Below are 60630 nucleotides of genomic sequence, written 5' to 3' on the forward strand. Positions count from 1 at the left end.
TGGACCTTACTGTGGTCCCCTTAGTGGTAATACTACTGTATCTGAAGTCTCTTTTATATAGACCTTAGTGGTCCCCTAATACTGTATCTGAAGTCTCTTTTATATAGACCTTAGTGGTCCCCTAATACTGTATCTAAAGTCTCTTTTATATAGGCCTTAGTGGTCCCCTAATACTGTATCTATGTCTCTTTTATATAGACCTTAGTGGTCCCCTAATACTGTATCTGAAGTCTCTTTTATATAGACCTTAGTGGTCCCCTAATACTGTATCTAAAGTCTCTTTTATATAGACCTTAGTGGTCCCCTAATACTGTATCTGAAGTCTCTTTTATATAGACCTTAGTGGTCCCCTAATACTGTATCTGAAGTCTCTTTTATATAGACCTTAGTGGTCCCCTAATACTGTATCTGAAGTCTCTTTTATATAGACCTTAGTGGTCCCTATAATACTGTATCTGAAGTCTCTTTTATATAGACCTTAGTGGTCCCCTAATACTGTATCTGAAGTCTCTTTTATATAGACCTTAGTGGTCCCCTAATACTGTATCTGAAGTCTCTTTTATATAGACCTATTGAGGAGGAGAGAGGGTAGGGGGGGGGACAATAGGCAGGCTGGGGGGAACTCATATTAATGTTAAAAAACCTCATGAAGTGAATTTTTCATGCCATGGGATCTTTAAAATAATAATATCAAACATGTTTGATTTTGCCGGAACATCGAGACGGGAATAAAGAGTAACTTAAGACAGCCCGTTATAACTTTTATCGCCACCTTAAACCAAACGATTGAGATGACGGGAGCGCGCCCCCAACTCTAGCAAGACTCTCATGATTTCATTCTGATATTGGAAATATGTCCGCGACAGTGGAATCGCTTAAAAAGTCGTTTGGTGTAATATGGGCATTATGAAGACTGGCCAACTGTACAATTTCTTTAAAGATTTTTTGGGGCATTTCAGCCTTTAATGGAAAGAACAGCTAGATATGAAAGGGGAGAGAGAAGGGGGAATCGTCCAGGTTGGACTCAAACCCTGGACCTTCTGCGTCGAGGTATACACCTCTATATATGTGCGCCCGCTCTACCAACTGAGCTAACCCGGCCACAACTGTACAATTTTTTTTTATAGAAAACAGAGGATAAAAATAGGTTATGATATATAAACTCCTTGTCATTTTACTTTAAATAGTTTACAGACTATTCATTTATAATCAGACACAAATATTCAGTACGTGTGACATAAACTGGTGCATACATTTTGAGATTATTTTTTTATATTTGTATATTATTTTTATATTCATTTAAGGCTGTGTATTTATTTCATTTGGATATCTCCTGAGACATTTTATGTGCTAATCATATTTGTATGAGATCAGCATATTGTGCTGTCTGAATAATTCACTTCTAATGGCATCTTTCTTACTTTGAGACAAATTATGTCTTGAATAAACTATAAATCCTTAAAAAGTATGCATTTTCCTGTGGTAGTCAAACTACATTTCCACATTTGTTTTCTGGAGATCATTTTTGCATTCTGATATATTCCCTACTCACTGATACAAAACCTAAAACATAAAATTAAAACATAGGTGGATTGGAATATTTATTAGCATGAAAACAAATCTAATAACCTGACAAAGAGTTTTATTTTGAAATTAAAACTATTCATTCATTTATACACATTCCCTCATTGGGCCAATAGAGAACATTAGTGTGAAACACTGAGTCCCTGGATGTGTCTGTATCTCTACGAGGTCCTACCAGGTATACCAACCCCTTTTTACTTTGTCATACAAGTTTGAAGGCCTATTAAGATTGTTGCTTGGTTGCTGTTTATTTTCTCCTTCGTCTTTTTGTCTGGCGAAGACTCTAAGCCAGGGGTGTCAAACTCATTTTCACTAAGGGCCACACTGGAAAAAGAGAATCACACCAAGGGCCAGACATGGAGAGTTTATTGACGTACTTTTGGTCATTTTTTGTTTACGTTTTGGTAGCTTTTTTCCTCATTTATTTTTTTTTTTTTTTTTTTGCTGACTTTTTTGTGGCTTTCTCAGTCATTTCTCATCTTTTTTGTAAATTTGTTGCTTTTTCCAACATTTTTGTATGCTTTTTGTCGTAGTTTTGTTGACATGAAGCCCTACGAAAGTGTTCCTTAGCCATCGTAGAATTTAGCAAATCAAGCAAAACAATGATACATTTTTTTAACATCAACCTATTTCACAGCCTGAATATGAAAACTCGCTTCTTCTTTTGGGGGAATTTCAGAGTCGGCAAATCTGCCAAATTCTGCTTTGAATGTCAGGTAACAGCAGTTTCAAAAACATTCCTTTTGTTTTTTTGGTTTGGCGCACAACTAGGTGGGCTAAAAGTATTGTGAACCCAAATTGATATACGGGCCAGATCTAAATCTGCAAGGGGCCGGATTTGGCCCGCGGGCCTTGAGTTTGACACATGTGCTCTAAGCCACGTCACATGGTGTTGGTGTATACGTGGATGTATCATGAATCAGTGTTCTTGATGTGTGTGTGAAATTATCGATAGATAAATTGTGTATATTGCATTGCCGTGATTATTTTCTGTATAATGCCACTTCCCAAGCCCCTGGAGGAGTTTTAGGCAATTCTCCTTCACATTCCCTTGCAAATTATTTAATGTATCTTTTGATTTATTTATTTTTTATATATATATATTTGTAAATAAAGAAATGAAATGAAACAGTACATGTATTTGATCACTAGAGGTCAGTGTTGCACAGATTAAACTCTGCAGTAAGACTAAAGCTGTTTTATTGGCAGTGGCTGAAAACAACCAAGTACATTTGCTCAAGTACTTGTAATTGTATTTTGGGTACTTGCACTTTACTTGAGTATTTCTATTTAATGCCACTTTTATCTCTTCTCCACTACATCTGGGAGGGAAATGTACGTTTTACTCCACTACAAAAATAACTAAAGCTGTATTATGATTGTAGTGCACTAAGAAGTAACATATTTCCCTCTGAAATGTAATGGAGTAGAAGTATAAAGTGGAATGAAATGTATTTTTATTTTTTTATTTGTAACTAAAAGCCCTACTAGGGACAAGTGTCGAGAATTAGCTTTGGCTACAAACACTATGGTACATACATCAGATGACTGTTGAAGTTTATCTATGTTTTTTGTATCTGTCCCTATTTAAATAAACCTTAAAGAAAGAAGAAAGACATAAGTCAAGTAGCCTACCTCAAGTTTATATAGGCTATGAGGCCGGGTTGGCTCAGTTGGTAGAGCAGGCGCACATATACTTAGAGGTTTATGCCTAGACGCAGAGGTCCAGGGTTAGAATCCGACCTGTGACGATTTGTTGCATGTCCTTGCCCTCTCTCTTCCCTTTCTCTGTCCTGTCAAATAAAGACGGAAAAGCCCCTCCACCCCCAAAAAAATAAAAACTACTTAAGGCAGCACTATTTCCCACTGCCCATCACTGTATTGATCCAGTCATCCAGGAAACAGGCAATTAAATTACAGCTGTCCTGTTGACCTACAAAGGCAAAAAAGAGCAGGGAAAGGGGGGCCGGGGTGTGTGTCATTGGGTTGTTTTTTAACCCACATGTGGCCAAGGTCCAAAAATTAACTTTTTTGTCCACCAGCCAAATGGCTAGTGAATGTTCAAATTTTACTAGCCACTCTATAGATCACCATTGTTTTTTGGCTGGCGAGTGAAGCAAATCTACCAGTCGCTTGCATATTTTACCAGCATTTGGCAGGTAGATGGTGCTGCATGTGCCATTAGCAATAACTATACTAACCTAAAATTACCAGATTATATTTCCCTTTAAAACTGTTTAATTTTGCAGTCTGCAGACTTTTTACCAAATACAACTGCTCTGAAACAATCACTTAAATCTCATTTTTTTTCTCTCAGTCTGTGTCAGCATCCATTGCCATCACCTTCATCCTCAACCAGCAGTTCCTCCAGAGCCCTGCATATGTTCCAGGAGCCTGGTGCCCCCTATCTTCATCTCTGCTATTCTCACCTCCTCTGATTTACAAGCTTAGGGCTTAGACTGGACTCCAATAAAGGTCTCCCAACTTCTCTGCCCTTATGTGGCAACATAAATTCTCCATCTTCCAGGAAACTGGATCCTGATCCACCCTGAAGCTGCAGATGTCTGAGAGTCAACCACCTCCAGAAACCACTGAGAGGTTTCTTGGTTGATTCTTTGGAGTTTTTAATAGTTTTAGAGATGTATTTCCTCTTTATCCTTCTTCTCCAGACTGTTCTGACTCGGCAGCATGAGTGGTGAGTCAGGGTGCGGCTTGGTGTCATCGCTTTCTGTAGAAAGGGTTTCCTCCTGCAGGATGGTAAGCATGCTGTTGCAGCCCTCCTCCTCTTCGTCATCCTGGCAGAGGAGCAGAGCGTTTGGCATGACTTGTTTTGTCAAGAGAATGGATAAAGAGACAGGAGAGGTGGTATGATTCCTCCAGGTCTCCTCACTCTCACTTTGCCACTCTCCCTATCTGCCACTGTCAATTTTAGGGGTGTAAACATTCAGAAATTCAGAAATATTCATGTAAGACAGTGGTTCACGTTTATGTTGGGTTTAAACCCCCTACCACTAGATGGCTATGCTGAGACGCACCACAAGTGTCCTTGCCTAACCGTGCCTAACAGGGCCTAGCAGTGCCTAACAGTGCCTAGCAGTGCCTGACTTTTTGCTAGAAGCTAACAATGTAGCTATGGCTGAACTTTGGCCTACTTTAGCATGTAAATATTAGCTCACTAAGAACCTGTGAACCACAATCCCAAACTGGCAGTTTGATTTTCTGTGTACTGAATTGTTTACCTAAAGTGTCATGTCTTTTTTTTTTAAATATAAGATTTTCTAAAATTATACTTTAAAAAAATCTAATATATCACCTTACGCACAGTATTGCAATAGGCTATATTGCAATATATTGAATCGTGACCCATGTATCGTGATACGAATTGTATCACCAAGTGCTTGCCAATACACAGCCCTACTGGACAGTTTCACAGAGCTTCAACGCTGATGATTTAAGTAGCCTAGCCTACAACTGCGGTCAAGCCAGCCGACACTCGGATCTCCGTGGTCAAATCAGCCGACACTAAATTTGTAATGCGCTCTTATAACGGTACGCGTGGTAAATGCATTCAAACGGCCCAGCTCGAGTAGCGAAGTTAGGGAGATGATACACATGGGAATACTTCCGGTTTTCAAAATAAGGTGTTAATACAACCTACATTTAAAACTAGATTAATGGATTATATTCACCTTAAGTAAAATATATGTAACCTGTGCCTGCCCTTTATACAAAACAAATAAGTAAATTGTGAAAGGAATGTATATTTTGAGTTTTACAAGAATACAACATTTATCAAGGAATAATTCCAGACAATGATTTTTGTCAGGTGACACCTCTGACTGCACCCATATTTAAAATCAAGCAATTAAACAGTAAAAGTCCCATATTTCTAGGGTAAAATGACGTCAAATCTGAAACTTAAGGTGCCATAAAAAGACGTTGGTCCATAGTTCCAGGTAATGACTGACATATTTGAGTGGAGGACATCTTTGACTACACCCATGCTGAAAATCAAACATTTTTACTGTATAATTTTGGAGATTTTTGGAAGCAAAGTCTGATACTTCTGTTGTAAAACGAGTCATAATATGAAATTTGAGGTGCCATAAAAAGACTTTGGTCCATAGTTCCCGGAAATGACTGACATATTTGAGTAGAGGGCATCACGTAATACTATCATACTGAAAATTAAACAATTTTACTGTATGAATATGGAGATTTTTGGAAGCAAAGTCCCATACTTAAGTTGTAAAACGAGTCATAATATGAAATTGGAGGTGCCATAAAAAGACTTTGGTCAATAGTTCCAGGCAATGACTGATATATTTGAGTATAGGATATCACTTAATACTAACAAACTGAAAATCATACAATTTTACTGTATAATTTTGGAGATTTTTGGCAGCAAAATCCCATACTTGTGCTATAAAAGGAGTCAAAATGTGAAATTTGAGGTGCCATAAAAACACTTTGGTCCATAGTTCCAGGCAATGATTGATATATTTGAGTACAGGGCATCACTTAATACTATCATACTGAAAATCATACAATTTTACTGTATAATTTTGGAGATTTTTGGCAGCAAAGTCCCATACTTGTGCAGTAAAATGAGTCAAAATATGAAATTTGAGGTGCCATAAAAACACTTTGGTCCATAGTTCCTGGAAATGACTGACATATTTGAGTAGAGGACATCTTTGACTACACCCATACTGAAAATCATACAATTGTACTGTATAATTTTGGAGATTTGTGGAAGCAAAGTCCCATACTTGTGCTGTAAAACGAGTCAAAATATGAAATTGGAGGTGCCATAAAAAGACTTTGGTCCATAGTTCCAGGCAATGACTGACATATTTGAGTAGAGGACATCTTTGACTACACCCATACTGAAAATCAAACATTTTTACTGTACAACAATGAAACAACAATGAAAAGCACGGAAAGGGTAAGTAAATAGAAAAAAGGAGAAAAAAAACACAGACTCCATTGTCAATGTCAGTGCCGTTGCCAATTTGCCTAAAAACTAAATTTTTATCTTGGAAACTTGTCCACCCAAAGAAGTAGGGGAGAACCGGGACGAATGAAACAGTTTTTAATTAAACGTAATTTACAAAGACATCGTAAAACACTTAAAGCTAATATTTTGTTACTAGCAACCTAAATCTGTCCTCTGTCAAATACAGTTGCATTTTCAGCTCTGACTGAAACAGTTGGGGAGTTATTTAAGCAGTAGTCTGACGCGCGTTTTGATTCATTCGTCCCTCCTGGCCTGGACGAATGAAACAGGCGTGGGGGGGACGAATGAAACATACAGTTTAAGCTATGTACACTTCCCACAACTTCAATATTTAGCAACATATCATGAATAGTACTTCAAATAGGTGTTATTTCAGATAGATTGCTGTAGGGCTATAGCCTACGTCTTGGTGAATGTCTGTTAACAACTCATTGCCGTCATCGTGAAGCGCGTATCCCGCGCAATTATGGAAATACCATGGCACTATGCCATTTATATAACTAGAATAATACATGTTTCCAATTATATAGTGTTTCTATAGTACAAAATGTTATTTCGCTCTGTTATTATGTGGGTAAGGCCACAGCACATCTAAATAAGTAGGCCTACACTTCATGAACCACAGCCCGTCAGTCTCCATAGGATAACATGGGAAAACCTGATAGCCCCAAATATATTTACATCTTTCTAAAACCACTTTTCCATGTCTCACCTGTATAAAATATTGTATAAACACAGATAGGCTATGTGTGCAATTACTTAGAATACATGGGGTTTACTGCCTGGTCGTGACGAATGAAACAGCTGTTTCAATCGTCCCGACAGCAACAATTGACATGTAAACCTATTTTGCTCCTAAACTAAAAAAACTCTGACATTCCACACTGTAGGACATTTTAAAACACTAATTAATCTGTCATATGACCATGCCAACGGTACATGAAACAATAAATACAACCTGTCATTAAAAAAAGATTAATCGTTTCAATCGTCCCGGTTGTACCCCGCGACGATAAGTTACGGTTAATTTTTTTTTTAATGACAGGTTATGTATTTATTGTTTCATGTACCATTGGCATGGTCATATGACAGATGAATTAGTGTTTTGCTTCCAAAAATCTCCAAAATTATACAGTAAAAATGTTTCATTTTCAGTATGGGTGTAGTCAAAGATGTCCTCTACTCAAATATGTCAGTCATTGCCTGGAACTATGGACCAAAGTGTTTTTATGGCACCTCAAATTTCATATTTTGACTCCTTTTATAGCACAAGTATGGGACTTTGCTTCCAAAAATCTCCAAAGTTATACATTAAAATTGTATGATTTTCAGTACGGGTGTAGTCAAAGATGTCCTCTACTCAAATATGTCAGTCATTTCCAGGAACTATGGACCAAAGTGTTTTTATGGCACCTCAAATTTCATATTTTGACTCATTTTACTGCAGAAGTATGGGACTTTGCTGCCAAAAATCTTCATATTTATACAGTAAAATTGTATGATTTTCAGTATGATAGTATTAAGTGATGCCCTGTACTCAAATATATCAATCATTGCCTGGAACTATGGACCAAAGTGTTTTTATGGCACCTCAAATTTCATATTTTGACTCCTTTTATAGCACAAGTATGGGATTTTGCTGCCAAAAATCTCCAAAATTATACAGTAAAATTGTATGATTTTCAGTTTGTTAGTATTAAGTGATATCTTGTACTCAAATATATCAGTCATTGCCTGGAACTATTGACCAAAGTCTTTTTATGGCACCTCCAATTTCATATTATGACTCGTTTTACAACTTAAGTATGGGACTTTGCTTCCAAAAATCTCCATATTCATACAGTAAAATTGTTTAATTTTCAGTATGATAGTATTACGTGATGCCCTCTACTCAAATATGTCAGTCATTTCCAGGAACTATGGACCAAAGTCTTTTTATGGCACCTCAAATTTCATATTATGACTCGTTTTACAGCACAAGTATGGGACTTTGCTGCCAAAAATCTCCAAAATTATACAGTAAAAATGTTTCATTTTCAGTATGGGTGTAGTCATAGATGTCCTCTACTCAAATATGTCAGTCATTTCCGGGAACTATGGACCAAAGTCTTTTTATGGCACCTCAAATTTCATATTATGACTCGTTTTACAACAGAAGTATCAGACTTTGCTTCCAAAAATTTCCAAAATTATACAGTAAAAATGTTTGATTTTCAGCATGGGTGTAGTCAAAGATGTCCTCCACTCAAATATGTCAGTCATTACCTGGAACTATGGACCAACGTCTTTTTATGGCACCTTAAGTTTCAGATTTGACGTCATTTTACCCTAGAAATATGGGACTTTTACTTCCTAAAATTTCCAAATTTATACCATTTAATTGCTTGATTTTAAATATGGGTGCAGTCAGAGGTGTCACCTGACAAAAATCATTGTCTGGAATTATTCCTTGATAAATGTTGTATTCTTGTAAAACTCAAAATATACATTACTTATTTGTTTTGTATAAAGGGCAGGCACAGGTTACATATATTTTACTTAAGGTGAATATAATCCATTAATCTAGTTTTAAATGTATGTTGTATTAACACCTTATTTTGAAAACCGGAAGTATTCCCATGTGTATCATCTCCCTAACTTCGCTACTCGAGCTGGGCCGTTTGAATGCATTTACCACGCGTACCGTTATAAGAGCGCATTACAAATTTTGTGTCGGCTGATTTGACCACGGAGATCCGAGTGTCGGCTGGCTTGACCGCAGTAGCCTACACTGGGATAAAATCAAAATCAGGAACAGGTTAATTGCCAAGTAGGTTTTCTCCTCGATGTTTTGGTGCATTACAGTAAAAATAGTATGAGAAAATAAAAAGCAGCCTAGTAAAAAGCAGCCCTGTGCTGCAGAATAGCACCATGAGTGTAGGCTAGCCTATGTGTGAGAGGAGCAAGGGTAACTATCACGGGACCAAATAACAAACTGATAAGATGGAAAAGCTCCCCAGGCGTATACTGACCTCTAATCCCCATTACCCTCCTTATTAACCTGTGTAATGACTGTTAGCGCCTAATGGTCACACAAAATAGCCTAGTGAACCATGTTTGTCTTGTTTTTTGAGAATGGTAGACTTCAATGCTAAGTGGGATTGCACTCGTCTCCCTAGCGACCCGTCGCTGACTCGGTTGCCATGGTGCTTTGCTGCAGTTTCCCGGATGTAGTATTATTATTTTTTTTTTTCTCGTTCAATATGGCGTCGTGGAAGTGAGACTTCGGCTAATGTTATTCAGTTTGCCCAAAGTTAGCGCGCGTCTGCTCTTTTAAACAGAGGAAAGTTTGTTTCCATACCGCGGTGGCAGCAGAAAAAAGTTTTCCTGTGAGTTTCGGGGTGAGTAAGAACATTTGTGTTGAATAATTAGTTTGTTGTGCCTGTGCGTTAGCTTGTGGCGCGTCTCTGAGTTGCTAACAGCGGCTAATGTTAGCTGCTTTCAAGTCTGGGTTCGAGGTGACCAGAGAAAGCTCCTTTGGTGTGGTCTCTGTGTGTGTGTTTGTGTTGTTTGAATAATACCTTAACGTGAGGTGTAAAGCTTGACGTGTCCATGGTATGGCCAAGGTACAAGGTGGAGAGTCACTTGTGAAAGTTGTTAAACAATTAAAAGCCGAAGTTCTGGGCACAAACCAAGCTATTTTTACGTCAGGGCTGTGTTTCTTTGCTAAGACCCTATAAGCTCGCTGGACGGCTTAATGGTAAATCCAGGAGAAAAGCTGGTTCTGTTAACATTGACTATTCTTATGTCTGCCAGCTATCACGAAACACCGCAGCCAACTTGTCTTCATAACCGTGGTGCAGTGTAAACACTTATTATTAAAGTATTATCCATTTTATGCAACTTTATACTTCTACTCCACTACATCTCACTCAGAGTTAAATAATAAACTTTCTACAGCACTACATTTGTCTGACAGCTTTAGTTACCTTTTAGATGACTGCTTTTCATCCCCTCCCTGTCCAGTGAAAACCTCGTATCTCCAAATGTGTTGATGTTGAATGTTTGTGATGAAGTGGTCCTTTATGTGTTGAGAAAGTTCTCCTACTTCTTAATCTAAATAAAGTCTTTCAAAAGCCTCTTGGATCAGATGGAAAATGCATCGTCACAAAGCTGAAAACAGGGCTGTTTTTCTGACACCATGAAAAGTTGTAAAACATTTTAGAGATACGTGGTTCTCACAGGACAGCGACGCTGCAAACGTATGATGATCTTATATAATATGATGCCTTTGCTAAACTACCCAACAGTAAAGGAGTTAAAATGAGAACAACGTACATCTACAGCCGTAAAATGCAACATATACATTAGTGTGTGTGTGTGTGTGTGTGTGTGTGTGTGTGTGTGTGTGTGTGTGTGTGTGTGTGCGCGCGCGCGCGCGTGCCAGCCATGCTGTCTGGCCAGGCGGAAGGAGGAAAGAGGATATTGTCTGTCTGAGATTCGTTGCTCTCTCCCCTCCATAACCCCACTTTTTATTGCACAAGTCATTTTGTCCTATCCTTTGGTCTTTAATTTGGTTTGCTCCCATTCCTATTTCTCTCAGGTGGCAGATGTGTGTGTTGCTAGTATGTGTGCAGTGTGACTGTGTGCATGAGTGAGTGAAGAAGAGATTTTGCATGCTAGTCAGCAAGGTTGTGTGATTAGTGCTGGGCACACCACACATTCCTGGGATGCCAGAGCTGTATGGAGGGGTCACTCTTCTCTCTCTTATATACAGACCATACCCCAGCAGTGAGTAATGAGTACTCTTATCAAAATGAACCCCCTTCTCTACATCATGATCTGCAAGTTATTCAGCATCAGCAAGGATAACTGTGTCAGGAAGTAACTGGGTGTCAGGTTGAAAAATCACCAGGGCTAGCTACAGGTCAGATCACAAAAGTTGCACTGGTAGATCAGCATACGATCTGTATCAGCAGATCACAGCTTTAAAAAGTTACAGTATGTATTTGTAAGGTAATATTATTTGTACTGCCGATATTTATCTCATCATAGTGTAGAAAGAGTGGCCAACAGAGGTATAGAAACCTGCAAAATCAAAAAAAAGGCTGGCAGGTTAAACACTACTCGTATACACATACATAACTATATATTTGTATTTATGAGAACGGGCAAATAGAGAGTCTGGTGGGTTGCTGGCTATACCTTCTAAATACATTGGTTAATTAGGCTGCATGCTGCTATTTTTGTTTTACTACACATTGCTCAGGGCACTGTGTGGTGTTTTGCATTAACTAGGGCTTTAATAGCAATATTCTCCTTTCTCTCTTCTTGACAGGAGGCTTTAATTAGCGTTCTGCACCCCTCCCTGCTGTCTAGTACCAGTAGTAACAGTGCAGGGATCTGTGGTACACTTGAGGCTGCAGAATGGATCTAAATGAAAAATGCTTCCTCTACTCTCAACACTTCAGCTGGTCCTTTTTAAAAATAAGTTTAGTTGCAACTTGTCATGCTACCTGACATGATAGACATTTAGCAACAGCTGATTTAAGTATTTCAAAAACATTTCTTGTGGCTTATTGGCTAAGAAACCGACTATGAGTCCGGATAGGGACTTTTGTTTCATCACTGTCTCCCTTTTTTACTGTTATCTCTCTGCTGGCACTATGTACACATGACATACACATGGCAAAAACAAATAGAGTAATACAAGTTAGACAGCCCTGCTAATTTTAGACAGTGACTAATTTCACTTTCTGAAATGACACCTTTTGCTGGCGGGTCTAACACATGTAGCTTCTGCAAATAACAGAATTGACAATAAATACCACAAAATGTCTGTCACTTTTTATTCAAAATTCAAACAGGTCTGTGTTACATATATGATTGGCTAAAGTCACTTGTATCAAATTTGATGACTCACATAGATATATAAAAGGAAAGAATAGGGCTTACATTGATCAGTTGCTACCTGCTGTCTTATTTGATTTGTTTAACATTTAACATGTTTAGATTCAGGATTCAAGCACATTGAAGTGAACAACAGCAACACCTGGAATCCACTCAGGGTAAAGATACCCATCGAAGGTTTCAGGGTTTTGTTCTTGATAGTAACTAAGCCCAGATTTGGATGAGGGGTGTTTATGGTGGATCACAGTAGGGAAGTTGAGTCATGAAGGCAGAGACAATCGGGAAGTGTTGATGACTGTTGACAGACGTGTCCAGCAGGGGGCAGAGCTGACGGCAGGACAGATGTTGTTGTTAGGTGACCTGAGGGTCCCTCAGAGAGAGAGAGAGACAAACACAGCTGCTGTTTAGGCGTCTTTCATGAACTCCAAACAGCTTTCACATCGCCATACGAGCCTAGGTGGAAGCAAGAGGCGAAAGCTGTGAACAATCAATAAGCATGGAAAGCCAGGGACATCACCATGCGCATTTAAGGCACTTTGTGTGACATTTTATTATGAAATAGTTAGTCTCATTTCCTGTGTTCTTATTGTTTTGTCCTCTTTGTGTCCTCCTTGCTGTTTGAGTTTATGCTGTAATGGATGAGCAAGCATGGGATCATTAAAAGTCTCGTCTTTCTCTTGGTATCAGGTTTCATAGAAAAAGATGGCTTGAAGGGTGAGACAAATGGAGTGATATGGGAGAAAGTGAAGAGAAAGAGGGGGGGAGAGAGAGAGAGCAGTGGATACTTTTGATCTATGTAAAGGTTCTGGGTGTTTGTGAGGAGTCCAGAGAAGGAGAGGGCATGAAGGGGGGAGGCGAGGTGCAGAGCCAGCACTGGGCCAGATTCAGCTGAAGGCTAACAGCCAAACAACCAGATCTACAGAGATACACGGCGAAAAAGCAACAACCCTGACTCCACCTCATATCAGGGGAGAAAAAGGTTTTTATGTGGGGGAACTTTCATTCTTCGTTTTTCTGTGCTTTGTTTGTGATTATTGTGTGGTTAGTTTCTTGATTTATTTTCCTCAATTTCTATTTTTTTGTTGACAGGACCAGACACATTAAGATTTATTTTGTCCACAAGAGACATCAATGGAAAATGGCTACAATTGCTTGTTGAGTTTTGACCCTCAAAAAGAAAAACGTTTCAAAGTGTCTGGAAACAGAGGATCAAGCTAAGCTGACTGGTAACAGATTAAATAAGCCCAGGGTGGGTCATGTCCGACCCTACATTATGATTCTTCTCTGTAACAGGGAGAAAGAGCTAGGCTTACTGCCTTAGAGGAAAGAAAATCCTCTCCGGAATGACTGCTGCAGCCAACATCAACACAGCCCTCTAGGTGCTCAAGAACAGAGGCAAGAACGCTGTACGAGTAAAAGAAAGATTCACTATCACAACAATAACCAATTTCTGAGACTTTACTTAGTTTCAACCAACAGGTCCGGGTTTAGGCCAGCATTGTGTAGAGAGTTACAAAATACTTGTGTCATATTACGATATCCAAAATCTAAGACGATATCTAGTCTCATATCACGATATAAATACAATATCGATATATTGTCCAGCTGTACTTTCCTGGTTGTTTTAGTTAGTCAAGCCATAGTGTGTTTGTAAAATAGAGACTCTACTGACAGAGATGCTGTAAAGACTTTCCCTTATGGAGATATTATTATTCATCTTCCGTTCTGACAGAGATCAACGATTAGTCGATAAACTGGTAACTATTTTGATAATGGATTCATCGTTTAATTTGTCAAGCAAAAATGCTAAATGTTCTCTGGTTCCAGCTTCTCAAATGTGATGATTTGCTTCTTTTCTCTTGTTTATATTACACTAAACTGAATATCTTTCTGTTTTGGACTGATGGTCAGACAAAACAAGCTCTAAAGACGTCACTTTGCGAAGTTGTGATGACATCTGGCACTATTTTATGACATTTGATAGATTGTTTGATGTATCAGAAAGTAATTGTCAGATTCATCTATAAGGGAAGTTGTTTCCACTGCTGATAATTGTTTTAATTGTACGATACTGCTCCGTTTGCTCTTGTGGTGTGGTTTCCCCCCCCACACACACACACACACACACACACAGCAACAGAGTGAGGAGTTTTGTTCTTGTGTTCTTGTGTTTGCATGTTTAGTTTTAATCTCGCCTGAAAAATCAAGCTTGGGCCTGCATGTTCCCAATTGATAATGAGGTTTCACAAGCACGCACACAATACAAAGAGAGTTCTGGATGTTGGCCGCATTTTACCCTTTTCATCTTAGTTGTACTGCTGTTGCAATGCCAGTGAATGGCAGTATGTTATAGTGGCGGGGGACTGCTTTTTTGTTAATGTTTTTTTTGCACTCCCATAACTGTGGAATAGTCTGGATGACACAGGCAGCACTTTTGTTGCAGTGATCTCTCTGTAAATAAGTACGTTCTTTCTCAGGATCCTGCTGTTAAATCAGGATCCAGTGCTGTGCAATGTTAAAGATTAATAAAACTAAATTCAGAAATGTTTCTCTTAATTAACGTTTTATAGACTACTGTAGATTTGTTCCAACAACAAATTCAACTGGAATGTTTTTTTGGCATGAAAATGTCCAAACTTTGAATACTTGTTGTAACTAGCCTTCACTTGCTCATGGACAGCCAACACATTCTCACTCCCATCGCATAAAGTAAGGACACTTGCTCATGTGCCTTTGGCGTTGTTATTGACGCTAAAAGCCTTTTTTAAGCGTCAGATCTAAACGCTCTTTATCTAAACGCGCTGGGTCAGGACTATTGTCCTATTGTTGTCCCTTTTGATGCAGTTAAGTTCAGGAAAAGATCGTGGGTATGCTTATGAAAGGTACGTTTACGTGACACGTTTGACACAAACGGGACGGTTGGTTGTAGGAAAAGAAGAACGGGACAGTTGTGTTTAGAAAGAGCCATCACCCCATCCAGCCATCACCCCATCCAGCCATCACCCCATCCAGCCATCACCCCATCCAGCCATCACCCCATCCAGCCATCACCCCATCCAGCCATCACCCCATCCAACCATCACCCCATCCAACCATCACCCCATCCAGCCATCACCCCATCCAGCCATCACCCCATCCAACCATCACCCCATCCAGCCATCACCCCATCCATCACCCCATCCAGCCATCACCCCATCCAGCCATCACCCCATCCAGCCATCACCCCATCCAGCCATCACCCCATCCAGCCATCACCCCATCCAGCCATCACCCCATCCAGCCATCACCCCATCCAGCCATCACCCCATCCAGCCATCACCCCATCCAACCATCACCCCATCCAGCCATCACCCCATCCAGCCATCACCCCATCCAACCATCACCCCATCCAACCATCACCCCATCCAACCATCACCCCATCCAACCTCCCCTACGCAGAATTTTGGGCTATCATACTACCCGCTACCATTGTCGCTCTTAATAAATCGTCATCTTCACGCGCCGCGGAGCTGCTGCTCTGGCCGGTGCGTTCCATACACACGCTGAGTGGTGCTTATTGCGTCGTATCTGACGCTGACCGCCACTGACCAAGCGTCTGTATTTTACGACTTGGGCGTGAGAACGGGTTGGGACAGTACTTATGAAAAGAGAGGAGTGTTTACGATTAGGGATGGGGATTCAATTACATTTTCTTAGTCGATCATCGGGAGAATTAACGATCGACTATCGATTAATCATTCATATTTTTGCATTAAAACTCATTATTTATTTAACTTTTTATAAATTAAAAATGCAATGAAAATACAAAAATACAGCGTGTATGAGATGTTAATTACAAGAAGAACAACTTGTGGCAGTTAAACTGGAGGATATAGATTATAGGTTATAGATATAGATTATAGATATAGGTTATAAATATAGATATATGCGGTGCGGTGCTCTGAAGCAGCAGAACCTGCAGCTGCGAGCCGAGCATGTTGACGTGATGTGGGGTCAGACGCGACCGCTACCTGGTGACCGTCAGTCCAGCCGCCCAAAACACCTGCGTTGCCGGGATGCACAGATACCTCCGCGCTAACTTGGCCGGCCTGGGGAACCTTATTTGAGTCGTGGCCGTGTTGTACTTATACACGGCATCTCAGTGTTTGCAGTGAACTAAGTCTTTTATTTTTAAAAATCAAAATGGTCCCGCGCCACACTTCGCCGTGTCCTTTTCATGATTACTTTTGAAATCTAAATGGAAACTCGCAGCCAGGTAACTGAGTAAGGAGTCAAATGTTGCCCCCGGGTGGTCAAATGTTTAATTGCTGCCACACTGTGAAATTAATTTAATTGCTTCAAGACTCACACTACGCAACGCAACCAGCATTAGTTTCATCGATAACAAATTAACGTGATCAACGAAATTCTTAATCAATTATCGATCGTCGAGTAATCATGCCCATCCCTATTTACGATAACATATATTTTCACAGCTATGGTTATTAACCAGCATCTGATTGATTTAATAACAACATCTTACCTCTACCCTTGTCTGTAGTCTGAATAACCTTTACTCTTCTGCTGTATGTCGCTTCTTCCTTGCAGAGAACCAAATGACAAATATTGACAGGGGAGATTGATGCAATGTTTGACCTCTTCACAATGACATCACCTCATTGTGTCTGTTGTTGACAACATGCCATCACCATGTAATGATGGTACTACACTGAGTCATGCGTTTCACAGTATGTTTGATGTTAAACATGACACTAACATTGTGCAACATCACCAACAAGTTATGATGAGATCACATCATGTGATTTTCTTTTTTTGGCTGTCAACCGGAATCCTATTTTTAGTGTCAGATTTTACCGATCAGCTTGTCTGCTGCTCTTGATTCACATTTTTCCGGATGTATTGGCTGAAAAGATCACGGGTACATTCAGATGAAACATTCAGGATTTTACTTTTCTCAACATGATGCTTAGGCAATACGTAATGTGGTGAGTGGGCGGCAACAACTAGAAACCGTCTTGCTTATGTTGATTATTTCTTTTGGAAGTTGGAGCTTTGCCTAAACTCCAATAAATGCCTGCAACTTCTTGTCTCACCTCTACTTTTTTTACACCACTGTGTCCCCTACCATTAAAATTAGCTACATTGAACTCTGTGGCTGTTAAGCTCACTGCTTTGGATCAAAGGCAGTCTTAGTCAGTTGGTTAGTAGTTTGGCACTCCAGATGTACGCTGCTGGGATAAAGCCTGACATGTCCCTCCCATCCCGCTGTCTCCGCTATGTATTTTGCAACGGCGCCGTCGCTGCATCTGGGGCTTAGCATCACCCAGGACGGTTGTGATTAGTTTAAAGAATTACAAACCAGCCAGATCGTTTTATTTCCCCCTATCCCAGAACAGATAAGCGGTGTTTCCGGACCATACTCCAGGGCTGACACAGCGCTTTGGAGAGAGGTCTGACAACGCAACACTAGTTGGTTAGTGACCAAGCCAATTTATAAAATATTTGTGAATATATGGACATTTTTGTTACTGTCGATTTGAAATGTCACAGAAGGGAAGAATGAAAGTAATGCAGTCAGAATAAGATAAGTTAAATCTACACTTAGGGCTGGGGTAAAATAATCAATTATAAAATCGATCTTTGTTCAAGTGATCTGATATTGATTAATAAAACCCCAAAATCAATGTTTCAATATGTTAAATCTGTTAATATAATAGTCCTGTTAAGTTAAAGTGACTACGGTATATGTAACTTTTAAATGTTTCTGAAACTGTGTAATGTTCCATCTGATGATCATAAATGACCTGTAACAGCAAACGAGACCAACAGTGAAAAGAACGCTAGTTTTATATAGTTTTTATTAATGCCTCTGCCAGGGTCCGATTTTTCCCGGATAGTCACAGAATGATGTACATCAGGTAGATGGCGCTACAGAGCACACGTTCTTGTGTTGTATCCAGCCAGGTAAAAGGTAGCAGGAGATTTCTTTTTGTTTTTACGACAGCAAGTGTGGTAAAAACACTTCCGCTTTTGTCCAAAGGGGCCGCTGAAATCGACACAAACTCAAAGTTACATATAGCCACTTTAAACTAACTTATTTTGGGGTTAATTCTTAATGTAAACATCAACCTGTTGCCCCAAAAAATAGTGCTTCTTGCTTGTATAATTTACAGCATAAGTTCTCTGAGAATTTTATCCAAGCTAAATTGGTATTGTAAAATGTCTAAAGACTGGCATAAAAGACTGTCAAACTGCTGTCTGTATTTTGGATGCTTTGTCTTGACTGTAGACTCAAAATCCGTCTTGTGGGTTCTTTTTTTCAGCCTGCACCCGTATGCATACATTGTAGTTTTGTATGCCTAATCTCTCTCTCTCTTTAAATGTTTTGTGTGTGGTGAGATTCATACTTGAACTTGTAGTAGGTAGCTCATAAGCTCCTTTTGATTTGATATTTCTAAGTGTGTGTGTGTTGTGTCTAAGTGTTGGGCAAACAAAGGTCTGTTTTTGTATGTGTGCCGAAATATGTGTACGCTACCTTGTGTGATCTATGTAGCGCTCTCGTTATCATTGACCTTTCCACATTCCACAACCTGCTTCTGGAAGTCAGCCCTGATTGGCTGCAGCACGGCTTTGTTTGAACTCCGTCTCGGGATTGGCAGGTTTGTGTGTTGTCTTGCTCCGATACGTTGAGTGGACCAGTTCCTGCTGTATTTTTACTCTCAAAGGAATGCCAGCAGGCCTTTTAACCTTATTGAGACTGACACCTTTCTGTCTGTCAGATGATAGATAATGAAACAAGTACTCTTAGCCCGGCTTTGATAAGGGACACACATTATAAACTGTTTTTATGTATGTTTTGATAAGTTTTCTGATGAAAGTAGAAAGAATATATAGGGTTATCATTAAGATTTTAAAGCAGCAAGTTTATTCGTTCAGTTGTTAATTCCCGTATATTAGGCTGAAATAACTTCTGTGAGGTTTGTTTTAGACATACAACTAGCATACTACATTTTAGCAGAATAGGTCTGTCTAATCTTCTAAAACTTAACAAGTATCCCTCTAAAATAGGTGTTTAATCACCTGTTTTGATATGTGGTGAACTATGCAGCTATTTGAGCTGTTTAGATTGGCAACCTATTGTTATTGTATTTAGCATTTACTGTAGGTATGTGATTAAAACAACAATACTGACACCATTCCTTGGCCATTGTTGCCCAAAGTTTTGTTGTGTTTTGGCATTTAGCCTTGACTTACTATCTGTGTGTCCTGTTTGAATGTCTTTGGTGATGGATCTGTTTATATTAGCACACAGACATGGTATTTCACAGTAGCCTGCCTTGATCAGACTGCTATAACTGGCAATATTTTAAGCCATACTGTGAGAGTCTGTTGTGCCACAAAGTGAATCATATTGTCATCTGTCATGTAAAAGCTAATCTGTTAAAAATAATATAGATCCTTATGAACCTAAATTATTGTATGTGTGTGTGTATATATATATATATATATATATATATATATATATATATATACACACACACATATACAAATTTACATTTAAGAAGCTGAAATCAGGAGATTTTTTTGAACATTCCTATTTGTTATATATATATATATATATTGTATTGATATATGTATATGTATGTATATATGTATGTATATATATATGTATGTGTGTATATATATGTATGTATGTATATATATATATATATATATATATATATATATATATATATATATATATATATATATATATATATGTATATATATATATATATATATATGTATGTATATATATATATATATATATATATATATATATATATATATATATATGTATATATATATATATATATATATATATGTATATATATATATATATATATATATATATGTATGTATGTATGTATATATATATATATATATATGTATATATGTGTGTGTATGTATGTATGTATGTGTATATATATATAACAAATAGGAATGTTTCACCATCCACCCTCTAGTAAATTGAGTAAATAATCACTCAATTAATGCAAATATTCACTTAATATTTGATTAATCAGCAACTATTTAAAAAAATCGATTAATCGGTTTGAGTAATTGACCTCAATTACTCAATTGCAACAACTGATCAATTAATCGAGAAAATAATCGGACAATGAAAATATTCGTTAGTTGCAGCTAGTTACATGTCACCACTGTTTCTTATAACTACTGTCATTGAACATTTTACTGCAGAACGGGTATTTTTACTTTTAGTCAGTGTAACTGATACATACTTTGACTTGAGTAGTCTAAGGTTTTGAATTCGGGACTTTTACTTGTAGTGGCGTATTTATTTGCTACTTTTACTTTATTAAAGGATCTGAATGATGCCTATTTGACAACTGGTCGGCGACTACAGCTGGAAATTAGCCTTAGAGGCTAAAGCTGCTCCTTTAACTGTAGCCTACAGTTAATTAAACGGGACTGTCCACGACATTATAAACTAATAAACTAAACAACGAATACGTACGTACAGGTAACTCTAGGTCTAAACGTCTACACCTGTGACAGGCAGATTTATTATGTGTAACAGGAAGGAAGGAAGAGCGAATAAAAAGGCTTTAGTTTCTATTTGACAGGACACAAGGTTGCTAATAAACAGGTTACTATCCGTATCCTCTCTCTCTCTCTCTCTCTCTCTCTCTCTCTCTCTCTCTCTTCTCTTTCTTTCTCTCTCTCTCTCTCGGTCTCCCTCCCTCCATGCGGTGACGTCATGATACTGGGCCGCGTTTTGCTGAAACCATAGGAATGCGACACACTTTGTATTTACAGACCAAAGATACAGCACTTTTATGTATAAATACATATCCATATATTTGAAACGCCAACAGTCGTTATCTGTCACCGGGTCCGCTTCAGGCTTCTTCTTTTTTTTTTAATGACGACGTAACGACGGTTTAATTTCTTTCACGGAAACAACTTTGTTGCTGCAGGGAGTCTGTTTTTTTTCTCCTTCGTCCTCCGCTGCGTTTCCCACATGAGATCAGGTGGATAGTGTGTTACCGTACCTGTGACTAAAAGTGAGTATTCCCGAGTATAAACAGAGAGCTTTATACACTGTCTGTGTCGCTGTATTATATTGTAACTCCCTAGTGTTGCCCTGAGTAAAGCAAGTTAAAACTTCTGGTAGGCTGCCATGACTGAGCAGAAGTTAATCTGGGTTTGCCTTGTGTGAAGGGAGGGAGTGGATGATCTGTGTAGACAGCCCTGTTGGACTGCTGGGAACTGACTGTCTCTTTTAACTCTCCACTGACTAAAACCATTCAAACCTGTTACTACATACCGACTGCTCATATCTGTGGCTGTCAGGGCAGCTGTTGGACTCCTGGTCATCTGTCTTTCTTTGCACAAGTGTTGCTGACACATGAAGATGAGGGGAGGACAGATTTTGGTAGAGATTCGTTGTTTGTCTTTGTGTTAAGGTTAAAGCTTGGTAGGAAGTTGTAAGTATGTTTTTCAGTAGCTCTGGCATTTTTCTTTATTTTCTTTAGCTTTGCTATCTTATTTTATGTTATCTTATTTATTATATCTAGTATAATTGTTTATTTGTTGTTTTTGTGTGAGTGAGTATGTGTATATGTCCTTGGTAACTTGGTACTTGCTGCTTGTAACAGAGTAATTTCCTTAATAAAGTCTATCTATCTATCTATCTATCTATCTATCTATCTATCTATCTATCTATCTATCTATCTATCTATGCTCTTTTTGTGCAGAAAGTTTGTTTAATACATTTTATCTTATTTATCAAAAGAGAGTAGTTTGGAGTTCCTAGTCTGAAATATGCACACAGAGGGTGGTTTTGCCACTGCTTGAGACGTTTTATGCATTTTTTAATTCATTTATTTAGTAGGGCTGCAACTAACAATTATTTTCATAGTCGATTAATCTGTCTATTACTTTCTCGATTAATAGTTGTTTGGTCTATAAAATGGTGAAACATGTTGATCAGTGTTTCCCAAAGCCCAAGATGATGTCCTCAGATGTCTTGATTTGTCAACAACTTAAAGATATTCAGTTTACTGTCACAGAGGAGTGAAGACACTAGAAAATATTCACATTTAAGAAGCTGGAATCAGAGGATTTTTCACTCAAACCGATTATCAAAATAGTTAGTAATTCATTTAATAGTTGACAACTAATTAAGTAATATTTGCAGCTCTAGTTACGATGAGTGTTAAAATGACTGAAATCTGCTACCTTAGTAATAAAACTTCCGGCAAATTTGAGATTTGCTCTGCAAGTCAGTCTGGCGAAGAGTCCATTCAAACCCATTTCCAATGTCCCCAAAATCGAGGCACCAATCACAACCGTTGAGGAGGGCTTTACACCAATCACAACCGTTGAGGAGGGCTTTACACCAATCACAACCGTTGAGGAGGGCTTTACACCAATCACAACCGTTGAGGCAGGCTCTACACCAATCACAACCGTTGAGGCGGGCTCTACACCAATCACAACAGTTTAGGGAGCTCTACACCAATCACAACCGTTGAGGGGGCTCTACACCAATCCCAACAGTTGAGGGGGCTCTACACCAATCACAACAGTTTAGGGAGCTCTACACCAATCACAACCGTTGAGGAGGGCTTTACACCAATCACAACCGTTGAGGCGGGCTCTACACCAATCACAACTGTTGAGGCGGGCTCTACACCAATCACAACAGTTTAGGGAGCTCTACACCAATCACAACCGTTGAGGGAGCTCTACACCAATCACAACTGTTGAGGCGGGCTCTACACCAATCACAACCTTTGAGGGAGTTCTACACCAATCACAACTGTTGAGGCGTGCTTTACACCAATCACAACCGTTGAGGGAGCTTTACACCAATCACAACCGTTGAGGCGGGCTCTACACCAATCACAACCGTTGAAGCGGGCTCTACACCAATCACAACCGTTGAGGCGGGCTCTACACCAATCACAACCGTTGAGGGAGCTCTACACCAATCACAACCGTTGAGGCGGGCTTTACACCAATCACAACCGTTGAGGGAGCTCTACACCAATCGCAACCGTTGAGGCGGGCTCTACACCAATCACAACAGTTTAGGGAGCTCTACACCAATCACAACCGTTGAGGAGGGCTTTACACCAATCACAACCGTTGAGGAGGGCTTTACACCAATCACAACCGTTGAGGAGGGCTCTACACCAATCACAACCGTTGAGGCGGGCTCTACACCAATCACAACAGTTTAGGGAGCTCTACACCAATCACAACCGTTGAGGGAGCTCTACACCAATCCCAACCGTTGAGGCGGGCTCTACACCAATCACAACAGTTTAGGGAGCTCTACACCAATCACAACCGTTGAGGAGGGCTTTACACCAATCACAACCGTTGAGGCGGGCTCTACACCAATCACAACCGTTGAGGCGGGCTCTACACCAATCACAACAGTTTAGGCGAGCTCTACACCAATCACAACCGTTGAGGGAGCTCTACACCAATCACAACCGTTGAGGCGGGCTCTACACCAATCACAACCTTTGAGGGAGTTCTACACCAATCACAACTGTTGAGGGAGTTCTACACCAATCACAACTGTTGAGGAGCTTTACACCAATCACAACCGTTGAGGGGGGCTTTACACCAATCACAACCGTTGAGGCGGGCTCTACACCAATCACAACCGTTGAGGCGGGCTCTACACCAATCACAACCGTTGAGGGAGCTCTACACCAATCACAACCGTTGAGGCGGGCTTTACACCAATCACAACCGTTGAGGGGAGCTCTACACCAATCGCAACCGTTGAGGCTCTACACCAATCACAACCAATACACCAATCTCAACCGTTGAGGAGGGCTTTACACCAATCACAACCGTTGAGGCGGGCTCTACACCAATCACAACCGTTGAGGCGGGCTCTACACCAATCACAACAGTTGAGGGAGCTCTACACCAATCACAACCGTTGAGGCGGGCTCTACACCAATCACAACCTTTGAGGGAGTTCTACACCAATCACAACTGTTGAGGCGGGCTTTACACCAATCACAACCGTTGAGGGAGCTTTACACCAATCACAACCGTTGAGGAGGGCTCTACACCAATCACAACCGTTGAGGCGGGCTCTACACCAATCACAACCGTTGAGGAGGGCTCTACACCAATCACAACCGTTGAGGAGGGCTCTACACCAATCACAACCATTGAGGCGGGCTCTACACCAATCACAACCTTTGAGGGAGCTCTACACCAATCACAACCGTTGAGGAGGGCTCTACACCAATCACAACCTTTGAGGGAGTTCTACACCAATCACAACTGTTGAGGCGGGCTTTACACCAATCACAACCGTTGAGGGGGCTTTACACCAATCACAACCGTTGAGGAGGGCTCTACACCAATCACAACCGTTGAGGAGGGCTCTACACCAATCACAACCGTTGAGGAGGGCTTTACACCAATCACAACCGTTGGGGCGGGCTTTACACCAATCCCAGCCGCAGAGGAGGGCTCTACACCAATCACAACCATTGAGGCGGGCTCTACACCAATCACAACCGTTGAGGAGGGCTCTACACCAATCACAACCGTTGAGGAGGGCTCTACACCAATCACAACCATTGAGGTGGGCTTTACACCAATCACAACCATTGAGGCGGGCTTTACACCAATCACAACCGTTGGGGCGGGCTTTACACCAATCACAACCGTTGGGGCGGGCTTTACACCAATCCCAGCCGCAGAGGCGGGCTTTATGCGACAACGATAGCGCAGTGACGGCGAGCAGCTTTTTGTTTACATTTGCTGCGTTCATGCCACCTGGGAATAACAGGGACCGCCCCCGTGGTTACGTTGTTTTTCCGACTGGCAGCATTCACATGGTCGGCATGCGTGTTCTTCTTCTTGTTATATCGGCGTTTGGCATAACGACTTGTTGCATGACTGCCACCAACGGTTGGCTGTAGCCGAGAGCATCAGGTGTGTGAAAACATGGAGGCCACAATAACAAAAGATTTTCTGCTGTTTTCTTATACGAGCATCCAAACAACACATCGCCAGGTGTTTGTTTGTGTTATCTGCAGGATAACCAACGGGAAAGGACACGGATAATGTCTTTTTTTCTATACATAGGCCTATTTATGAATAATCTGAAACAAGTTATGTCTGTGTATGTTTCTTGGCAGAGGCATTTGTCCACAATGAACAGTTTATAGTCATTGAAATATGTTCAGTGAACCAAAGTCGCCGACATCAAAGGTCAGTTGTCAACAACGCGTCACCAACTGGGAAACTCGGTTAGCAAAATCCAGCCCGAGTTTCCCACCTCTGATTCCCACAGGAAGTGACGTGAATGGTGGCGTTTTCACTCGGAAAAATGTTTTTCCGATGTCCATGAACGCAGCAATTCAACATGACTGCTACCAAAGCGCCGCGTCACCCGGATCGTTGGTCTGATTGGTTGAAGGACTATCCAATGCACCCAGAGGCATTTGAGCGGCGTCCATTGGTGATGCCCCCTTTGGAAATGAACTGTCAATGAACCTTGTTCAGTTACAACTGAGAGGGAGTGTGGTGTCAACCAGGCTAACCTGTTACCTGTTGTTGCATTTGAGCTCTTATCTTGTTTACATCAGCTGCTCTTTGCAGTTCCATGTCATGGGAACTTGTGTAAGTGTAACCCCCAAGTTCTGTATCTTAACTACCTCATTTACTGTAATAGTTAACAGATGTTAGCAGGCCCACTCACTCTTGTATTGAAGCTATTGAGACTGCCCCACTTACACAGTGTTGTGAACCTGCGGTGGAAGAAGCATTCAGATCTTTTACTCAAGTAACGATACAACAATATAAAAATACTCCATCACATCCCACAAAAAACACAAGTATTATCAGGAAAAATATACATACTTAAAGTATTAGAAGTACTCATTACGCAGTAAAATGTCCCCTGTGACTGATTTTATATATTTATATCATTCGATCAATACTGATGTGCAATTATGTAAGAAGAAGTATGTTATTGTTGTAGTGGTTTGAGGTGGAGCTAGTTTTATTTATGTACAGCCAGTGTCTAGTCCAGTGGGGTACAACTATATGAAAAGAAATACTCAAATAAAGTGTAAGTACCTTTTTAAAATTGTACTTGTGTACTTTACACCACTGTTAGGAGCAGTCAGTAGCTCCAAGGTCACACAGTGTACAGTGTGTTTGCACAGCACTTTATAAAGCTGGGAAACGCTGGGAGAGAGAGGTGCTATCTTTAGTGTGGGTATGTTTACAGTAGTGAGAGAACAGGCTATTAATTATCACCCCTGATTCAGCACCAGCAAGCTAATGTAAGAACACCACAACAACGGTAACCTGAATACGGCTTTTTGGCATCTTACTTTTTGATTTGGTGTCTTTATCTCAGTGAAGAGCTAGTACTTGTGTATTCATTTCTTAGCTTCAAAAATACTCTTAAATAAAAATCTAGCGTGAGAAATGACTGCCTGGTTATTTTTTTTTTTTTTTGCCTTTGCTGATAACTTGGTGTATTATATTAGTTGTTCTGGCAGGTAAGCAGCCATCATTCAGAGCAGGGGTGTCAAAACATACGGCCCTTGGGTCAGAACCGGCCCACCAAAGGGTCCAATCTGGCCCACTGGATGACTTTGCAAAGTGTGAAATTTGCAGAGAGGTCATTAAGTCCAAATTATCAATATTCCTATTGGTCTACTGGGGTTCACATCCTGCTGTATGCAAGAGCCGCTGATGGAAAATGTCTTTGTCAAAAAGGAGAAAAACACAATTGAGGAGTTCCTATTTCTTCACAGAGGTAGACTAAATGGGAAGCCAGTGTGCTTGGTGTGTTCACAGCACCTTTCAGTGCTCAAGGAATATATCGGACTCATTTCCTTTTCCATCCTGACCAGAATACAGATGTAAACGGAAACATTTTGTTGAAATTGCACTTATGTTCCTTAAGATTTCTCAGGCTATTCATCATCTGTTCTGTAAATGATTGTTCATTATGTACTTTTACCCCTTTACAGTAAATAAAAGGGACACATTTGGAGTTATTAATCGGTTATTGTACAATGGTTTTAGTGGTCCGGACCACCTGAGATCAAATGGGGGCTGTGTGTGACCCATGAACTAAAGTGAGTTTGACACCCCTGATATAGAGGCTATTTATTGCCTCAATTCTGGAAACGCGGTCAGCTGTAAACATATGGGGATTGATTACTCATTGTGACCCATTAGACAGTGGACCTGGTCAGCAACATTTATTGTGGCGACCAACTTGTGACTGAATAAAAGTGTTCGTAAAACTTAAAAATACTAAAGTTAAGCGTCATTATTCAGTCCATGAACTTGTAGATATTTTGTAAATATTTGTTTTTATACGGAGTGCATTTTTTGCTTAACAAGAGCAGGATTGGATGGTCGTCTTCACAGATTTGGTTTTTGCTTACTTATATTTTGTCATTAATCAAGTGCAAGCTAACAAGTAATTAAATGGGTTTATTTGCCGTGTTACAAGTTGGTATTAAGGTACAATCTTCTATACCATCTCTGGAATGAATCATCTGGTGCCATTAAGATTTTTTGGACTCTTTGAAGTGTGTTTACATTGGCTGAGTTTTGTCATTGTCTTCGTAGGAAGATGGTTATGCAAGGTATGTTTCAATGGATCAACAGACAGAAAATCATTAGAGCGGAGGGAGAAAATGTGTGATGCATGCTCTCTCGGTCGTGGTCGATGCTGATGAGGTGTTTGCAAAGTAATGGTGTTTCACTTATTGATCCGAGGGGTCGATAATACATTTTGTAATGTTCAGTTTTGTGTCCTGATTTGAGCAATAAATGTACATTTAAAGATAAAATTCATCTGCCGTGCACTGAAGAGCTCCAGTTACATTTAATATGTCGACATCTTTACTGCTAAAACATTACACTGGAGAGAACTAAGATTTTGCTCATGTAAAGTAGGCTATGTACTGAAAACATCTCCTCCAGTGTAAAAGGGTTGTAGAAGGTGATATTATTTTTGCTTTATTCGTAGTAGTTACATTTTTCAGTATTGGAAAATAATTTCTATTGTGCTTATGATTTTGCCATATCACCCATCTCTTGTTTGAGTTTTTAAAACAGCTTTTGTATTTGTTTTTAAATGACATTTATCATTTTTGTGCAACATTTTTTGGTCTTATTGAAACAATTCTGGGCATATTTGACTAAGAAAATAATCCAAATTATGTTGAATATTTAAAAACACCCTTATGAATTTAGATCTGGTTTAACTTTAGAATGGTTTCATCCCTAACTGTATAATTGCAGCTACAAAATGCTGTTGTTGTGATTGACGGTGTCTTTTTCTGAGTGTCGACCACCCATGCGCAATACTTGAATCAGGCCAGAGGACAGCAGCTTCATCCGTGCGTGCGTGCGTGCGTGTCGAGCATGAGCATGGACACTGTTTGAGTAGGTGGCAGGGTGCAGCAGGGTGGCTCTCCTACTGTTTTTATCCTCAAGTTAAGATTTTTCTGCCCAAAGCCATGTCCCATTTACAGAACATGATTTATATTGAGATCAGTGGCCACACATTTATATTTGAGCTTTCTGTGTGGACCTTTGTTGGCACAGATGTTGCAGTAATACCCAAGAATCACACATCTGGACAAACACTCCTGACTTAAAGGAACAACGTATTTTTGTAGCATTTATGCTTTGTTTTTAAGTCCTTGTTCTACTTCATAGTGTTAGGGAACAGGGTGGCTGCATGTCTTGATAGCTCCCAAAAGTATTAGATACATTTCAATTCATCCTGTAAAAAGGATGAATTTATTCTTACAAATTTTCCTCAGTACAATAATTTTTTTATATGAAATATCAGTTTGCATCGTCACACCTCACTATTTTATGTTTGGGTGATATTTCTGTGAAATTTTAGTTGAAGATCTTAACAGGTATTAAAAGTCATAAACCGAACATGCAGAGGACTGTAATTAATGCTGAGAGAAATGGGGTAGTTCAGTCAGCTCCAGAAAAAGGGATTGAGGAGTACATGATTTGTGTGTTTTGGTGCCTGACATGAAATATATCATCTAGGGGTTAAGGGAGAGCAGACAACTGTTGCAGCTATAAATCACTCTCCTTGGCTGTATGTCTGGAGTTCACCTGTTCCCCTAACACCTGTCCGAAGGCTTGTAAGTATGGGAAAATATATTTTATATATATATATATATATATATATATATATATATATATATATATATATATATATATATATATATATATATATATATATATATATATATATATAAACATTAGTTTAGTAATCTTTCTTCTTTATTCACATTCTCATTTTAATAGTGTGCGAAGGAGATTTTATAACAGAGTTATTTACATCACATCTCCGTTCTGATGATATTCTGACACTGCATGCATTTTATCAACCACAGAATTACATCCCTCACATTGCTGTGTAAAGGCCTCCCACACGGTTATGTTTATTCTAGTACAAACGACTACGTGCCACCTAGTGAATAAAGTTCTCTCTCAAGTCAAACTCTTTTTGCGGGCCGAGCTCTGTAATCTGTTTGCTCTTTGCCACACGGCATTGGTTATATTTCAACTTCATCGTGTCTTGGCTCCTGACAGCAGCAGTAAAAATCTTGTTTTTCACCAACAACCACTCTAGCTAAGAGTCCGACATATCTCAAGATGGAGCAAAAAAGCTCAGGATTTGAAAGCCACAATCCTCCATGATTCACAGCCAGACCACTGGCTGTGACTATGAGACCCTCATTGTCATTCTCAATCTCCACATGACCGTTTTTCAAACTGATTTACAGTTTGTTGAAGCTCCTTTTGCTTTCAATAAGATATTATGACTCAAGCCATTAACTGACAGCCCTAGCTGTTCCCATCTTGCCGATAGTAGATCAAATCATTGGGTGCATGCATATTGGTTTGTTACTGTACTCTATAGGTAATATGATTTCTCCAGCCACCTCCTCCAGTCTTCATTAATTTTATCCTTAAGGCCGTAGTTATGTGAGTTCAGATGCAAGGATTGACTGTTACTGTCTCAGTTGTACACTGATGATAGGCCTCTGCAGTGAATTACACGCCTCCCTTCTGTTGTCACCAGACTCATCATGACTGGAATGAGGCATTTATCACCAGTGTTGTAACCACGCTGTTATGAGATACTTTTGCTAATGGTTATAAAATCCAGAGTTGGTTGTTGGGTGGAGTAATTGAACATGTATCGTAATGTGGTACTGTAGTGTGGATGACGGCATGATATGAAGTCACTTTTCCACTTTAAGGATACTGCCACTACATCAAAAGTAAACAATCTGATTTGATGTATTTGAAAAAGGTCTAATTAATGTGATAAAACATGCTTAAAAGTAGCTTTATTCACCAAACATTTGAGAATAAATGTGACTGCACGATCTGGTAGCGTAAACGGTAAATGTATGGGGTTGCTCTGTCACTTTTAAAAATTAGATTGGGATTCATGTTCTCATTCTGTGTTATCATTAAAAAGCGGTGACATTAGATAGCAAATTATAAGGAAAGCTAATAATTAAGCTGCACGATGGGCACATCATGTCTGAGGATGTGATGTGAGTTGTGTTCTTCCATCCTAACCAGTTTGATTTGTGTGAAAACAAAGTGGGGAAAAAAGGTACTTGTGCATAACAAGTGGATTGGTGTGTAGAATACTGTCCTGCTATCTATGCACAATGTAATTACAAGTATTCAGTATATCCATGTTAGCAATGTATCTAGGGCTGGGTTAAAATAATGAAATCTCTGATTGATCTGATATATATCTTTTCATATATGCCTTTTCAATCACTGTTATGTAAAATAAATACTTTAAACAAACGTTCTGGGTGTATATTTGAGGGTTTCTTCTTGCTTGTACGGTTTACAACATAAGTTCTCTGAGAAAATCCAAGCAAAATAGGTGTTATAACTGAAATTTCCCTCGATTTGGGACCTTGTAAATCGGAATCAAATTTCTGGGAAATCGTTGGTGAAAAACCAGCCCTAAATGTATCCTGAGTCCTTTTGGTTTTAGTGTTGTGTTGAAGCTCTGTGTTGGTGCTGTGAACCTCACTTTTTTCAGTGTGTTCCTGGGCGGGTCCTGCTAGACTTCAAGCTTCAAACACTCCCGCTGGGAAAGGCTTTATTAACGCTGCAGACTGTAAGCTCGGCAGCATGACTCATGCCCTCTAACCCATGACCAGCCCAGATTGCCCTTGCACCCACCCACCCACCCACCCACCCTCTGGTCCTCATAGCCCTGCATCCTTTTCATTGCCTTGTTTTTGACTTCCCCTGTTTTTTGTTCTTTGGTACAGTATTTTGTAGAAATACAAGAAGAGAAGAATCTGGCAGAATTTAACAGGCCCCCAGCATTCCTGTAGCCCCTCTGGTCAGCTGCCCAGCAGGGCCTGTCCCGCTTATAACACACTGATCAACGAGCCTCTGTTTGACTACTGGGAGTGTCTCTTTTGATACCCGCTGACAAAGCAGCAAGGTTGAGAGAGACTATTCAGACCAAAGCCAAACATGGTGAGCAGTGCTTCGCAGGATAGTTGGTAAATTTAGAAATATTCCACAACTACTCCTACAAGTTTTTATTGCAGCCAACCACAATAGATGTTAATGTTTTTACGACGGGGCGTCTGTGATGATGCACTTAGTGCTTCTCTTTCTTCTCTTTGAGAATGCAATACTGGCAACTTTGATGTTAAAATTGAAACTCAAACTAAAAAATCTTGCAGGATCCATGACCCGAGTGACGACAACAATACAAATAGAACGACATATTCAATACAACAGAGTTTTGCAAATTAGGACTTTTTTTATTTCTTTAATCTACCCCAGTTTGGTTGCCGCTTCATAAGCTGTCAGTCAGTTACTGAGAATTTTGCAATATGTGGTTTAAATAGTTTTATTCTGTGTCAAACATTAGTTGCATTTGATATGGAAACACACACCAGCCTTTCCAAGCTTATTTTAAATGTTGATCAATATATTTTATATACTGCTTGGTGTATTTCAATGTTCCCTCAAATGGATTTTTAAAAAGTAAAGACAGTAATTGAGTGTTTTCAGAAGTTGCTTTCTATGCCTGCCTACATGCATGTGTGGTATGTTTGACATATGCCACTTTGAAGTTTTACATTTGCATTTTATCCTCTTTAGTCTTTCCTGCTAACCCTCCTCTCTTTCCTCCTTCCTCCCTGCAGGTCTGATGCTAGGCTGCAGCTGCCACAGCCGCCATCATGTTCACCAAAAAGAAGAAGTCTCGTATCCAGATCTCCGCTCCATCCAACTTTGAGCATCGCGTACATACAGACTTTGACGAGCATGAGCAGAAGTTTGTTGGGTTGCCACGGCAATGGCAGTCGCTCATCGAAGACACAGCCAAAAGGCCCAAACCCTTCATCGACGTGACTGTCATCACTACTGTAGAGCCACGCAAGGTGGGATAAGTGAAAATCTAAACAACAATCAAGTTGTTAGCTAAGGAAAATAATGAAAATCAGTGTTGTGAATTATTAATTTGTGAATTTAAAACAAGCTGCGCGTTGACTAAATTATAACTTAGTTAAGTGCTCATATTGTGCTTTTTGGCTTTTTCCCTTTCCTTTATTGTTATATATCTTTTTGTGCACATTATAGGTTTACAAAGTGAAAAAGCCCAAAGTCCCCCCAAAGGGACTTACCATCTCCAACAGAAAACACTGTTCACAAACTGCTCCAAACAGCTCTATTGTAGTCCAGCCTTTACTTCAGAGACCAACGTGGTCACTTTGTATCACACGTTATAATGCTCACCTAGCTGCTAGCATGGCACTCCCTCATACTCTGCAACTGACAAGCTAGCAGTACATACTGAGCATGTGCGACTTCCAACAAAGATGAACAGAAGTGAGATGTCTCACTCTGTAGCTAAAACAGAGAGCTCAACACAAAGGGTGAAAAGAGGAGCTTCAGCAATGTACAGTACAACAAAAATATGGTGTTTTCTGAAAATTATACCACATAAACCTATTCTGGTACAACCTCTAAATGCAATTATGAACCTGAAAATGAGCATAATATGAGCACTTTAATATACTGATGACACTGGAGGGAGAACGGGCGCCGTTCATCTGCATGTACTTTGCTGCAGTAACCCTGAGACTGGTTCGGGCATGCTTCGAACTCATGTTGCGGAAATGGAGCGGGAGAAAATGCAACGCTCCAACATTTAAAAAATCCGTTCTGCGGTCCATCAAAATCTTCCCACTCGTGCCCCCCCCCTTGCTCGCACTTTGCCCCGCTCACAGCGGGGACTTCATCTTCACAAGCCACATTTCTTTTTTTCTTTGTCACTTATAAACTTGGTGGCACGGATTGAAAGTCCTAGCTGGATTAGCTGGACTAGGTGATTCTGTAACTAAGTTGAAATTGAATGATAATATAACTACGGATAATTGACTAAAGACAAAAACTAAATATTTCAAGTACCCAACAATTTATAAACACATTCACACTCACAAACACTTTTAAATGAATAAATGGTTTTGTTACCAAAGCGGCTAATTGGTATGACAAGGTTTGTATGTGTGGGCCTCTTATCTTGTTCAGTATCTACTATAGTCCACCTTTTTCTTGTTTATCTCCAGACAATTGTACGAGGCAGCAAGCTTGGAGTGGATGGCTCTCTGACCTGGCTGTTGGATGAGTTTGACACAATGTCTGTGACTCGCTCCAACTCCCTGCGACGAGGCAGCCCTCCCATCCAGCCTCGCAAGGACTCTAGCTCTTCAGGAGGAGGAGGGCAGGAGAACGGAGATCCTCACCACAGACACTACTCACTCTCAGACAGGTAAGTAGTTAAACTTCAGCTGCAGGTGGCGTAATAGCACAGATTTTTGAACACAAAAAAGATTTAAAGTGGTTGATAGATATGCATTTACTCTCTGCTTGTGTCTTCAGCAGCAGCATGTTACACAGATGTTGTAGCATCATTATTTTATGATGGACACAGGAAAAAAAGCAGAGATTTTGTCAATACAAGCCACTGAGCTGTTCTCTTTACTGATCTTTGCATCGCTCTGCTTCCCAGAGACCGACCCAGACCAGACCTCCACCAGAGTGGAGGGGACCCCCGCCAGAGTCAGCATGAGCGCCGTCCTCCTCAGTGGGACGAGGCAGTCCAGGGTCGGCCCCAGCAGCAGCCCCGGGGCCAAGAGCCCAGCAGGGCCCACAAGGACAGACCAGGCTCCGGCCCACCGCCTCCCCCTCACAGAGACAGAGAGCATCGTGACCGGGGCCAGGTATGGACTGAAGATGTAGCCTGAACCCAGTCTCTCAGTTTCATATTTACTAATGATGAGATCTATTATTGGGACATTGCTGTTCACAGGAGTCTCATTCCTGCAGTCATTATCTCATGGATCAATCGATTAAGTTGTAGCCTTGTTTGTATTTACCACATTGATATAGTATAATTGATTGGCTTTAATTTGACACTGCAGCAAGAGATCCACCCTGTTCCTGTTGTTTGCTTGTTACCTTCATTTTTAGCCACCTTTCTTCTATCCATTTTTCCTTTTATACTTTCCAATAATCTCACCCAAACCCTGCCTGTCTTCAGGTGGATCAACCTAGTGACCACAGGCCAAAGTCCAGCTACATTGTGCGGGATGGCAGCCCTCAGTCTCCCAGGGACAAGAGGCCTCTCTCTGGGCCCAACATCCGCACCCCAAACCTGCCGGTAACAGAGGGGGTGATGAAGACTGCCCAACAGACCACGCGGCCGTTTAACACCTACCCAAGGACGGACAGCGAGGGAGGACGCAGTCCCACAGGACAGGTAGGGACAACAGCATGAACAGAGAGACAGGCAGGCTGTTGCTAGGACAGGCAGAAGGAGAGATGCTGTCTTGCCCTAAGGCAGACCGGTGCAAATTGAATCACTGGCTGATGGATGATAGCTGTTATCACCTTGCTCCTTGTTCTCCAGGTCCGATATAGCAGATTCTGTCCTCTGAAAGCTGTAACCATAATGTCGAGCAGTTATTAAAAAATAGATCAACTTTGTGCCAAAGTGCTTTATAGAATCATGTAATGAAAAGATCCAGGCTTGGATTTCTGTTTTGTTTGTATTGTTGATGTAGATTTTCCCACACCATTTATAGTGCAGTAACCTACCCCTTTGATATCTCTGTATATTAGGCCATTGCAGGCAATTTTGCAAATCAGCGAGAAGGACTGCTTTATGGTATTATTGGATTTTGATCATTTTTGCATTAATATGATGAAATACTTTTTATTTGCAAGATTAGGCAGAAACATACTTTTCTGTCTGGTAATTTGATCCATAAACACTTTCCCAAAGGATTTTGCTGAGTGAAATAAAATTACATACTCTGTGATAGAGGATTTATTCCATATTGCCCCCTTCTACTATATAAATGTGGAAATAATATTTGTTATGGTGTTAATTATTAATAACTTGTTGCAGCTACAACCCTGAATAGATAGTTTGCTCTAGATTTATTATACGTTCTGTTTGTGACGAGGCTCTTTCTTCCAGCCGGTTCGACACCATGAATCCTCCCCTCAAAACGGGCCCTCTAGTGGCTCCGCCCCAGGTTCCTCCAGCTCCAAGCCCCCTGTAAGCCACCCACACCCTCATCACACTTCCCACCCCAGCCTGACCCCTGAGGCCACACAGCACCCACACACCCCTCACCCCAGCGTTCCAGCCCCGAGACCCCCTGTGCCCTCTGGGCCCCCAGCGCCAGGTGCGCCGACCCAGGGCCGCTCACCGCAGAGGGAGCCCCAGAGGGTTTCCCATGAGCAGTTCAGAGCAGCACTACAGATGGTGGTGGATCCTGGGGATCCACGGACCTACCTGGACCACTACATTAAGATAGGGGAGGGGTCCACGGGGATCGTGTGTATCGCCACAGTAAAGACCACCGGGAAACTGGTCGCTGTGAAGAAGATGGACCTGAGGAAACAACAGCGCAGAGAACTCCTCTTCAACGAGGTAAGAGTTCATGATCTAGTAAAGGCTGTGATTCAGAGCAACTCGATGTCCAAACACACTGAATGTGATGATAAAATGCATCACCAGCTTTACTTTACTGCATTTTACCACAGTGATAAGTCATTTCCTTCATGTATGCCTTGTGATAAATTACTAATAATAATACACCCTGAATGTATATCCTTGACATCTCAAAAGTGTAATTCATTATTAAAATGTATATGTTTTTATGTAATCGGAACTCTTAAAGTTCTGTTTTCTGTCTGCTAGAACATCTGTAAAAGAGATTTTGTTTTAATGTATTTAAAGGTGTAATATGTAATACTGACCGCTAGTGTTTAAAATAGTTACTGCAGTATAAATTCAAAATACTGGAGAGAGTCGTCTCACCCGCCCCCTCCTCCCCAGACTCGAACTTCACGGAGGTCATCTGGTTGCCTTTACATATATGATATTTTGACACTCAGTTTATTAGGTACACTGTACCTGTTTTTGAGAGGCTGCGAGTCGAGCTGCCTACTCCTGATTTGCATAAAGTAGCCTGGATTCAACTTTATGTAAATAAGGAGCAGGCGACTCAATGCCCCACTTCTCCAAAGTTCCTGCGATGCTACCAGAATGCATTGCATGGTTGCTCACATAGACAATGACTGGGAAGTGGAGAAAAGATGCTTTATGGTGGGCAGGTACCATAATGCAATCAAATCAACAGCTCTGCCATAAATTTGACCTTTTAAGGAGTTTATTGAACGTCATAAAAATGTGTAAATTATTATTTAGCTCATAGTTGAAGGTGGTGTTGTACTGGAATATTAGAAACACTTAATATAATTCACTCCAGTACAACACCAAACATGCTTAAACATGCAAAACATTATAGGCATCATAAAATTAATGGCAGAGCTGTTGCATTGGATTGCATTATAATGTTTAGGTGAACCTAATAAAGTGGACACTGAGTGTATACTGTGATAAATTGTCTAACCAGATGACCTATTTTTCTGACTTAGTGCCTTTTAAACCAGAAGAGAACAATTGCTGTCTTTCTCATGTGTATACATATTAAATTGTAACATTCACAAGTCTAAAAAGTACATTTCACACTTTCCTGATACTGGCAAATATAGATTTCACATATAAAGACAGCAGAGCAGCAAAACAAGGTATCACACTCATCGTATTAAACACCTCTCATAGAAGGAGTCCAAACTGCTTTCAGTATAAATGAAAGGTTCGACTTGAATGTAGGTGGTAAAGCACACAGCGTCGTCACTTTACTTTTCAGACACATAGTTGCTAATTGTCACTTTACATTTCAGACACTAGAATCTACTTATGAGTAATGAGGCAGGACCGTGTGTCCGACTGCGTTAACGGTTGTTGATGGATTGCAGCATTGACTCTACAGACACACGATCGTCTCTTTACCTGCAGTTTTTTTGAGTCCAGTGAGTCAAGTAATTATACTGTCTGTGTCCTTCTGTTTCCGTGATAACTGCAGGTTGTGATCATGCGGGACTATCACCATGAGAACGTGGTGGAGATGTACAACAGCTACTTGGTGGGAGACGAGCTCTGGGTCGTCATGGAGTTCCTGGAGGGAGGAGCTCTCACTGACATCGTGACACACACCAGGTGTGAGAAAAGTTTTTATGTCTATCGATAGGGATGGGAATTGATAAGATTGTATAGATACCAATGCCATTATCGATTCTGCTTATTTACCTGATTCTTTATTAATTCCTGATCAACTTTCTGTGTGGAAAACAAAACTCCTGATTTCCGCTTCTTAAATGTACATTTTTTATATATATATATTTTGTTTTTTAGATTAATGGACAATGAAAAATAATCGTTAGTTGCAGCTCTAGTATATGACCTTGTATTCCATGAAATCAATATATTTCCATGTGATTTAAGTGTTTTAATGTCTAGAGTCCTTTTTATTATTACTTACTTTTATTTAAATTTCCATTATTAAACCCTCACCCACCAAAACTCCTTTTTTTCTCCACAAGGGGGCAGTGTTAACTAATGTGCACAGAGAGTTATACCACCATGGCCTGTGACATTTCACTTCTCTTTTTTTATTAATTTATATGACAGTTTTTCAGATTCTTGCAACATTTTGTATGAAACATACACACACAGCTTTAACCAGAAAAAAAGCAGTACTAATACAATCGCAATAACAGAGGTGGTGAAAAGTCTAAATCTCTCTGGTGTCTTCTTCCCTCTGCAGGATGAACGAGGAGCAGATCGCCACGGTGTGTCTGTCTGTCCTGAAGGCGTTGTCTGTCCTCCACACACAGGGTGTGATCCACAGAGACATCAAGAGTGACTCCATCCTTCTCACTCACGATGGCCGCGTATGTACCACAAACCACACATTTATTTATTTTTCAACACAACACCAGAAAAAAAATAACGTTTTAGAGCATTTTAGGCAGGAAGGGCAATTTAAAAAAAAAAAAGCTGTCACAAAGCATTACATTTTAAAATGTCAGAAGAGTGCAGACAATTTGCTTGTGAGCTGACCAGTCACAAGAGACAGATGTTCAGTATGTGGTTTCACAGAAATAAAGTGAATAATGTAGTTCACTTTACAAATCGGTAGCAGCACACTTCTTTTAAATGTCAAACCACAGCACTGTGGCTGAGGCAGCACTTTACCAGCATAAAAGCATGTTTTCTTGGCAGACATCTTGAGTCATAGCAGGACAAGCACAGGTATCACTAATAACATTAGTTTGTGGATCTGTCCCATTTTAAATGACCCAGTAGGCCATCATTATTATGCAGTGCTCATTAATGTTATTAGCCACACCAGCTATTTCCTTTCATGACATGTCTGTTGTGATAAAGGCTCACGGTATGCATTTGTTTCACCGGATGCACAAACTCAGCACAGCACTGCAGCCACTGGCAGAACTTCACCCAGTGTCACAAGAATACAAGTACAATTATGGTCAACTTAATGCCTCTCTATCAACCACTACTGTAGAAGTGAGACCCATGCCAAATCCCTTCCTACCTGTGTTGATAAACACGTTTCCCCTTTCTACAGTAAATGAAACTAACATAGTTGCACAGCAAGACCAGGGAAAAAGGGAACTTGGCTTGAGTCAGAGTCAACACTCACATAAGTGGCTGATAAGTTGAGGCAAGCCTTCTGCTAAATGCTGTGAGTGCTTTGGCGACTTAGTCCACATTGATCATATTATAAAGATCACATATTTTGTAAACGATTTGGCGGATTTAAAGGCCCTGAACACCCACACAGGTGTTTTCAGTTAATGTGGCTGATTAGACCTCTTCCCAGGACTGTGTGGGTGTGTATAGACTGATTGGGTGACATCTTCTTGAGCCTCCTGTTAGTGTTGTTGCACATGATAAGGCAGGACAAATGACAGCTTTATAATTCCTATTGGCAGAAAGAATTTGTGACCTAATAAGTTCCCATCTATGTTCTGGCACATATTCAACATGAGCAGAAGTCTAATCAGCCATAATAACTGAAAACACCTGTGTGTGTGTGTGTGTGTGTGTGTGTGTGTGTGTGTGTGTGTGTGTGTGTGTGTGTGTGTGTGTGTGTGTGTGTGTGTGTGTGTGTGTGTGTGTGTGTGTGTGTGTGTGTGTGTGTGTGTGTGTGTGTGTGTGTGTGTGTGTGTGTGTGTGTGTGTGTGTGTGTGTGTGTGTGTGTGTGTGTGTGTGTGTGTCTTGTGTGTGTCTTGAGTTCAGAGGATCAAACTGAGTCATTTTCTGCCTACATACCACATCTCTTGTTTATTTTCCTTATTTTAATATTAACTAAATAATCCTGCGGCTTGATGCTTTTTTTTTTTTTTTCTTTTTGCTGTGTCTCTTGCACAAACACTATGCCATTATTAGCACCCCACGCCCACCCCCCAAAATGAAGTCATTTGCACCTAAGCGCTCTAATAACCCAGGAAAAAACCTTGCAACATATCCTGAATGTGCAAAGTCACACATGATGATGCTAAGATGAGCTAAACTATCAGCCACAGCGTCTTTGATGACAGCTGACGATTGTTTGTGGTATGTCTTTATGAGATGTGGTCTGAAGCAGTATGCATGGCCAGCCATTGTTAAGTGCTTATTCTGCATGGTCTGCTCTGTTAGGCAGAAAAAAAGCACCTGCAGGGTTCATATCGCTCCTACTTCTGCTAATGAGTTTCTCAGACGACACTCTGTGTCATTCTGCTCTACAATTAAAGTGATATCAGTGAAGCTGCACGGACAGAAGTGATTAAATCTGACTATTTTGGTGTGTATATATATATATATATATATATATATATATGAACTCCCCTTTTTATTGTAAAACTCTCCTTTTTATCTGCTATAAAAACAACACTTCCTGAATATAGTAGAGTTTGAACATAATAGACAAAAGGCAAAAAAAGCAACGCCTGGAAAATCAACAAGCAACACCATTAGGCAGTAATCAATTATTGTCTGTCACTGCATCGATGCAGAATCGTCCACCACTGCATCACTTTGCATCAATGCAATGATTAATTTCAACACCCCTATTGCAGACAAAGCATTAGTCTAATGATATGTCATTATGCACAAGCTTTAAATATGGTAATCTTACAGCATGTAAGAGCGATATGTGTCAATGATTACATATTGAATAAAAGGAATTATCTGTGTGGACCAAAGGGTTAAAATTCCTTAACACTTTACACTACAGCTCACAGTGTTTCTTTATGTCCTTATGTGTTCATAAAACTTGTTTTTCGTCAGTAGGGTGCGTTTGTTGTATCTGAATGCACCTGTGTGCTGGGTCCAGTGGCTGCCATCATGTTACATGTCTATGTAATACAAATGTTTATACGCATGTGTGCACCGGTTCCAGTAGCGGGTTTTGCCACTACAGAAGCGCTAACGGCTTCTGTAGTGGTCTTTGCTCCAGTCTGGCACCAGAGACCCTGCGATGCCATCCAGCTCTGCTGACTTGTAGTCAAATATAGTGATTGAATGTCATAATGCAGCAACAAAGTAATCTGTATTTTCTGTCGATTAAAGTTTAAGGGGGTCTCTCCCAGGGTGTAATTCAGTGTAGAACCGCCACTGACCGGTTCTCATAGCAAGTTTGTTTCATTTCTCTCTCCGAGCCATCTGAGGCTGGCAGTCGCCTCTGTGGGCAACATCAAAGGCTTCTTCTCTGTCTTCCCAGCCATGCACAAACATTCTCAAAAAGACGGGGGGGTGATAGCGAGGAGGACTGTCTTGACTTGCAAATTTCATGGACTGGATTACTCGACTATTGAATTATAAGCTGTGCATCAGATCCCCAATTTGAATATAAATTTTTGGGCTGCTGCTTTTTTTTAAATGTTTTTTTATTTTTATCTGTCTCTAATCAAATGTGACATTTACTATACTGAAAGAGTTTATGATTGTATACATTATGAATAAACTCACGTTGAACCACCTGCACCGCACATTACTCCACACTTAGCATCCTATTCTTCATATAACGATTACGGTCTTATCTTTTTGACAGCTGTCTATACTGCAATTTTACTATGTTGGTTATTCTCTACACATAACATCTATTTCCTGTCTGTACATCCTGGGAGAGGGATCCCTACTTTGTTGCACTTCCTGAGGTTTCTAGCATTTTTCCCTGTAAAAGTTTTTTTTTTTTTTTTTTTATCTGAATTGAGGGTCTAAGGGCAAAGGGTGCTGTATGCTGTACCGATTGTAAAGCCCCTTGATGCAAATCTGTGATTTGTGATATTAGGTTTTATAAAATGTACGTGACTTTGTTTTTTTTGCGGTGTAACAGCATCAGGAACAGCTTCTGACTGCTTCACAAATAAAGTAGATGCAGAGAGTTATTGCATTTCTCGATCCTTGCAAACGCAAACGTAATGTTAAAAACTCCTTGTCACTATGTTTTGTACTTTATGTAAAAAATAATCTTGACATTTACGTATATACGGCTGTTTTCATCTATCTCTTTCTGTCTCCAGGTGAAGCTGTCGGACTTTGGTTTCTGTGCCCAGGTGTCTAAGGAAGTACAAAGAAGGAAGTCTCTGGTGGGAACACCATATTGGATGGCACCAGAGCTCATATCCAGACTGCCTTATGGACCAGAGGTAACCCTCACACTGCCCTCAGGATTTAGCCTAACTATCATTTGTTATTTAAACATCTAAACAAGCACATCCCTTCTTGTTGTTGACTGTCTCTGTGTCCAGGTGGACATCTGGTCTCTGGGTATCATGGTAATAGAGATGGTGGACGGGGAGCCGCCGTACTTCAACGAGCCGCCGCTCAAAGCCATGAAAATGATCCGAGACAACCTGCCTCCCAAACTGAAGAACCTGCACAAGGTCCAAAGAAAAAAACTTGAGTTTTACCGAGCAGTTTCTGTGAAGCACCATTAGCAGATGCCAGTTATGTTTAGGACTATTAACGATTATTTTCATTATTTCATTCAATTGTTTGGTATAGAAAATAGTTTTTAAAAAAGTCTATCAGTGTTTCCCAAAGCCCAAGATGACACCCTCAAATGTAAAAGATATACAGTGTACTGTCACAGAGGAGTGAAGAAACTAGAAACTATTCACATTTAAGAAGCTGGAATCAGAGGATTTTGACTCATAAAAAAAATCTCTCAAACAGATTATTTGATTATCAAAATAGTTGTAGGTTAATTTTATAGTTGACAACTAATCGACTAATCTAATCTTACCTAAAACAACTAAATGAAATTCATATAAAAATCACAATTGTTATCTATTATAACATGAATCCCTTGCTTCTACAAGAGGAAGAGAAAAGACAACTTGCTCTTTAGGTGCCTGGTGTTGAGAAGTGACTCACTACATTAAAGTGTTGAGTAATCTGTGACCTTTTTATTAACTTCTTTATCAATCAATCAAACTATTTCTATAGCACATTTCATACAAGTTAATGTATCACAATGTGCTTTGTACAAAAGTGACATAAAATAATACTTTGTTCAGTTATACAAAATAAAATATATACAAAATATGTGTCAAACACACACACACACAAACCAAAGATTAACATTGAACAGCGACAAACTCAGTTATTCATAGACTTTTGTAAAAAGCAAGGTTTTTAGCCTTTATAGTGTGCAGCCTTTATAGGTTTCTTTGAGAAACGATAACGGAGGTTATCTCCACCCTGGCACAGATCCCAGCACTACTGCCACCATATTGACTACTGATAACATTTAATTTACAAAGGCACTAAGATAGCTAAATAAAGCAGCGGTCAAGGGGAAATGTGTGGCATTGAGACCAATCAGTCACTTTTATTTGTCACATGAAATTGTGAGCTACAATTCCAGTGAAATCTAATACCATCAGCTCCTTCAGCTGGTGCATGATTCATCATAAAGCAGAATATGGCCACCAGATCGGGCACACAGAAAAAGAGTCACCCGGTTGAATGGCACCAGCACTCCACGATCCAGCCAAGTCTCGGTGATACCACAGCTCCCGATAGGAATAACACCAGTCACTGGTGTTTGATTCAATGTCTTAGTGTGACACAGATTAAGAAGAAAATGGTCAACACAGCAAGAAATCTAGTGGAGAAATGTGGTTTATGTCATGTGCACAGACATCATTACTCAAAATGATTCAATCTAAAGCCAGACTAGAACTGATACTAACATTTATATTATATAACACATGCATACAAAGTCTGTGTTCTTTTCTACTTTAGTCCAAATTCTCTTGACTAGAAAAGAAATTATTTATAGTCTGCATATTTCACTGTAGTCGAGAAAACTGATCACTGATTAAATAAATTTCCAGAAACTCAGGATTTACAGCAATCTCGCTCATGTGGAGCTAGTGTGAAACTGTTGTCCACAATCACCCGGTTGGTGAAACCCAACCATCTGGTTGATTGTGTACATGTGGTTTGATTGATTCACAACATTGTCATTTCCCCATTTGGTGCCAAAGAGCAATAAAAAGTGACTGATTACTCCTTTACAATCCTACATGGTGGTATCGTTAACACCTGACTGACTAGATGCTTTCTCTCTCTCACTTCTCGCCCTCTCCCAGGTTTCCCCTCTGCTCAAGGGCTTCCTGGACAGGATGTTGGTGCGGGACCCGGCTCAGAGGGCCTCGGCCAGCGAGCTTCTTAAACACCCCTTCCTGACGAAGGCGGGTCCGCCGTCATGCATCGTCCCACTGATGAGGCAGAACAGGATGAGATGAGACACGTAACAATAAAATCTCCAGACTGTGGAGGGCAGCGTGTGCAGGTTCAGATGGAATAGAATACTCCTGCACACAGAGAGGCGGCCCAAAGAGGTCAGAGGTCATAGATGAGAGGTGTGTGTGTGTGTGCGCTTCGGGCGAAACTCTCAGAAAGAGCTGTGAGCTGCAAAGTGCGAACCGGGTGTGCAGGAGTATTCTTTTTTTCTTATGTGAATCACTGAACTCTGGGGAGTGTTCTCCCTTAATAAGAGGCAATAAGTGTGTGTGTGTGTGTGTGTGTGTGTGTGTGTGTGTGTGTGTGTGTGTGTGTGTGTGTGTGTGTGTGTGTGTGTGTGTGTGTGTGTGTGTGTGTGTGTGTGTGTGTGTGTGTGTGTGTGTGTGTGTGTGTGTGTGTGTGTGTGTGTGTGTGTGTGTGTGTGTGCACATATGTTGGCAACACTGTTATTGACAGTGTTTCATGGCATGTGTGAGAGCAGAGAACACAACTTGCCCTGTCAAGTGATTTTTAGCCAATTTCATATGAACATTTTGTTTTAATTGAATACCTGGAAAGATTGTTGCTGTTTTTATATTTCCATTTGGACATCGACTGGATTTTAAGTGTGAAGGTGGGGTTTTGCACACCGAATGGATGCTTTTGAAGGAGCCGTGAGCCCATTGGCTGAGAGTGGCGGAGCGACATTTTAATCCCACTCTTTGACGGTTTGGAAGCCGAATTTTCTCACTACAAAGACGGATCCAAGACTCGGACGCTATCCTCATCACAGCCAGAACTTACTACTGAGGGAGGAAATCTTTTGACTCAGAAATGAGTCGGACCGACTTTATTTTGTAGCCATATAAATACTAGCTTCCTGTTGTAAACAAGCAAACATACACTAAGTCAAAAGGTAAACACTGGAGTTGTGGTCTTTTTAACAAATGAATTTTCTCTCATTTCCTCCTTATTTTCCTGTGTAAGTACAATGAACATAGAGAGATATATCAGTTTGATGTTTTGCTATCTCTATTTTGTGATTGTTTTATTATAATTATTATGATGTGTTTTCTGGTTTATTTTAGATAAAGATGTGATGATTTTTGAAGCACTGTCGACGAAAGATAGAAGCTGCACTCCCGGTTGATTCCAATCATAGACACTAGACATATTACTTTGGTTTTGTTTTAAAGTAGACCAGATCGGACTTGTTGACCGTAAACTTTAGGGGTCAAGATGTCAATCTGACGAGCAGTAAAGGTTTTGCAGAAACCTGAAAAGACAACAATACATATTGTTTAATCTAAATGGGTATGAAGTCTCGACAAAACAAAAATCATACCCATTTTTTAGCATTTTTTTCATTTTACCATAGTGTTTTTAGAAGAGTAGACTTTTCCACAGCCTCTTTTTTTTTTTTTTACTTTAACTAACTCACTTCACAAACTAATGGTTGTTCTTTGGTAGAAAATGAACATGAGCTGCTTTTTAGGCAATTAGCGGTGTTGCACGTCAGCTTCCTCATCGTCATCGCTTTCCTCCAACAAACACATGACGGCTGCTGTTTTCAGTAAACGTCCTGCTGCTGAGTGGACGAGTGCTCATCGTGTTCTACTATCGAATTGATTAATGTTTGATTTCCTAGTTAATGCATCGGGCAGAAGGCTCTTGGCTGCTCTTCATAGTGTGAGTGCTTTATTTACAAACGATAAAGGAAAACGCTACTCGGCACGACACGCACAGAAAGGAGTGTTACAGATCGGCAGGAAAAGCGACTTTGCTTAGATTTATAGCTCCCATTAATAGAGCTCTTCGAGCTCTTAATGTGCGTCTGAAGATATGCTATTATTTGAGTGTTTGCATTTTAGTCAGTGTGTATGTGTGCTCTGTGAAAGTGGACCATTGAGCAGATGACAGAAAGATAACAGAAGTACTTTGAAGGCAGGAAACACTTTCATGAAAATTCACTCTGTACACTAGTAACCGCTGCTGATAATGCATACACACACGCATGCAAGAGCTAAAGTAATTATCAGACCTATGTTATTATGTTCTGGGCAGCACTGAGAGGGAACAGTTTTTCTACAAACATACTCTTATGATTTGGCATCAGGTCGTAGTTAATTTCATCACGATGTTTAACAATAGCATTCTGTTGGTTGTCAGACACAAGTTCTCTAAATGGGCTGAAAACAGCTTTCATGCAGGACTTAATAACTCGTGTAAACTCGTGTTTTTTTTCACATTATGACATTGAGATCAGCCACTGCAAATTAACTTCACTTTCAACTATCCAAAGGCCGCCTCAGCAGGCTGAATGAAACCATAGAGAATTAATTACAGTTAAAGGTTATTATACACCCACTTTCGCCCTGAAGCAGGCGTCTTTATCAGCAGACATCTGTGGTTTCACACTGTACCTTGTAGCAATGAACAGTCATTTATACAGAAGATGACATTTGAGATTAGGCTCTGTTATAATTCATCCCTCTCAAGGTAATGCGACACAGAGATGCACATAAACACGGCCTGCAGACCCATTCCCCTCTCTCGGCCAAGGCTGCTGTTTCCATTCCTTCTACGTCTTCCAGTTCAGCTCCATCTCATCAGTCAAGTTTTTTTGCGATGTGTTTTCTTGAATACTTCCCGCTGATCTGGTGCTCCTTGAAAATGAATGCAAACTTTTAGATGCTGTGTTCTGTCACTTTCCCCCCCCCACCAAAAAAAGGTCAAGACTGCATATAAACAAAGGGAGGGTTAGGTGCCGTAGCACACTCGCTGTTTGTCATGAACTTTTCAACATGCATAGATGCATACTGTACTGCAGCTGTATATTATACTGCAGATGCACTGTACTCCTGCTGATTCAGTGAACATTTTGCTGGTTCTTCATGTGCGAACCCAACAACTGTGAGGCCTTGTACGAAGAGTAGGATGAAGGTTTTTTTTAAAGCTAATTTCAAGCTAATAGAGTTTATTTTCTAACATAGTTAATAATTCCTGCAAAGAACAGCTAGCTACAGTTTAAAGAGAATGATGTGACCAGTGAACTGAAGTCACTATTACTGTTTATTCATGTTGTGTAGCTACACTCTTGGAAGAGTGTTTAAAAGCAGCAGTCCCCTTCAGTGGAAAATGCTTCCTTCCAGGCATCGTTGTCTTTGACTTCAAGCTGTAGTTGTGTTCTGCTCTCGTGCTGTTTTAGAACCAGCAGAGAAAATGTAGTTTCCACTTCCTAATGTCCATGTGCCCGGGCTGGAGCAGGTTTGAGACACTGCAGGCTGAAGTTGGTTCATCATAAACTTGCCACTTTGTCTTCTTCAGAAACATTCACTCAGAAGAAATATCTGGTAGGCGTTTTTGTACTTTGTCTCCTCGGCTGCTTACCAGACTGTACATTTTCAGATGATGTGTCTGTTTTTGTCTGAGTAAGGGACGGACTGATAATGACTCACAGATTACGAAACGTGTTGTGATGTTTCATGTTTATAATCATCAGAGACATGGCGGCTGAGCTGAATGACAATCAGGTGTAGTCGGGCTAATTCAGTTTGGGCTGTGATATTTTAAGACAAGATACTTTGAATTTTTCTGTTTTTGCACAGTCAGAATCTCAAATTACAATAATCAGTCGGCACATATTGATTCATCACTTGCTATGTTTTGAATAATTATAAACGTTGTTGGGGATTGAGAACAAATAGATTTTATAATGAAGGCAAAAACCTGCCTCCTGCTCAGTGCTGGTAAATTGCATCTGGTTTGTTACCTGGTGTAGTTTTTGGGAGGCCCCAAGGCGACCGGTGAAATGGTCAAAATGACCGGCTGATATTGTGATTTATAGGTTTGACAGAGTATTGGGGTCACTGCTTTGGAAAAATAATAATAATCTTAAAGGTATAATATTTAGTAGTGAGTATTGCTTACGGTTTGTAAACATAGCATTTAAAGTTGGCCCCTCCTCCCCAGTTCAGAGCCAGAGAGAGAGCGCAGCAGTGGTCGAGTGAGCTAGAGAGTGAATGAAGAGAGGGAGCGCAGAACAATGCAGTAAATCAGAGGAATAAAACATTATTTTCTGGTTGTATCACGGCGGTATAGGTTTCTAAAGAGACAAAATTAAGCTCAAAGTCGGCAGCTCCCGGTGGCTCCGGCCGTCGCCATCTTGGCATTGCCTGGCCTTGGCTAATCCAAAAATTGGCAAAGTGGTGGAGCGTTGATGGAGCTAAGGCGGGCTGAATAAAGCCTACAGTCTATGCTCGCCTCCTGTGCTGGCAGCCACCTGTCAATCAAAACATAATGCCCTTAATTATGAAGAACTTTGAGCCTGAATTAATCTTAAATGGGTGAGTTATCAAAAAAAATTAAATAAATGTAACCCCCTAACCCTGAATTTAGCTACAGTGCCCAAAACAGTTTTTATGTTCCAGGCTGTAAACATGTTTAATTCTGCTGTTAAGTTGGCAAGGTGATGAAGGTTAACAAGGCCCTGACACACCAAGCCGATAATCGGCCGTCGGACAGTCTGGCGAGGTCAGTGACTCAAGTCTGTTCGGTGTGTCCCGTGCCGTCGTCCGTCGGAGGAGCCGTCGGCGTTCATTCTGGCCGACCTGACTTGCTGGGTCGGAGGGCGGGGCAGTCAGACTCAATGACCACTCTGATTGGTGGAGTGCTAACCCGGAAATAACGAGCGTGACTAAGCCTGACCTTTTGTCGATCTGAAATGAAGACAGATTCAGCAACTGCACGGCCTAGTTCTCGCTTAAAATGTTTTCAGAAACACGTTTCGGTGAACTATCTTCGTAAAATATGAGATTGTATTGTATTGAGCCGCCATTATGGTCGGTTGAAAAATCCGGGAGCAGCCAGACCCACGTGACGTATTCGTCCAATCAGCTGCCGGTTTTCTTTTTTTGGGCGACAATATAGATTAGCGCCGTTGGGGAGACGTATTACGTCTCGCGTACGTGCAGAACGTACTCTCAAGTCGGCCGTCGGGTTGGTGTGTCAGGGGCTTAAGGGGATTAACTCCCTTTTGGAGCCAGCCTCAAGTGGCCACTCGATGAACTGCAGTTTTTGGCACTTTTGCATTGGCCTCATTGCTCAGTGCCTCATGCTTGGTTCTAAAGCACAATTAAACACATGCAGCAGGAAGGTTCCACATTTTCGGATTATGAGCGGATGCAGAGCTCCATCCTGTCCGTTTCTGTTGTTGACAGTAAAACTTGTGGGTCGATATGAGATGCCGAGAAGCAAAGCGTTGTACAACCTGCACGCTGTTATTGGCTGGGGGTTACACACACCCATGTGGGGCCAAAGGCTCTTTGCTGATGCCCATTAACGTCCCGCACTCAGATAAATAAGAAGAACAGAGAAAATCCAGGCAGAGGACAGGGTGATACAGACACCACTACACACTTCTAAGTGATGTAGAGAGGGATGACTTTTGTATTAGTCAATATATCGTTTTTTTTTTTAAGGAAAATCCTACATATTATACCTTTTTTAAATTTTGAGAATTAAGTATTTACTTTCTAAAAAGAAAAATGTTATAAACAGAATAAAGTAGGCTGCTGCAAGACCAAAATTTCGTTTTGCTCGGATTAAATTATTTTTGCCTGTTTGGACCCCGCCGTGCTCCAGCTGCTGCTTCAAAACAAATCCAGTTATTTGATTCATATAACATTCACTCTAAGACAATATGATAATAAGGAGCTTCTTGGTGAAACCTGCAACTTCAGGTTATCAATCACTCATTTGACACATAAAGCTGAGACAAACTTTCAGCAGTTTTTTTCTCAAAATATGAATTTTCTTGTAATTTTTTTTTTTACTTTATTCTCCAAATGTTGCAACTTTTGTCTTGAAATATTTCAACTTTATTCTCAGATTTAGTTTCCTTATTGTGGCCCTAATACTCTGTTGTATATAAGTTCAGTGTGTTAACCTTTGTCCTACCTGCCTTAGTCCAGGTGTGAACAAACACTCTCTCTGTGGTATTACAGACTTGATTATCAATGTGGAAATCCCAAATCTGTTAACTAGTGGACTGATTGATTATCTGGTGGACTGCAACTATATGTTTATGGACCGGATTTGTCTGTGTGTCTGTGTGTACATTCATGAGTTCTTGCCTTCACATCCTCTTACAATCACTACTTGACGGATTATTATGGTTCTGAATCGACACTACGAGTGTGAGAGATGGAGAATGCAGACTTCTCATCTCACAGATCTGAAGAAAAGTCGGGTTTGTTTGGATCTTTTCGGCCGATGCGTTAAAAAGGTTGACGGTTCTGATTAACATTTCTGCTGAGACTAATTATTATTTGCTAATGAGCAGCTCCAGTGCTGCTGTTCAGGGTTTAGTGCCTTGCTTTGTGGCATCTTGACAGACATTTTTGGGGATTGTCTGGTTAAGTGAGGAGTCCTGCAGGACTTGTATCTGGTTTCCGCTGAGATCCTGTGGTTTACGGAGGCTCATTGACCACCACTGACCTCCCTGTCATAATTATCATTGACTGGCTTCTTTTCCTCCTAAAAAATTATTTTGTTGTAATTTTGACATGTTTTGTCAAACATCGGGTCCCAACAACCGTTCCTGCACCATCTTGTTTTGTAAATTTCACTGGTATTGTAAAAAAAAAATAGACTTCACTTTGCATATTTTTTGTTTTGTTTTTGCAAATACAGATTTTGTAAAAGTCAATCATGGTGTCTGTTTTCTGTTCTACTCGTGTGTTTTGGAATAATGTTGCTCTCAAAAGAGGCCAGAAGACAGAAGAGGTGTGGAGACGATGCTTTTGTTCTTGAAGAAGTGAATAGTGTGGTCACACGTTACCAGGCGAATGCAGAAAAAGAGACTCTAATGAGGAAAATGTCCAAAAATAGCAGGTCATTGCCGCTCTAATGCTCATCACACACTTAAAAAATAAATAAAAAACATTGTAGGATGGTTTAAAATGTGTTAAACCTGAGGCTGATGACAGTGGAATAATAAGTCCTCCAAACCATATGGTGATGTACAGTAGGTCCTCTAATACGACCCACAGGAGCGTTTGAGAGATTAGCTTCCCTAGCCGTGGCAGGATACGACCCAGAGGAAAGGTTATGCTGTAAATCAAGAGGGTTTATTCAAGTACGGTGGCCTTTTGGGACATCTCGGTCTCAGTCTTAGCTGAACTCCCACTCAGAATTGAACGCTAATGCTGATTTGCAGACAGTTAACATCTGTTGGATGTCAACATGAAACCATCCGGCATGACATTTAGCATGTTGTATTTGACTCTCTGATGTGTTTCTCTCGGTTTGATTGTTGGATACCCGTGCAAAATGCAAAGCAGCCATTTCCTCTTAGATTGTGAAGGATAGGCCTAAACCACTAAATAAATAAATTAATTGATGTTTCAGATCACAAATCAGATCTCAAACATGTTGACAAATATTTTTGCTGCCTTGTATTCTTTTAACACCAAGCCAAATGGTACACAAGATGTTTTTGTTAATTTTCATTTACATCTACATCTACAAACCCACCTCTTCCTTTTAGAAATATACATTCAGTGGGACTCTGTGGCTGCATAGGACTTTGTGAACGAACTTGACACTTGTGCACCGTCATCATCAGCGTCTGTAATGAATACTGTGTTCAGAAAAGCCTGCAGTGCCCTTTGCGAGGACTTAAACTCACAATTTTGAAGCAAGAAGCTGTTTAGCAACATGAATTCATGTGTTTAAAAAAAAAAAATAAGCCTGACTGACTTAGAATGATATTGATTTGTGTTGCATGCACTATGATATTGAAATGTTCAGATCAGAGTCAATTGTGTTGCCTGGTGTTGTTTTGTATCCACTGTTATTAACAACAGCAACAGGCTTAGAAATGCAAAAAGAAATACTAGAGCTGCAATCGATAAGTCAACTATTAAATGAATCGCCAACTATTTTGATACTTAACTGGTTTGAGTCATTTTTTGTGAAAACATAATTCTAAAATAATTCTCTGATTGCAGCTTGTTAAATGTGAATATTTTCTAGTTTCTTTGCTCCTCTGACAGTAAACTGAATATCTTTTGAGTTGTGGACAAAACAAGACATTGGAAGACGTCATCTTGGGCTTTTGGGAAACACATTTTTCACCATTTTCTCAACTCATCCATTAATTGAGAAAAATAATGGACAGATTAAACGACAAAGAAAATAATCGTTAGTTGCAGCCCTAAAACACACCATCAGTTGCTTCTTAACTGTTGATATTGAACGATGCACCAATATTTATGTTTTGATGGATTTAGCTCCACAGTTTCAGATGTTGAGGCCTAAATCAAAAGTCATCGACTAATTCGATTTGATTTGATTGGACTTTATTGTCCACCTTAGTGGAAATTTGTCTTTGACTTCTCCAACAGATATACATCAATAATACCAATTTAAAATTACATTAAAATACACACAATTAACAGTACAACTCTAATACCCTCAACAAGCAACAACAGAAATGGAAAACATTGCAGACGATTGAAATAAGGTAGGTTTTGATCTACAATTAACACATTTAAAATTTTAAGTTAAGTTCATGTATGGCATGGGGAATGAAAGATCTCTGATAAAGTTGCCCCATGCTACAGGTGAGCTACTGCAGATGAACCATTAGGGGAAATCCTGAAGAAACTATTTTCTCTGCTGTATCACAAGCAGTTGGGGCGTTTGTATTTGTAGCACTTCCGTCGAGTCAGTGGTGAGCAGCAGCTCTGCAGCTTTTACTGTAAACAGTCAGTCTGGAGGGTGGGCCCCTTCAGACAATGACAACAAGCACACACCACAGGACAGCTGTGATTGTGGTCCACCTGTGTGTGTCATGGACCTCAGAAGGATAGAAAGTAAAGAAGAAAAGCGGGTTCTTCATTTCTTTTAGTGGCTATAGTTTGGAGTTAAATGTATCGGCCTCATATGTACTTTTTGTTTGGCGCTACATAGCCAGCGGTGGAAGAAGCATTCAGATCTTTTACTTGAGTAAAAGTAGCAATGCCACAATGTAAAAACACTGTTACAAGTTAAAGTTCTGTATTCAAAATCCTATTAAAGTAAAAGTACAAAAGTATCAGCATCAAAATGTACTAAAAGTAAAAGTACTCATGCAGAATTGACCATTTCAGAATCCTGTATTATAGGATTATCATTATTGATGCATGTGCATCACTTCAATGTTGCAGCTGGTAAAGGTTACTTTATTGCTGGGTAGTTTCACCTATGATAAGTCATTATTTATAAGTTTACATTGTTAGTTATTAAATGTAGTGGGGTAAAACAAGGGGAATAGTTGTGGAGTAGTAGAAGTATAATGTAGAAAGTGGAAGTAGGCCTTCCTTAAAATTTTACTAAACTGCAGAACTTGAGTAAATGTTGCAATGGTTTCCAGGAAGTTATGTAGGGCATATCTATTTACAATCCTATGTAAGTAGGTATTTATATTTAAATGAATATTTTTTTATTTTTAAGTCGGAACTGACGACAATTTCCCTTTTCTGAATAAGTGTGTGTGTGTGTGTGTGTGTGTGTGTGTGTGTGTATGGTGAGAACGGGTGTGTGTGGTGTGAGATAAAAAAGGGTTTCCAGAATGTGACGGAGCCATGCAGGTGGGCGGTACTTAGCGGCTCGCAGCGGCCAATCGGAGGCCTGGCTGTTCGGTGTCGAACACAGCTGATCGATAAGTCAGGGGGCGAGAGCAGCCGAAAAGGTCCCACTTGTTGCTGAGCAGGAGCGGCGACAGGAGCTTCAGCTGACGGACGGACGGAGGGAGAGCGAGAGAAAGAGGGAGACATATCGATCCATCGATCCATCTTCGCTTCACGTCCTTCAATCTGCCGGTAAACACAAGCGGGCGCTCCGCTGCAGAGCTCCACGGCCGCTTCAGTGCTCACATACCCCGCGCTGCTGCCTCATCAGCGGCTCTCCGGTGAGACATTCATGCATTTGTATCTGCTTTATATTCAGTCCTTTCAAAGAGATCAGGAGGCGACGGTGTTTCTACTTTACCTTCCGGTGATTTTTAAATCAACAACGTATCGATGATTCCGCCATCTGGTCCACTACGCGCGGTGTTTTTATGTTTCGGCTATTTGATAAAATAGATTGAATTCTTGGTCTTGTAGCTTTAAGTTCACATAGAGATTTCATTAACTGTTTAGTGCCTATTAATTATTGATGTTACAGTGATAAAAGAGGATCAGAAACCGCTTTATTGACCTTGTTTGTGATCAAATACTAAGGACATTTCTCAATTTAAGCTAGCCTACAAATACATGCAGCTAAAACATGGACAACCAAGCAGGCTCCAACATAAAAGTAGAATATATAGTAAGGGTGCTGGAATAGGCTACACATGAACTGCATGTTTTATATACATGAGGTAGGTGGATATGAATCTGATATTTTATAGCACATGTTAAACAAAAACGGTGCATTTAAGCTATAAAATAGGCTATATGTAATTTACAGGTAGGCCTACAGTGGGTTAATTGGTTCCTGATAGTTAATAATCATAGGAAGCTTCCACTAAGGAACAAAAGCTTTTTCATAATAACTGTGTTGCTATCTAGCACTGAGGGGATCCCACAGGTCTTTAACTGACAGGGTCTCTGGAGGTTTTAAGGGGAGAAGAGTTTTTGTAGGTCCCCTGGGCTGTTTATTAAAAGAGGTTTGAGGGAATTTCAGGTTTCTTAAGGAGCTTACAGCGGCACTAAACTCACTCAGGGGCAGTTAAAGCAGGTTTCAGAGGTTGGTAAGAGTTTCTGGGATGTATTTTAAGAGTTTATTTTCACATCAGTTAGATCTAGAGCTGAAATGTTTAGTTGGTTAATCGATTAGAATAATAATCTGCAACTATTTTGTCATTTTCCAGCAAAAGCACCAAATATGCTCCGGTTTCAGATTCATCAAATGTGAGGATTTCAAGCTTTTCGCTGTTTGTAAACTGAAGATCTTTTTTTTTGGTTGGTCAGACAAAACGGGCAATTGGAAGATGTCACAGAGGTATTTCTTCACCTTTCTTTGGACATTACATAGACCAAACAATTAAAAAAAAAAAAAAAAAAAAAAGTTTAGTGAATTAATAATGAAAATAATACATTTTCTCAGCTTTAGGGTTTAAAAAACCAAACGTATGTTCCTGGAGGTGTGTATCCTGACCTGCCGTGACCCTCCCTTACCTTAAGTGGCTCCGCTTGACCCACAGATAACGCTCAAGTTCTCCATAGCAACACTGGGTTGCCTTTTAAGTGCAATTCAACACAACTTTATTTATCTCTGTGAGGGCAAATGTATGTCACCACCAACATCAGAAAAACACACACAACTAAAAACATTCAAAAGCCTATACGCTCAATAAACACTAACCCAAAATGTGTAACTGGTATAAATGCATTAATAAATATCTAAATTAATAAGTTAATATGAAATCTAGTGTCTGATTTACCTGCAGGAACATTTACAGTTATAATATTAGCACATTACTGACTTCTAGTTTTCCATCATCACAAGGCGAAACACCAGAAAAAAGTTTATTATGCTTCTTTCATTCATGTTTATGAGACTTTATAAGATAAGATGAATTCTTGTTTTCTTTGTCTGTTCACACAGAAAATGTTCTTGCATCGTCTGCTCCAACAGCTAATATTAAAAACCAAACATAAAAACATCTGTATGATCACCCAACAACATCTGACACAACTTTTCTCTCTCACACACACACACACACACACACACACACACACACACACACACACACACACACACACACACACATCGAGTCTCACTATCTTTGTGGGGACCCGCCATTGACATAATGCATTCCCTAGCCTCTTACCCTAACCTTAACCATCACAACTAAATGCCTAACCTTAACCCTTACCCTAACCTTAACCATCACAACTAAATGCCTAACCTTAACCCTTACCCTCACCTTAACCATCACAACTAAATGCCTAGCCTTAACCATACCCTCACCTTAACCATCACAACTAAATGCCTAACCTTAACCCTTACCCTCACCTTAACCATCACAACTAAATGCCTAGCCTTAACCATACCCTCACCTTAACCATCACAACTAAATGCCTAACCTTAACCATACCCTCACCTTAACCATCACAACTAAATGCCTAACCTTAACCCTTACCCTCACCCTAACATCATAACTAAATGCCTAACCTTAACCCTTACCCTAACCTTAACCCATCACAACTAAATGCCTAACCTTAACCCTCACCCTAACCATAACCTAATTCTAACCCTAATCCTACAACCAAGTCTTAACCCTCAAACTGCCCTTTAAACTTGTGAGGTCCACAATTTTGGCCCACCAAGCTGTTCGGACCCCACAAGTATACTGGACTCCCGGTTTTTGGACCCCACAAGCCAGTTAAACGAGAACGCACACACTCACTCACTCACTCACTCACTCTATGACTAAATTAGTTTCTGGTTGGACCAGCACTGACTTTGAACAAGTGTTATATGGATTTAAGCCATAAAACCAAATCTGTTGCAGCCCATTGTAACAGAAGCTGCGTCCCTGTCCCTGTTTACCTGTCCGACAACATGCAGCATCAGCACTTCCACTGTGTAGCCTCCATTGTGTACTCTGGCTGTTCAAAGCATTAACAAAGCCCGACAGACCCGCCAAACATGCTGGAGGTAACATGCTACCCCGTATATCATATGTCATTATAGGGCTGGGCGCTATGGAGAATATCAGATATCACGATATCCTTGACCAAATGCATCGATACCAATATTGTAGGGTTGACAATTGGTGCTTCCACAAAATATTTTTTTTACAATTAAATTTTAGATAATCATTAATAATTTGGTAAACAGTTTCAAGTGAAAATATATACTGACTATGTTGACATGCATGCACAAAAAACAGTGTTATGTTAAAACAAATCTGCTAATCTTCTAATGATATTGCCTCAAAATGTTTTACAACAGACTTTCTGAGAAAATTGAGTTAGTATGTGCTTGTAATTAGCAATGTAGACCACGTAATTGTATGTCTCAATATAGGATTTTGTCACGATATGATTCCATCGAAAGACGATAAATTAAACAAGTAAAACTGAATTATTGCCCAGCCCTATGTCATTATAATTATTTCAAATTTAAGAGGAAGTTTTGAAGGTGTAGTCTGTAAAAAAAAAAAAAACTTTTACTTCCTCACTGCTGTTGCAAAATAGTTGCAGTTGCAAAATATTTTCCTTTCGAATGCTTTTTTAACTTTAAATCAAAACTTGTTCTTAAAACCCAATATGTAGAAAAGGGTTGGCATGGTACTTATGTGTCTCAGACTTATATATATATATATATATATATATATATATATATATATATATATATATATATATATATATATATATATATATATATATATATATATATATATAAACACACACACACAATGTAGGCCTATATAGCAGTGAGGAAACAGTCTTTTTTACAGGCCACAATTTCAAAACTTCATCTTAAATTTGAAATAATTATAATGACATAGGGCTGGGCAATAATTCAGTATGATCATTTATTGTCTTTCGATGGAGTCATAATATGTGTGAAAAGTAAAAGTCTCTGAGACCCCAAACAACAGACTAATGTGTCCATCATCAGTTCAAAATCATGTTTATAACATCAGTTGTGATTAAAAAACAAGAGTCAGTTGTTAATAAAAGAGAGGACCTTTTACTACACTAAACAAACCAACCTCTACAGGGTTTGTACCGGTTGGTTTCAGAAATACTATAAAGCAGCAGAGCAGAAAGAGCAAAGATCAACATGGCAGAGTCGCCAACGCAGCTACTGATCAACCAGACTATCAGATGTGGTTCAGTGGTTGAAGACACAACATTATTTACTCTGACCTCAGCGCATCCTTCAGCATGAATTTTATTTTTTCTTTCCCAGTGGGAGTTTCTGCCTTTGTCATCACGCCTGCTTAACTATCAGCTCCTCTTCTGTTGTCACCAAACAAATGGCTATTGTGGGGCAGGAAACATGAAATGCATCACGTCCTGTATGCCTGGAAATATTTCAAGAAAGAGCCACCAGAGTGTTTACAGCTGCAAAATGTTACTTTACTTATCATGTTTGACAGCTTTCATTTTAATTACCACTAAAAGTGTGTACTGTACACAGAACCAGAGCAGGCTCCTGGAAGTGTTGACTTTATACTTACAGTATATATTGTACTTTTTACTTCACTACAGCTTTAATTACTTTTCAGATGACAGTTTTTCATCCCCTCCCTGTCCAGTGAAAACCACGTATCTCCAGATGTGTTGATGTTGAATGTTTGTGATAAACTAAAGGACAAAGTGTGTTGAGAAAGTTCTCCTCCTTCTTAATCTAAATAAAGTCTTTAAAAAGCCTCTCGGATCAGCTGGTAAAATGCATAAATCACGAAGCTGAAAACAGGGCTGTTTTTCTGACACCATGACGACAAGTTTTAAAACTTTTTAGAGATACGTGGTTCTCACAGGACAGCAACGCTGCAAACATATGATGAGCTTATAGAATATGATGCATTACTGTAGATTAAACTACCCAACAGTATATAAAGGAGTAAAAATTCATGAGAATGCGTTGAACATGCACATTAATTCAGCAGGAATATTAATCCAGAAACATCAGATGTAGTCGGAAAACACTGACAGGGAACACGTTACTGCACAAGGAGTACTTTTACTTTTCATACTTTTAAGTACATTTAGCTAAGACTTTAGTTACTTTTCAGATTATTAATACAAAACATAACCTACTCAGTACTTTTACTTTTCATACTTTAAGTACATTAAGATCTGAGTACTTTTACTTAACCGCTTCTACTGAATATAAAAAAAAAAAAAAAGATAATCCAACCTTCTTGATTTAACAGCATTACAACCTTCCGTTATTTGAATTAATTAAATTTAAAATAAAATAAGGGCCATTTTTCTATGTTCTGTGGTCGCGATGATAGTGTTTGCAGCTTGACAAACATTACAGCTGAAGATCTAATATTATGGAGAGCTGTGATGACTAAGATGCAGATCTCCCCACGCAGTCACATAAGTGTGTGTGTGTGTGTGTGTGTGTGTGTGTGTGTGTGTGTGTGTGTGTGTGTGTGTGTGTGTGTGTGTGTGTGTGTGTGTGTGTGTGTGTGTGTGTAAGTGTGTGTGTGTGTGTGTGTGTGTGTGTGTGTGTGTGTGTGTGTGTGAGAGACTGGCATGCTAAGGGTGGGGGGGCGCTCCCTCACCACTCCAGAGATGACTGGCATCTCTCCTGACATGAAAGCACAAAACCCATACTAAAGACAGAAGCTACACCTACACACACATTTTCAGACACTGGCATTTAGGCTGACTCTCCAGCTGAGGTCTGGCTCTGTTGGCACAGGAAGTTGCGTCTCTGGGATGAGCGCCGTGCAAGTCATCTGGAGAAAGAGTTTGGGTTGCTGCGGTGGTGGTGATGGGTTTCTCTTTTGTTTGTTGCTCAGCTGCTGCACTGTGTGGTGTGAGTGTATATATATGTATGGTCATTGTTGAAACAGAAAACAATGGGAGGTGACAGTTTCACTATTCGCTTGACTGAAAGGTGAAGGGCAAGTTTACAGTGGTGGTTTCATCGGCGAGATAGCACAGGAGAAAGGTGTCTATATATATATGTATATATATATATATATATATATATATGTATGTATGTATGTATGTATGTATGTATGTATGTGTGTGTGTGTGTGTGTGTGTGTGTGTGTGTGTGTGTGTGTGTGTGTGTGTGTGTGTGTGTGTGTGTGTGTGTGTGTGTGTGTGTGTGTGTGTGT

The 60630-nt window shown here is 40.0% G+C and overlaps 1 protein-coding gene across 4 annotated transcripts; it reads left to right on the top strand.

Annotated features, from left to right (window-relative positions):
• The first annotated feature begins 9831 nt into the window (after positions 1 to 9831).
• pak4 (p21 protein (Cdc42/Rac)-activated kinase 4) lies at positions 9832 to 45117 on the top strand. Of its 4 annotated transcripts, none has more exons than XM_028573456.1 (11): positions 9832 to 9984; positions 32761 to 32997; positions 34186 to 34388; positions 34629 to 34839; positions 35160 to 35378; positions 36102 to 36560; positions 38062 to 38195; positions 38803 to 38929; positions 42569 to 42694; positions 42797 to 42931; positions 44648 to 45117. In XM_028573456.1, exons 2-11 carry the CDS (start codon positions 32797 to 32799, stop codon positions 44801 to 44803), a joined length of 1971 nt encoding a protein of 656 aa, XP_028429257.1. In that variant the 5' UTR covers positions 9832 to 9984; positions 32761 to 32796; the 3' UTR covers positions 44804 to 45117. The 4 variants fall into 4 exon arrangements, with proteins under 4 accessions (XP_028429257.1, XP_028429259.1, XP_028429260.1 ...); XM_028573458.1 differs by having other exon boundaries at positions 9832 to 9972; XM_028573459.1 differs by lacking the exon at positions 9832 to 9984 and adding an exon at positions 17900 to 17966.
• Positions 45118 to 60630: the final 15513 nt, after the last annotated feature.

This window comes from Perca flavescens, chromosome 3 (assembly GCF_004354835.1).
Source record: "Perca flavescens isolate YP-PL-M2 chromosome 3, PFLA_1.0, whole genome shotgun sequence".
NCBI classification, from domain to species: domain Eukaryota; kingdom Metazoa; phylum Chordata; class Actinopteri; order Perciformes; family Percidae; genus Perca; species Perca flavescens.

Bases quoted from the DNA above. Each gene is read 5' to 3' on its own strand.
- pak4 (XM_028573456.1), top strand. From the start codon at position 32,797: ATGTTCACCAAAAAGAAGAAGTCTCGTATCCAGATCTCCGCTCCATCC. The intron at 34,840-35,159 runs GTATGGACTGAA...GCCTGTCTTCAG, and splicing joins AGCATCGTGACCGGGGCCAG to GTGGATCAACCTAGTGACCA. The intron at 38,930-42,568 runs GTATGTACCACA...TTCTGTCTCCAG, and splicing joins TTCTCACTCACGATGGCCGC to GTGAAGCTGTCGGACTTTGG.